A 72,089-nucleotide genomic window follows, 5' to 3' on the forward strand; every position below is an offset into this window, starting at 1 on the left:
CTGGGATTACAGGCGTGTGCCAACACTCTTCGATCTACTCTTACTATATTTATTTCGGCTATAGCATGTCTTAAGTAACATAGTATACAATAATATATGTGAAAGCTGCATACAGGTAGGCTCCGATCAGTTAGTTTAAAATTTTGTTTCTGCACTGGGGATGTATCTCAGTGGTAGCGGTGCTTGCCTACGTGCACAAAGCCCTGGGTTTAACCCCCAGCTCTTCAAAAAACCAAACCAAACCAAACCCACCTGTGTTTCTATACTAAAAGGCCAGCCTCAGCAAAAGCAAGGCACTAAGCAATTCAATAAGACCCTGTCTCTAAATAAAATACAAAATAGGGCTGGGGATGTGGCTCAGTGGTCGAGTGCCCCTTAGTTCAATACACACACACACACACACACACACACACACATATATATGGTAAGAGAGGGGTAGTGTTATTTTCAGCAACACTACCTGAGAACTTCAGACATGGTGGTTGAATGATTGCAGTTGAATTTTAAAAATGTGACAAAGATTTGAAATAGGCTGTTCATAAACTAGAGACTGCCTACATTCTAGAGTTAATCACACAATTTTATCCAAGAATTAAATAACAAGCAAGACTAGAACACAGTATCTCCTGCATATAATTACCCAGGGAAGAAAAATGACCCCTTTTGTTTATCTTTGACACATTTCATATTAAGAATATTCCCCAAAGTGGGTCAATAGCTGGTTTAAAACAATGCGCGAACTGACCTTCTATACAACATACTCTTGTTGCGGAAGGTAGACAGTTTTTCATCATTCTTTCTGTCTAGATAACATCCAACAACAAATCCCATAGGGACGAGTACATGAACCCAGTGGTCCCGCACAATCTGAAGTAAGTTCACCATGACTGCTAAAAAGAAAAATATATTAATAGAGGCATAAAATTGCCTTTGAAATGTCTTTTAAATTGCATATGAAAGAGGAAGATAGCTGTGGATGTTAAGAGATAGGTATTGAAAGTATAACAGGTATGAAAATGTAAAAAATAGTTTTAAATAATAGTTTTAAAACTATTTTTAATTTAAAAGCCTTTGTATATTTACTTGTCATCAGAATATAGTAATTAAAATCAACTTGATGAAGATTGGAAAAAATGATCAGTATAAAAATTACACTACACTGAAGTCTATTTATTAAATTTTATTTCTCTCTTCATCAGTGAATTGTTATAACAAATGGAGAGAAAAAATTCTACCCATAGAAGCTGATTATTTGCATCGTCCTAATATTAATTCAGAAGTTTTTTTATATTTATTTTTTGTAGTTGGACACAATATCTTTATTTTATTTATTTTTATGTGGTGCTGATGATAGAACCCAGGGCCTAGCACATGCTAGGCAAGTGCTCTACTGCTGAGCCACAACTCCAGGCCCTAATTCAGAAGTTTTATACATGTAAAATTGCTTTAGAATTTCTTATAATGCAAACACAATTTTAATAATGCTATCTTGCCAGAAGTGGAATAGTTTATATTGTTATAATTACTGAAAATTAATCCTATGAGAAATTTTTAAAACAATTACAATGTCACAAATTTGAAAGCTCAATTAAAAGACTACAAAATGTAAAAGGAGGGCCTGGGGTTGTGGCTCAGCAGTAGAGCACTTGCCTGGCATTTGTGAGGCACGGGGTTCGATTCTCAGCACCATAAATAAATAAATAAGATCTATCAACTATTAAAAAGAATGTAAAAGGAGACAGGAACACACATTTATGGGATGACTACTAGGTAGTAGAGCTACTATTTATTTTCTATCTTTAAGGTGAAATAACTATTATTTTTCTCATTTTACAGATAAGAAAACAGCTCAAATAAAATAACTATTAAGCCCAGGGCTGGAATTCAAATTCAGGTTTATTCCAAAGCTCTGCCTCCTCTAACATCCCCTCCCTGAATTAATTAATTTATTTATTTTGGTACCAGGGATTGAGCGCAGGTGTGCTTCACCACCGAGCCACATCCCCAGCCCGTTTTTTATATTTTATTAGAGACAGGGTCTCTCAGGAGCTGCTTAAGGTCTCCATAAATTGCTGGGGTGGCTTTGAACTCCGGATCCTCCTGCCTCAGCCTCTTGAACGGTAGGGATTACAGGCAGGCACCACCATGCCTGGCACCCTGAACTGGTATTTATGATACTTAAGAGCTCTTAAGATCTAAGTGCTTTTGAAAGAGGAGGAGGAATAGAACCATAGTCACCAGGTGAAAAAATAACACATGCATTAATGAAAACATAACTGAATTGCCAATTTTCTTTAAAAATTTGTGCAAACAGATGAAATAAAAGTACATCCACATGCACATGAATAAATCACACAATAGCAAAGACGTGACAACACCCTAGCAGAGAGGGCAGTACATTACTGTAAATAATAGTAATTAGTTCAATATGTGCTAGGCTTAATGCAGACTCAATTCCTACCTCTCCTTCTGACATTGATCTGCATATTTACATACTTCTATCTCTTTATTTCTCACACTTTACTTTTTTTCTTTTTTGGTGGTACTGGGGGTTGAACCCAGAGCCTTAGTGCAAACAGGCCCTCTACCAACTGAGCTATATCCCCAACCCTATTTCTCACGTTTTAAACACCCATTATCCAAAGTCACTGGATGTGGTCATGGCAATGAAGTTTAAAATCTGCACAGTTACTATATATACTGTACTTCATAAGTAACAAGTAATGCTACCCACAGCAGGTTCCAGTCTAAAGACTACTGAGGTAGAAAATTTTGATGGAGGGCTGAAGTTGTAGCTCAGTGGTAGAGCACTTGCCTAGTACCTGAGGCACTGGGTTCAACCCTCAGCACCACATAAAAATCAAATAAAGGTATTATGTTCATCTAGAACTAAAAAACATTATTAAAAAAAGAAAACGATGCAAGTACACAATGAGATATTTACATTCATGATTACAATTCAGTTATCAATTAAGGTTTAGTCTACTGTCTACAGCTGGAGTTCTCAACCTTGAGTGCACATCAGAATCATCTGGGGAGCCATTTTCAGAACAGGGACTCCCTGGCTTCACCTCCAGGGCAAGGCTGGAGAGATAAGTAGTTGAAAGAAGTCCTTAGTTGATTTTGATGCAAATAACTTCTTGGAGGAAGGTAGGGGCAAGCAATTTTATTTATTTCTTAGCACCATGTTTTTATTAAATAACATTTCTTACATTTAGATCTTAAAGTACTTTTTGTGATACCAATCAAGCGCCAAGTTAACTGTTTACTTGCTTTATAAACTTGAGCCAGTAAAGTATGGAAATAATAATGAGGACCTTAAATAAGATAATTTTTTTTTTCTCCTTTTTTGGTACCGGGGATTGAACTCAGAGGCAGTCAGTTGACCACTGAGCCATATCCCCAGCCCTTTTCTGTATTCTATTTAGAGCCAGGGTCTGAGTTGCTTAGTGCCTCGCTTTTCTTGAGGCTGGCTTTGAACTTGTGATCCTCTTGTCTCAGTCTCCTGAGGCACTGGGATTACAGGCATGTGCCATGCCCAGTTGTAACTTTATTTTAAAAAATTTTGTTTTAGTTGTAGATGAACATAATACCTTTATTTTTATGTGGTGCTAAGGATTGAACCCAGTGCGTCACACACGCTAGTCTAGTGCTCTACCACTGAGCTACAACCCCAGCCCTATCTGTAACTTTAAAAGTACTAAACTGCAAAACACTAGACAATTTGTCTCTGTGTTCATGCATGTTCAGCAAATTCAGTGGTCACCTATTCTTCTACCCGTCCTTATTAGACTCCTTAAATTTTCTTAAAGAGGTGTCAAATCTACCCTATCACAGCTATTAATTATCATTTTGTATTTAACCAACAAGTACTTACTGATTTTTAGCTCCAGTCATATAAGCTCACGGCCACCTGCAGGGTATAAGCATTACTGCTAGCATTCTCTTAACAAGGGCCAGAAGCTAAGGTTTGGTTTGGTCTGCCTCTACCCTAAGCATGAGATGAGACAGGTCTCTGTGGCTCTTAGCTGGATACAGCTCTCCAGACTCCAGAACCAAGACAGTGGGATTGATGGATTTCCAGAGTTGAATTCAACAACCACAAAGGAACATCCTTAATAGGTAAATGACAAATCTTTAGTGCTAAGGCACTTCATGTTACAATTGTACAACCTATATTCAATGGACATTGGGAGTAGTTCACTGTACATCATTTGTCCTGTATGTTTTCCAGCAAATGGATGACTAGGAAGGATAAAGATTTATGGATACAAGAAGGGAGCTAAAGGATTGGGGAAGTAGTTCGGTGGTGGAGCACTTGCCTAACATACAAGAGGCCCTAGGTTACGTCCTCAGCACAAGAAAAAAAGTAAGCTAGAATGATTTCCCCTGAGATGGGTAGGAGGGAGAGAGGAGATGGGTAACTGGGTTCTTTGAGAGCTTTATTTGACAGGCAAAGTGCAGTAAGGACTAGGACATGATTCACTGAGACAAGCCTAGGTTTTTCAGGAAGAAAATGGACCAACTGCTTTAGGGACACATCCCCGTGGTGCCCATAGGAGTACTATATGTATTACCAGTGTCTCTTTTTTTGTGTAATGCTGGGGATTGAACCAAGGGCCTTGTGCATATAAGGCAAGCACTCTACCAACTGAGCTATATCCCCCAGCCCACCAGTGTCCTCTTATATGAGGACCCATAAAAAAGTTTTGCTTTTACTTCAAAACCAAGAGTAGCTATGGTATTCTTGAAAAATGAATTGAGTTTTACCTTGTGGATTTAAATACTCATGTATCTTTTTCTTTCTTTATTGGGAGAGGTTGAGGGATTCCTAGGGAATGAACCAGACCTTGTGTAAGCATGGGCTCTACCTCTGGGCTAGGCTTCCAGCCCCTGTCATGTATCTTTGCCCAAGAAGATGATCCAAATTTTTTGGACCACCCTAGCAAGAGCTGAATCTTAGAGCACTGACAGGTATAACTTTTACTCCTTTTTGTAACCACCAAACTCACATAATCTTCACAATAGTACTGCACAGGTATTCAATAATATAACGTTTCCAATGTAGTTGGCACATATTTTTCAGATAAGGAAATCTAGGGCCAATCTTGGTGAAGCAACTTGCCTAAGGTCATATGTGCAAATAGGGGTAGAGGTGGGATTAGTACAGAACCCAGGCAATCTGAGAGGTAAACATATGTTAACCTCAATTTATCTTTCCTAATATTAATTTTTCTTCAACCCAGTTTTCTCCCCAACTTCTAAAAAGAAAACTGGTGTGTATCTTTTTTAGAGTCGTTCCAAATTCACGTTGGAAACGTGGGTAATTAGACACTTAAAAGATTAGCATTCTATTATTTTATTGGTTCCCACAGCACTTTATACAAGTATTGATTAACCTATGCAAAACGGAGTAGATGCAAGGAGTTACAGAACTCCTGGAGGTCGACCATTTGTGTATGATATACATACCCGGGAAACCAAGCACAATTCATCACGCATTTAAAAAGTGCAAATTTTGTGGAATGGTCAGCTCAAGAAGGTTTGATGTTTAGAAGGGAATGAGATTAGGGAGGAAGTGGATCGCTGCGACTTGGACAAACGTGAGGTGCTCCAGGACCAGCAACCCTTCCTTGCTTCTGGCTGGGCATGGGATCCAGGCTGGTCTCCTCTGCAGTCCAGCCTGGGGGCGGCCATCGGTCATCTCTAAAGACGTTTCCCAGCTATGACAGCCTCAAGAAAAAACTGGCTGGTGGGAAACGTGAACCCAGTCGTCCACCCAAAGACAGCCCTATTTGTTCCCCTTTCCTCTCCCTCTCCTTGGCTCGGCAGCCCGGAGGCCCTGGCCACCCCTCCACATGCACACAGCGGCGAGGGCTTTTCCAGAACCCGCCCAGCCTGCACAACCCGACCCGCGGCGCCGCGGCCGCCCGGGGTCCCCAGACCCACCTGCGGCCCTGGAGCCAATAAACGACACCAAAGATCAAGGACAGAAGCAGCGAGCACCGCCACCGGCGCGGACGGAAGCGGCGACCTCGGGACCTGCCACTTGCCGTGCCCGCACGGAGGAGAGGGGGTGGCGGCGGCAAAGCCTGCCTTTTCTTTCTGCTAATGTTTCACTTTTCCCCTCCTTTAAGCTTTTAAACATTACCAATACTTTCTTAATCAAAGTTCTGCCCAAGGCGAGGAGACGCGTGGGCATTGTCGCCGTCGCCGTCCCACGCCTTGGTCCCCCCACCCCCACCCCGCAGATGGTATCGTCCCGACTCTTCCCCGCCAGGGCCCCTAGCCGCGGGGCCAAGATGGCGGCCGCCACGGAGGGTCTCCTGCCGGCGGGTCGTCACGGCTACTGCTGACCCAGCCTCAGCTTTCCTCCTTCCAGAACCTGGCTTCGAGCAGGGGTTGGGAAGGGCAGTGGACGGCGTTGGGGGAGGCCCGCGAGGCAAGTGGGAGCGGGAGGACGGAGTGAGCCATTGCATGGGGGGAGGGGGCGTCCTCGGCCTTAGGCAGAGCCCGGCTCCGACTCCCACCCGGTCTCTCCCGAGGACGTGCTCCGCGGTGCCGGCTGCCACTGCCCTGGTGGCCCCCAGCAGAAGTGGAGGGACAGACAAGTGACTTTTCCGTGGGTCGAAGACTCCGCGGTAGTTTGCGGCCGTGCGTGCGGTTCACTCCCTCTTTTCCGCGGTCCCCGCTGCGCGCTCGGTCTCCTGGCGCTGGACGAGTTAATCCCACGCCGGCTTTGGCTCCTTCTCCTCGTGGCCGCCGCGCCCTCGGCCTCCCCACCCGGGGTCTTGCCGTCTTCTCGGGCTCAGAGACCTCGAGGCTACTAAGACCTTTCCAAAGACCTTTCAGATGTTTGTACCGTGATTAATTAGAATTGTCTCGGCCCTCTGCAGCCTCCCACCATGGTCCTCGAGCGCTTCCACTACCTGCACTTTGCCAAGACCTCATTCTTTCTTACCTTTGTACTCTTTAACGTGCTGTTCAGAAAACAGTTCAGGCTAGCTTAGTCCCTGGCAAATCTGGCCTCCTGTGATCAGGCGGACCTGAGCCATCATTTATTGCGCATCCCCGAATTTTTTATTTTACAACCAACTCCCTTGACCCTGTCATGAAGGGCTGCTTTCCTTGAATGACTAGGAAGAGATGCCACCCCAGCCTCACGCAGTGAGTTCCGAGGCTAACCCAGACCCCTTCCTTTTTCCTTGGATTTTGCCTACTTCTCGGTTGTCATCAATTTGCATGATCATTATGGAGAGAGGGAGTAACTGATATATATATATATATATATATATATATATNTACAAAAATATATATATATATATATATATATATTTGAGTTGAGGTAGTGTTGGTCAAAATCAGTGCCCTGGAGGAATTTACGATAAGGTAATGATTCACTCCGGTCAGCGGACTGTGCTGTGAGCACACTGTGCTTGGTAGTGGAGATAAAAAGATACCACTTTACCCTTCTTCTGTACATTTGACAGCTAACAAATATTCTTCGTGCCTTCTTTCTGCTTAGTAAAAAATAACCAACTTTATCTGGGGACCATGAAGAAGGTTTATAAAAGTAAATGTTTGAGCTGGGCCATGAAGAATCAAAAGGAATTTGCTAAACTCGGGAGGACACAATCACTCCTGAATCTAAAACAGAACTGAAAACTTAAGTCTGGGCATAGTTAGGGAGAGTGGGAAAATAAATGGTGCTTGAGCAGGCAGTGCAGGGTGGGGTTGATGAAGCAAGACGTAGGTTGAAAGCAGCTTGTGAATGATCCTGATTTCTAGCCAAGGGGTTCAGGTTTTATCCAGTAGTTAGCAGGAAGCCAGTAGATCCTTAGAGCAAGAGGTGGGCAGGGGGATATTTGTTTCTTAAAATGGGCTCATTGAAAACTGTGTGGAAGATCCACTTGGAACAGGAAAACTAGATGAGAGGAAATTTCAGTCATTCAGATAAGACACTGAGTGTCTCTACTGAGTCAGGACAGTAAAGGATGTCAGACTAAGTAAATGCCAATTAGGATTTAACTCCTGGCCACTAATTAGCTGATAAGACCCTAGTTTTCAGTCTGGGAGACTATATGGTCAGCAGTAATATTAAAGTCCAGTGTGAGACATGTACATAAAAACAGGGTGGTGTCAGCCTGGTCTGCAGGAGTGGCAAAACACAGTGCTCCACAGTTGAAGGTGTTGATTTTAGAGTCTAGACCTGCACTTTTACAGTAGCAACCGGTCACTTGAGGTATTGAGCACTGGCCAGTGGTTAGTTTGAATTAAGGTGTGCTGAAAATAAAAAGTACGCCTGGGTTTTGAAGACTTAGTACAAAAAAGCAATGTAAAGAATCTTAATTTTTAAAAAATGATTACATATTGAAATGATAGTATTTTGGACTTACTGGGTTAAATAAAATATTTTACCTGTTTATACTTTTTAGTGTGACTGAAAAAAATTAAAGGGACATCTGTGGCATGTGTTATATTTCTGTTGACAACTAGTCTGGTCTAAATTTATGAGGGGGCAATTGATCAGAAGGTGGCATTTGAGCTGGACCTTGAGAGATGTGGTGAGCGGTGATGTCCAGGCAGCTTCCTAGGACCCTACATTGCCAGTTAAAGCATTCAGGTTATTTTGCTTTTTTTCCTCAGACAGTAAGAAACCAACAAACATTTCTGAGCAAGGGGTAATGTGTATAGGGATGTTTTTGAGGCTAATCTGGCAGCATTGTTTAAATTGAGAGGAAGGAAAGAAAAGCTGGAGGCAGAGAAATGGAGAAACTCATATAAGGTAATAAGGCTCACATTTAAGTACTGGCAGTAGGAACAGAAAGGGAATGATATGTGTGCAAGGCATTCTGGGGGAGAAGTAATTTGGAATTGGTAGCAGTCCAAGGGAAAGTAAAAGGAAGAACCATTTTCAAACCTTGGTTACCTAGTATTAATATTTCAATTACAAAATTTATTTGGGGCTGAAGAAATTTAGTCCCAAAACAGAACCAGCAGAGAGGAGGAAGTAGTCTGCTAAATTCTCTCTCTTCATCTCCCTGCTGTTATCTGTTCAATCATACCTACCAACTAATTTTCCTAAACTACAGAATTAACATTTTTCAACTTGTTAATGAATCTTAAAATGTTTCTCTTTTTCCTGAGAACTAGCTCCAGGGTTTCCAGGGCCCTTCATTATCTGGCTTCTCTCTGTTTATTAGAACTTATTTTTTTCCTTTTATTTTTTGATTATATGAAAGTATGCCAGGTTAGGTTTTTCACTGATATTGTTTTTGTTTTGAACCTTTGCTCATTATCCCTGTTTTGAATACCTTCTTTCTACCTCGTTTCCACAGCTCCTTAATGAATAATCATAGATCCCACCTCTTCTGTGACTCAATTATAGAAGCTATTTAGAAATTTTAAAATTTTATTTCTTAAGCTTTATACTTAAGCCCCTGATTATTACCAACATGTCTCATTATTACTTATTTTTATTGCTTTATTATCCCTATTCATTTATGTATAAGTTTAGAAATTTATACAAATTCCTAAGATTATGTTTCTTTTTAAAAAATGAAACATATATATTAAATAACTTGCCTCTGCTTATGTATATTAGGGGAAGATATACAAGTTAAAGTGCTATAATTATAAACATAAGTAAATCATACCACATTTATGAGATTCTTTATTTATTTTGTAGATTTATAAGGAACTCTTCCTCTGAATTCATGGTGTTTCATCATATATACAACTGAAAAATCAGTAAGTACTTTATGTCTGATAAAGATACAGCTTAATATCCAGGTGTGCTGGTATGTACCTGTAATCCTAGCCATTCAGGAGGCTGAGGCAAGAGAAAGGCAAGTTCAGTGCCAGCATGGGCAATTCAGTTAGACCATGTCTCAAATAAAAAAGGCCTGGGAATATAGCTCAGTAGTAGAGTACTTACCTAGCGCGCATGAGGCCCTGGGTTCAATCCTTAGCACCACACACACTAAAGGATATACTTTATTATGAGTATTTATAACAAAAGTCTTTTCATCTGTTGAAATCAGGATCTCTGCAAAATTTTAGCAAGAACTCATTAATTTGTATCTGCGAGATAACTTTGTATTTTGACTTCATAATCTAAATGAAAGTGGGAGTGAAGGTAGATTTGAGAAGAAAGTTTCTCTTAGACCATTAATATTATTGTGGTATAAGAAACTTTTTGCCAGGGAGAATTTTCTAAGTCCTTTCCAAAATTATAAAACATTTTTCACCAAATAGAGAATTGATGTCTTTATACTTCTCATGTCTTAACTACTTTTTCCTACACTAGGTCAATTTATTTCAAATTTTATCAATAATTTATTAAACAACTACTATGTGCAGGGCATGTGCTAATGTACTGAATAGATCAAGTATAGTCCTACACTCAGCTCTCTCAAGTAAGGATAAACATGTAAATAGGTAACTCTTAATGGTGTGGTAAGAGCACTAAGCTCATTTAATCTTAGCCATGCCCATTCATTCATATAAGAAACATTGACCACCACTAAATATGACATGGAGACACTGGAATATTGATTAATAAGTTCTGTAACCTCAAGGAGTTCACATTCTAGTATTGGGATCGGGGGAGAGAAAAGGACAGACAAAAAGCAAGTAAATAAAGAGCAATTATAGACAGCACTAAGTAATTTGAGAGAGAATGATGTTGTAGAATGTAACAGGAGTAGAGAAGGACCTCAAGGTGTTCAAAGAATGTTGCAGGATAAATTGGGGGCAAGGAAAATGTACAGTCTATTTAGAAATCTTGGTCACAATGGGTAAAAGGAAATTTGAGAAATGTAGTGGTTAGTACCAAACTGTATCAGAGGATGAAGGCCATCCATAAACCTCCACACAACCTGAGCTGGTGCATAAACCTCTGGCTTCTCAGATTTGGTAGTGTGAATAGGAGGTGAAGTGGAGACATGTTTGTATATGAATATTCTGAGAAATTTTGCTCTGAAAAATGAGATGCTGTAGTAGTAGTAGGGTTAAGAGGAGTCTTATAAATTGGGAAATTCTAGGGTGTCTTCGTATGCTCATGGGAATAGCACGTCAGTGATACATGTAGGGAAAGAGGAAATGACTAAAAAAAGCAGGAGTTAGAAGGCCAATGAGGATGAGATCAGGTACAAGAGGGATGGCCTTGGATGGAGACAGGGCAATTTGTTTTGTATAGCAGGAGACCACAGTGTGTGTGCAGACAGATTGATAGATGTAGATTCGAGAAAGTGAGATTATCACCTGAGAGTAGGGAGGAATAGAACAGGTTTGTGGTTGAGCAGAAAGAGGAATGAAATAATCTGAGATGGAAAGTCAACCTATGAAGAAGAGTAGGAATGACAGGAGTACTTAAATCTGTTTGAGATCTTTGGCTGTGAATTTAAAAAGCAAATAGCACATTTGTGTGATCCTCCCCCCAAAATTCAGCTGCTGGAGTAGACAAAGTGAATGTAGGAGTTAATCAAGGTTGGGGATGAGTACAAAGAAGAACACTAGAAGAGCAAGATATTGGAGAACATTTGCAAAGTAATCACAATGGGTCATGAACCGAAGGTGAGGACCTGGGTTGAGATACAAGGGCATTGTGGATCATGAAGAATGATCAGTGAATTAGAGTGGAGCTCAAAGGATTTTTTTGCAGCGGTAGTGAGATGCTTGAAGGCAAAAGTGGTGTAGGCACAGGTGGTAATAAGGTCAAGGGTGGGTGGCTGAAGTGAAATGGAGGTTATGGGGATCAAGAAAGTCAAGGAACTGAGAGGTCAGTGTTGAAGTTACTGGGAGAAAGACTGAGCCAGGAGCTAAAGTCCTCAGTGAATCAGGTCGGGTTAGTAGATACCGATGCTGAGGAGGAGCTATGGAGGCTAATAGTGAACTAGCTGCTGGTGTGAGCTTCTTCAGGACTGGAGTATTTGAAAGGGGAAGGAGAAGACATAATTTGGAAGTTGCATTGAGGAGCAGGGAACACACTTCTTGCTTTTGAGATGGAGTATGGAGAGATCTAAAAATAAAGCCCTTGAGAAGGTTATGGAAGAAACTGCATCATTAGGGAATAGCCAGGTTTCTGTGAAGATAATCAAAAAGGAGGTTGAAGTTACAGGTGGGTGTAAGTATAGTTTCAGAGAGTATACCAAAAGGACTTGAGAGGAAGTAGGGGATTGGGTCCAACTAGGAGATAAAAGCATCAGTGATAATGGACAACCTAGGGGTCATTGAGTTTTTGCTGTAACTCAGGTAAACAAGAATAGCAGATGTGGTGGGATTAATTTCCAGTGAGCTGGTTGTGGAAGGTAGACCATCAATTAACCTTAGTTTGCTGATGACCTTGGGTAGGTGGTGAGAGATCATAAGTAATTCAGTGATCTCTTACTTGCCTAGTTAGCCAGGAAAGGCTGATTTTATCTTAAGGAGCTAAATTCTGAAATATTGCTCTGGAGTTGAACTTTGTTAATAAATACTTTTGTGACATTTGTTCACTAATACACAGTTCTAGGTCCTAAATCCCCATAGATGTGTCCCTGATATATCTTTTAGAAATGCATGTAATAGGCATCTCAACATGCATTCCAACAGGAATGTGTGTCAGGTTTTGTTTTAGGAATTGCAAATATAAGATACAACCTCTGTTTTTTAGTTACTATGTGCCTGAGCAAGGGTTGTGAACATTTAACTCTGTAAAGTATGTGAATTTCTATATGTATATGTATTTTGGGGGTTTCTTAGTGTTTTGAGGATTGTGGAGGGAAAAGGCGGGTACATAGCTTTTTATCAGATTCTTGAAGGGGTCTATTTATTTAAGGACCTCTGGGCTAATAGGAGAGAAAGACATGTTAACCAGTCACTGTGGTGCAATGTAATCAATGTCATCATAGAGCAAGGTAAAGGGGGAACAGATTGACCTTGAGGAATGAGTTCATTATTTCAGTAAATGGTTTCATTTAGAAGGAATTTAGATGTGGTAGTCTCTGTTCTAGGTAATTTACTTATTATTTGAAATCTCCAATATCCTTTTTACATAAATATTATATAATTAATGTATAATTGAGGAAAGGTTAATTAACTTGCTCCAAATCACATAGGAGTACCTTCAAATCTGGATCTGTCTGATTCCAAAATCTCCTTTTCATTTCATCATGTTGGGGAAACACTGAAAGACTGTAAACAAGAGTGTAGGATTATGCTTGCATTGTTAAGCTTGATAATAACAGAAGTGGGTCTTAAAAAATATTTGCTTTCCATCTTTATGGAATTTCTGTGCACTTACAAATTTGAAATAATTTGTCTATTATATGTTAGAATGTGCTTTTGTTTAATTATATTTTTCTTTTGAAGGGACCTTTTTAGGTTACTGTTACTCAAACAAAAAGATGACATCTATTATCAAATTAACTACCCTCTCTGGGGTCCAAGAGGAGTCTGCTCTTTGCTATCTTCTCCAGGTTGATGAGTTTAGATTTCTATTGGACTGTGGCTGGGATGAGCACTTTTCTATGGATATTATAGATTCCCTGAGGAAGTAAGTTACATTTCATATTTCAAGACTTTTATTAAATAAACTTTAAAAAATCAGCTTCTTATTTCTATGCTTTTATAATACCATTTTAATGTTATAGAGGGTTGCTGTCTTTTCACTAGTTTAGTTCAGAGTAAAAGAATTTTATTTAAGCCAAAAAAGCTAAATAGTGACCATTTGGAAATCTTTTTTTTAGTTGTAGATGGACACAATACCTTTATTTTTATGTGATGCTGAGGATCGAACCCAGTGCCTCACTCATGCCAGAGAAGTGTGCTACCGCTGAGCCACAGCCCTGGCCCTAAATAGTTACTGTTTTAACTTCAATTGACTTATAAGCTTTGTTTATTAAAATTCAGCAAAATTTTAAGTTAGTTGTTACTTGGCTAGTAGATTGCAGTAGAAATTTTGTTCCTTAATTTCTGGAAAAAGGAAGAGTTTGTTAAAAATTTTGACTATTCTACCTTCCACGTGGAAGTCCTGAAGTTGCATTGCAGTTGCATTGCGATAGCTCACTTCCTGCATCTCGTGATGCCTAACATTGTGCCTTAGTTCTCAGAATAATAGCTGCGAGTTACAAAAGGATCCTAATCTACCAAAAATAAACAAACAAATAAAATAAGTTCGGCTACTTTTGCAGAATTGTGCTAATTGTTGAAAGAAAGGAGACTTAAACATTTTTAAAAACTTAAAGTGAAGGGAAAAAAACCCCAAATCACTTGTTAATTTCCTTTGTCAGTGAGAATGTATGCTTCATTGATTAATTGGTATTTACTCTAATGAATGTGCTGTTGGTCACCATCCTACAAAGCTGAGACAAAATCCGTAAATCTGCGACTATTTAAATATCCTCTCCTTACCAATTTTTGAAATTCCAAGCTGAGTTATTGCATTTAAAATGGTAACATAGAAGATAGCCCTTTAAGATCACCTTATTTGTGGTGTCTCCTTTTTTTCTTTTGTAAATGTGTTTAGACATCATGTTTAGATGCAGCTTATGACATGATTTTGTTATCTGTGTAGAGCGTGGTTAGTTACGATTGAAACTCACAGGTGTCGTAATTGTAGCTCTTCATTTTGCTCTTTGTTCCCCAGTATTGTCTTCAGTCCAGAATGGGTGAATAGTTTTGACTATTCTACCTTTGCCTTTAAATACAAGAATAAAAAAGTGATCACTCTTGGTTGTGTTCTCCCAGGCATGTTCACCAGATCGATGCAGTGCTGCTATCTCACCCGGATCCTCTCCATCTGGGTGCCCTCCCGTATGCTGTGGGAAAGTTGGGGCTCAATTGTGCCATTTATGCAACCATTCCTGTTTATAAAATGGGACAGATGTTCATGTATGATCTTTACCAGGTAATTTGAACAATTAAGAAAAAAATTTTATATTCTCATCAGTGATCATTTTTAACCTTTTGTTTGTGTTATTCTTTTAGTCTCGACACAATACAGAAGATTTCACACTCTTTACGTTAGATGATGTGGATGCGGCCTTTGATAAAATACAGCAGCTGAAATTCTCTCAGATTGTAAATTTGAAAGGTAAAAAATATTATCTGTAGTAAATAGTTGTACTAATAGAGGTTTTGTTTTGTTTTGGATTTTGTCTTTTGGTGCTGGGGATCAAACCCAGGGCCTTACGTGCGTTAGGCAAGTGCTCTCCCATTGAGCTATATCCTCAGCCCATACTCATGCAGTTTAATCCTCTGAAAAATACTGAGAATTCATAATAAAATTTATGAGTAGGTGCTGGGGTTGTGGCTCAGTGGTGAAATGCTCGCCTAGCATGCATGAGGCACTGGGTTCGATCCTCAGCACCACATAAATGTAAAAAATAAAGATATTGTGTCCATCTAAAACTAAAAAAAATTAACATTAAAAAAAAATTTATGGGTGCTGTGGTCTGAAGACAAATCATTAGCATTTTCTGCCTTGACATGGATCTCTGAACTTCCTGATTTTAAAAGTATGCCAAACTAAAAACTAACAATTTTAATAGCTCAGACCTTTTTATATTTAGCTTGGGAAAGGCTTATTTTGGTGTTGACAGTGTAAAATGAACAAAAGTAATGTGTCCAGATCCTCCTCCTTGGGGCTTATGGTTTGATTGAGTAGCTCAGATGTGCAAATGTAGAAATTAAAGGAAATGACTGAATTCTAGAATTGGGATATAAAAAGCTAATTTTTTAATTAGGTCAGGATGTCATATTAAGTCTATATTGATGATATAAACAGATATTTTAGAGATTTTCTTTGAAATGAACTCCAGAGATCATGCCAGCGTTGGAAAAAATGGTATACTAATGAACTGTTGGGATTTAACAAGAAACTAAGAATAGTATTAATAGTTTTGCTTGTATTTAGTTTTTCCATAGGATAAATTCTTTTCCCTAATGAGATTTATATTTTTATTTTCTGTTTGAAGGTTAGCAAAAATGGAAATGCTTGATAATTGTTTGTACGATATAAATATTAAAATTTACGACTATGAATGTTCTGTAGTGGTTAAGCACTTGCCTAGTATGTGTAAGAGCCTGAGTTCAGTCCTCAGCACCACAAAAAATAAATTAATTAATTGAATCTTATCTGTTCCTATTAAATAGTTTAATAGTGCGCTGACTTTAAAGTATAATCTCTAACCTTCAGTTTATCAGTACAAATATCTCCACAAAAATACATAATAAGGGGCTGTGGCTCAGTGGTAGAGCGCTTGCCTAGCACGTGCAAGGAGCTGGGTTCAGTCCTCCGCACCACATAAAATAAAGGTATTGTGTCCAACTACAAAAAATACATCATAAAGTGACAAGTGTTTGTCTTCATTAAGGAAATGGGGATAGGAGAGTCAGATTTACTTTTTTTTGTTTTTAAGTTGTTGATGGACCTTTATTTTATTTATTTATATGTGGTGCTGAAAATTGAACCCAGTGCCTCACACATACTAGGCAAGTGCTTTACCACTGGGCTACAATCCCAGCCCACCAGACTTATTTTTCACTATTTGCATTTTTATTTCTAAAATACAACCTTTCTTTAGGGTTGTGAAACCAATCTGAATGTTGTCATTATCTTGTTGACATAGGTAAAGGACATGGCTTGTCTATCACACCTTTGCCAGCTGGTCACATGATAGGTGGAACAATATGGAAAATAGTCAAAGATGGAGAAGAAGAAATTGTTTATGCAGTTGACTTCAACCACAAGAGGGAGATGTAGGTATATCAAGACAAAAGATAAAGAAATTGCAATTGGTATTATTTTATTTGAAGGGAAAATTAGAAGCAATGTTTTAGTTTTTTTTCTTTTCTCCAACCAGAAATACAGAGTAACTTAAAAGCACCAAATAGTGAATGTTTTTGTTATTACCTGCTTTGTAAGGGGAAAGTTTGGTACAGGACATAAAAGTGATTTTATTTGTGTATGCACTCTATGAAATAGGTGTCTCCCTGCATGTGTTGCAGAGGAAGTGAATTTTTGTACATTAAATTAGATTTTATGTTCTTGGTTTACTATTTAACAGTCTTTGTGGGAGGGTTGTTAAGTCAGTAATTACATATAACTATTTTTTATTATAATTATTAGCACATATACAGATTTATGGTTTTCACTCTGACATTTCCATATACGCAAATATTGTGTTGTGTGGGGGGCGGGTTACTGGGCATTGAACTCAGGGGTGCTTTACCACTGAGCTACATTCCCAGACCTTTTTTAGAAAATTTTTATTTTGAGATGGGTCTTGTTGAGTTATCCAGGGTGGCCTCAAACTTGCAGTGCTCCTGCTTCAGCCTTCCCAATTGCTTGGACTACAGGAGAGTGCCGCTGCACCCAGCCATATATGTGCCTTTTTTTTTTTTTTTTTTTTTTTTTTTTTGTAGTGCTGGGGCTTGAATCTGGGGCCTTGTGCATGCCTGGTCTACCATTGAACCATATCCCCAGCCCTCAATGTAGTTTTGATTTGCATTTCCCTGATGGCTAAAGATATTTTTCCCCCATATCTTTATTGGCCATTCATATACTACTTTTTTTTTTCCTTGTACTAGGGTTTGAACCCAGGGTTGCTTTACCACTTAGCTATATCCGCAGTCCTTTTTATTGTTTATTTTAAGACGGGGTCTCACTAAGGTGCTAAGGCTGGCCTAGAATTTGTGATCCACTTGCCTCAACCTTTCAAGTCACTGAGATTACAGGTGAGCACTACCAGGCGTGGCTCATACTTCTTTTGAGAAGTGTCTAATCAGGTTGTTTGCCCATTTTTTAATTGGATTACTTGTTCTTTCATTGTTAATTTTTTTTTATTCTGGATATTAATCCTGCATCAGATAAATAGCTGGCCAATATTTTCTCCTATTCTGAAGGCCATTTCTTCACTGTTAATTGGTTCCTTTGCTGTGCAGAAGCTTTTTAAATTTGAATAATCCTGTTTGTTCTTGCTTTTGTTTCCTGAGCTATTGGAATCCTGTTCAGAAAATTGTTGTCTATGCCAAGTCTTGAAGTATTTCTCCCATGTTTTCTTCTAGAAGTTTTAGGTCTTACATTATGGTCTTTGATCCATTTTTTAGTTGATTTTTGTACAGGGTGAGAGATGGGAAGCATGGTTCAGTCTTCTACCTATGGTTGTCTGAGTTTTATTAGCAGCATTTGTTGAAGAGGCTGTCTTTTTCCAACATATGTTTTTAGCACCTTTGTTGAGAATCAATTACCTGTAGATGAGTGCCTTTATTTCTGGGTCCTCTAGTTTATTCTTTTGACCAACATGTCTGTTTTGGTGCAAATACCATACTATTTGTTTATTTGTTTTTTTCCACATTTTTCCATGCTGTTTGTTACTATGGTTCAATAGTATGTTTTGAAATCAGGTATTACGATGCCTCCAGCATTGCTCTTTTTGCTCAGGATTGCTTTGGCTCTTAAGGTTCTTTTGTAGTTCCATATGAATTTTAGAGTTTTTTTTCTAGTTCTATGAACAATGTCTTTGATATTTTGATAGGGATTACCTTGAATCTATAGATTACTTTCAATAGTATGGCCATTTTAACAGTATTAATCCTTCCACTCCATGAGCATGGGAGGTCTATTCTTTATCTAATGTCTTCAATTTCTTTCTTAGTGTTTTATACTTTTCATTGTATATAGGTCTTTTATCTGCTTGGTTATTTTTATTCTTGGGTGTTTTTTTTTTTAATTAAATTACTGTGAATGGAATTGTTTTTCTGCTTTGTTTCTCAGTGTTCATTATATTGGTGTATAGAAAAAGTGTTCATTTTTGTATGTTCATTTTGTTTCTTGCTATTTTGCTGAATTTATCAGCTCTAATAATGTCAGATTCCCTTTAAAGGAGGACACAATAATTATATTTTTACATATTTCATTTGGTACAGCATTATTTTTTAACATTTTTCATGTTTGGTTTCATACAGGTTTCTTTTGCCATATCTACACATTGTTCATCGCTATTTTATATTACAAGTAGCCTCAAGGTCTTTATATTAAGAAATATTTAAAACTAATAGATTGAGTTTAGACTCTTGTAATCATAGATTAATGAAGACAGTGTGGGTGTTTGAGTAAATGGTAAACGAACTTAACAATATTGGAAAAGAATTAATTTGTGTCTTTTATCATATGACAAAATAAATTTCAAATGCCTTAGAATTAAATAGAAAAGGAAGTAATATTGGTGAGTTCATGAGTTAGTCAGTCTTTCTGGTAAACCTTCTGGAAAAGGGAGTTTTCTGGAATACTTGTATATTCTAGTAAATGTAGTTGTGTGTGTGTGTGTGTGTGTGTGTGGTGGTGTGCACACATACATATATTTATATATAAATATATAATTACATTACATAATATATATGAAGACACATGGTATGACTCTACTTTGTGTACAACTAGAGAAATGAAAAATTGTGCTCCATGTGTACTGTGAATCAAAATGCATTCTGCTGTATGTATAACAAATTAGAACAAATAACTTAAAAAGATAAATATTATATATTTTATATATGATATATATATATAATATAATATTTTTATATATATATAGTATTCTAGTATTTAGTAATACTTGTATATTCTAATAAATACATTTCTGGGAATGTGTCCTTAAAAAACAATCAAAATGCAACTGAAGCTTTTTGTAAAGATGTTCTTTGAAAGATATAATGGCAAAAAGAGACCTAAATATCAATAAAAGGAAATGATCAAATAAACATAGTATAGACTTGATAGAAAGTTTTCACAATTGTTAAAAATTAGGTTTAGGAAAAAATTTTAATGGGGAATAAAAGGATATAGAACTGAATGTAGAAGCATACATGGATAGCCACTTTTTAAAATGTACACATAAGCTGGGCATGGTGGGGTTGTTCCTGTAATCCTAGCAACTTGGGAGACTGAAACAGGAGGATCACAAATTTGAGGACAGCTTGGGCAACTTAATGAGACCCTGTCTCAGAATAAAAAATTTAAAAAAATGCATATGTATATGCATAGAAAAATTTATATGCTTAGAAGGATGAACCTAATAGTATATCAGTAATCTTGAATGATGGTACTCTGGAAATTTTTTTTTTCTTTATACATTTTGAATTTATCAGATTTCAAAAAATTAACAAGCAAATATATTAACCAGGGAAATAAAAAATGCTTTTAAAAGCAACTGCTTGTTTTTTTAAGAGAAGCTATTATTGTTTATTTGAAATGATATAAAATATTCTTTTTAAACTTTGTTATAGCCACTTAAATGGATGTTCCCTGGAAATGCTAAGCAGACCCTCTCTACTTATCACAGATTCATTTAATGCTACATATGTGCAGCCTAGAAGAAAACAGAGAGATGAACAACTTCTGAGTATGTATTATCCACTGTCCCCTTTAAAGAGCTGTGTGAGTGCATGGTAGCATGAATCACAGTGAATTGTGTTTAACTTAGTCAAAAGAGATTGGCTAACTACTACTTTTTTGAAGAAATATATGGCCACCTCAGTATTTTGTATAAGAAAATGCTTTTGTGGAATGGATGTGAATTGTCTTCTCCCTGCCATTCAACACATGGCTAGTTAGCTCTCCTGGGCGCTACTGGTATATAAAGACCTCATACATATTTAATAGAAAAACACACTCTAAAAGAAAACTAGAAGATATGAGGGTACAAATAGTCCTCTGGTTTGGTGTTGGGTGTTTTAATTATAATTAGTCATCTTGGTCTTCAAGAGCCTCTGAGCCATTATGGTTCACTTCTGCTTTGGTTTGAGCTGCTTCACTTCATTTTTTTTTTTTTTTATAAGTTGTATGAGATTTCAATGGGAAAATTAGATTTCACTATGTTAATACAATATTTACATATATATTAAATACGTATGTTAATAACTACTGCCTTAATTTAGGGCTGGGGCTGTAGCTCAGTGGTAGAGCAATTGCCTAGCATGTGTTAGGCATTGGGTTTGATCCTCAGCACCACATAAAAATAAACAAATAAAGGCATTCTGTCCATCTATAATTATAAAAAAAAATTTCTTTTAAGTATAAATAGTATATTGCATTTCTCTAATTCACTGATTTTAGAAAGCTCTTGCTTTTGTTTGTTTGTTTATTTGCTGGAGTTTGCTTTTACCAAGTATTTCTAAGACTTTTACCAGAGCAAAGAAATCTATTTATAAAAATGCTTTTGTTGGAAGAGAATATGAGAATATGATCTATATTTTATTCTACATGTATACAAAATATATATTTTATATGTATACATATATATACACACACACATATATACACACAGATGTATAAAATTATGTGCATGTGTTTGAATGTACATATAAATTTGGTAATTAATCTTAACAAACTTCATTGGGCTAGACAGGTGGTAAGTCCAGGATGACCTGGAAGCCCCAAGCTGGTTGCATTTGACCTAGTCATTGAATTTTCCCAGTGTTACAAGTACCATTTTCTATGTGGGCTTGACATGAAAATGTTAGGAACTACTGATTTATAATTTTTCAGTGACTTAAAAAAAGTTAATGGTATTGTTTTTTACTCTTATGAAGATATATTTAACAGAATCAAAAGTGGATGTGCTGGGGTTGAGGCTATAGCTCAATAGCAGAGTGCTTGCCTAGCATGTGTGGGGCACTAGATTTGATCCTTAGCACTGCATAAAAATAAACAAGTAAAATAAAGGCAAGCTGTCCAGATACAACTGCAAAAAAAAAAAAAAAAAAAAATGGTTATGCTGACTTAAACAAAATTCTTTCACTTTGTACCTGACCTAGTAATTGCTTATGTATAAATTATAGTATTTGTCATAAAAAAAGGGAGACAGAGTTGTCTTTAATTTTATAGCAAAGTATTAATTTTGAACTACAAAGATTTTACATTCCTGTTTTCTAGCAAATGTCCTGGAAACACTTCGAGGTGATGGAAATGTATTAATAGCAGTGGACACTGCAGGCAGAGTTTTGGAACTTGCTCAACTTCTTGATCAGATCTGGAGAACTAAAGATGCAGGATTGGGTGTTTACTCCTTGGCACTCCTAAATAATGTCAGTTATAATGTGGTGGAGTTTTCTAAGTCCCAGGTTTGTTATTGTCCATAATAAAGAACTTTGCTACAGTGATTGGGCTTATGGACTTTAGTGTCTTAATTGCCTTTTGTATTTCATTTTTCTGAAGGGGTGGTTAATAATAATAGCTCAGCATTAACTGTTTATTGGCTATGGGTGCTTTATATGTATGTGTTATTTAATCTACATGCACCCTATGAAGTAGTGTTTGCCTCCATTTTACAGATTAAGCAGGTTGCGTCTCTTCTAACTCTTGTTCTACCAGTCTGTATAAAATGGGGATAAATATATATCCTACTTCATAGGATATAAATATTAGAATTCATTGTTCTTTCTTTTGAATAAGGTGTTTCTCTTTAAATAGCAGTCTGTAGGGTAAGTTATTTATTTAGAACATATACACTGCCTTCTCTAAAAGATTTAGATCACTTATAATGAAACAGTACAGAATTTGATTTTTAAGGATGAAATTTTTAGGGGCGCGAGGATCTAATGGGGAACCCAATTTGCTTATCAAATGGTATAGACTTAAGCTACTGTGGGTAAAAAGACTTGAAACAAGATAGAACTTGAATTCCTTGACTGTTTTAGAATACATTGAAGTTACAGTATTTTCTAATAATTGTCATCTTTTTTTCCTATATTAGGTAGAATGGATGAGTGATAAATTGATGAGATGTTTTGAAGACAAAAGAAATAATCCATTTCAGTTTCGCCATCTCTCTTTATGCCACGGTCTTTCTGACTTGGCTCGTGTGCCTAGCCCCAAAGTTGTACTTGCCAGCCAACCTGACCTGGAATGTGGATTTTCAAGGGATCTCTTTATTCAGTGGTGTCAGGACCCTAAAAACTCAATCATTCTGACTTATAGAACTACTCCTGGGACTTTAGCACGTTTCCTAATTGATAATCCTTCTGAAAAAATTACAGAAATAGAGGTGAGCAAACACTGTATCTTATAACTGTTGGGGGTATTTTATGCATAATGTATAAAAATCAGGGACCAAAAGCAAAACTTGAAATTGTTTTGGAATTTTTTTAAGAATAGCAGTAGAGAAGAAAAAAAAGAATAACAGTAGAGAGCCTTTTTTAATTATACATGACAGTAGAATGTACTTTGTTACATCATCATACATAGATGGAGGATAATTTCTCATTCTTCTGGTTATACATGATGTAGAATCCCACTGGTCATAACTCTATTCTTCCCTAGCCCCCCTTTCCTTATTGTGAATTAGCATATCAGAGAAAACATTTGGCCTTTGGTTTTTTGGGATGGGCTTATTTCACTTAGCATAATATCCTCCAGCTCCATCCATTTACTGGCAAATGCCATAATTTCATTCTTTTTTAAGGCTGAGTTAGAGAGCCTTTTACAGCACAAACTTACAAGCCCCTTCTCAATCTTAAACTCCTGCAGGGTACCTTCTAGAATCATACTGGGAGGGAATACATATACACAGTATCTTCTTTTTCTGAAAAGTTCCTTGTCTTTGCTTTCCCTAATTGAAATCTGGCTGCTTCGCATAGTGTTCTTTTCTGTAGGCCTCTTAAATAGATAGGCTTTTCCTTTTCTCATTTCTTCTGTGCTGGGTAAGTCTCCTCCTTGTTCTGTGCTACAGTTTTTAAGCCATTTTTCTTTGCAGCTTATGCCATCAGACCTGATGATATATATACGAATCCCTCTTTGTTTCTGACATTTCTTAATCTTGTGGTTGTTCTCTGTCACTCATCAGTGATTTTAGACCCTAGTTCATGGCCTGCTTGCCCACTTGTATTCAGGACTCCTTTCTTGTTGTCTTGAGCATCCACATGGCTACTCTGTCCAGTTCTTTAGTCCTCTCAGTTCCTTATGCCTTTCTTCTCAGTGAGCTTTCCTCCACTCTGCCCTGGCTGTCCATTCTCCTCTCCTGCTCTCTACCTCAACTCCCCTACTCTGATCTTACGGCTGACTTTCCCTTCTACTCCCATGCCAAGAGCTCTTTAGTTCCACTGAGACTTTCAGTTCGTGAATCTCACTGTCCAGCATTCTTATTTAGAGTCATTGATCCATGATTAATCATTTAGTAAACACCTTTAAATCTCTTACCATTCTTCTGTTTATTTTACTCACCTGGCAAAGCCTTGGCACTAAACTATTTGCTTAGTCTGTACCTGCGTTCAAGCAGCTTTTTCACTGGAGTTAAATGTGACCGTGTGGACAGGTTTCTCTATATTTTCATGACTTCACATCTCAAAAGGGCACCTAGTACTAGCACTCTACATTCTATAGGATATTCGTTTTCTCTCTGTCTAGTAAGGACATTTTTATGCCTCTAATTCCTTAAATAACCTATAATACACTCTTATTCATAGCACATGATCTTGTCTGAAAAGTAGCAGAGAAGTAGAAGTAGTCAGACAGGAATTCCTGTATCTCATTGTCACTAAATATACTAACCTGTTCCTGCATCCAGACCTGCTGCCTTAGCAGACAATTAGCAGAATGACCAAGATGCTAAAAGATGATTTGGCTTGATAACAAATCCATCAGATCTGTCATTTTCCCAAAACTAGTATCATTGACTCTACTGTTTATAGTCATCGATATTGGATGGTTTGGTTAATAAGTGCCAGGGTTGTATAAAGTTTTAGATGATTACTTTTCATTTTGTCTTCATAGCAACCATTTAAAAGATCATTTGGTTTTTAAAAGCTAAGTTGTATCTTTGTCTTATATAACCTATTTATAAGAAAACTGTAATATTAGTAAATAATATCTGATATGTATTGACTGTAAATACAGAATTGTTGAGCAAAGGATTCAGAGAAAGTATATCAAAGTAAAATACTGTCTTAGGTTACTTAATAGCTTAGAAATACAAAATTAAAAACTCAGAAGTACTTAAAGCAGTTTAATGAGATATAAAATACCTAATTTAAAAATTTTAATTACTAGAAATTTAATTAGGCCTGATATGCCATTTGAGGAATTAATAAAAGAATATTAAAACTTTGAAGAAAATGACATTCCAATGTGTCCTCATGAAATCCGAAGCAGCTGAAAATAGGATATGACAAATTTTTTAGTATTTAAAAAGTAATACTTGTGTTGAGGATTCTTTCCCTGCTCACCTTCTTAGGGATATGTCTTCTGCAGTTATCTCTTATCTCTCCATCATTCATCTTTTTTCCCCTCTACTTGATCACATCCCAAACAATTTTTACACTTACCTTTCCCCCCCTCCTCCTGACCTGCTCTTCTCTGTCTTCCTCATGGGAAAGCTTCCCCTTATACTCGAGCCAAAAATCTAGAAAATTAAAAATGCTCACTGAAGTATAATATATACTGAAACGTGCATATCATAAGTATAGTGTGTGATATTTTTCACATACTGAACACACTTGTCTAGCCTGCACCTAGTTCAAGAAATAGAATCAGCCCCACATACGCCTACTTCCTGACTCTGTCTCTCCCTATCCCTGGGGGTAACCAGTGTCCTGTACAGGTTATTAATGCACGGATCATTCAACTTATTTTTTTTGTTACTTTTCTCTCAGCATCCACACCTAGTTCAGCAAGTTACATTGACCTGACCGCCTGACATATCCTGTATTATCTACTTTTCTCTTTCTCTTCTGCTGTCATCCTAGCCCAATGCTAAGTGTCTTGCCTAGACTCTGCAGTAGTTTCTGAACTGGTTTTTCTATTTTTATTTTTTCATTCCCTTAATAATAAATAAAATAATAATAAAAATAAAAGGTGACCAAAGCCATCTTTTATGTGGTGGTGGTAAAAAATGCATATAATTTGCTATCTTAACCATGTTTAAGTGTACATTACAGTAGTGTTAGTTTTTTTAAGATTTTTTTAAAATAATTTTTTAATTGTAAATGGACACAATACCTTATTTTATTAGTTTTATTTTTATGTGGTGCTGGGGATAGAACCCAGTGCCTCACTGCTAGGCAAGTGCTCTACCACTGAGCCACAATCCCTGCCCCAGTAGTGTTAGTTTTTAATGGTGCTGGTGATTGAACCCAAGGCTTTGTGCATGCTGAGCAAGTGCTCTACCTTTGAGCTACATCCCTAACCCCATTTTCTATGAACCCCAAGGATTCAGAGAAAGTATATCATTCCTTTTTTTTTTCTTTTTAGTTGTAGATGGACACAAAACTTTATTTAATTTGTTTATTTTTATGTGGTGCTCAGGATTGAAACCCAGCCCCCCCACATGCATTTTTTAAAAAATTTTTATAAATGGCAGATGGAGACCAAAGTTTATGATAGCAGTGGCATAATAAATCATGAAGGTAAAGGTTTTATTAAAATTTATTTATGGGGGTTAGGGATATAGCTCAGTTGGTAGAGTGCTTGCCTTGCATGCACAAGGCCTTGGGTTCAATCCCTAGCACCACAAAAACAAAATAAATTTATTTATGAATAAAGTATCTATGTGAGTTACTAACTGTAATGAAAAAAAGACACTGTAATGAAACTTGTTTTCAGATAAATTACTAGACAGATGTGGGATACCTATGTAAACATGTAATTCACTTATATTAGAAGTGCCTGAATTTGGTTTAACTTTTTTTTCCTTTGTATTTTGAACTAATTTCAAACTTAACAGGAAAGTCACAAAAATAGTATGCCCAGATTCCTCAGTTTTCAATGTTTTTACTGGATTTGCTTTATATATATTTGTCCTTTATGATGTGTTACCTTTTTCTTTTTTTAATATATTTGCTTGTCGATGAACATTTATTTATATGTGGTGCTGAGAATTGAACCCAGTGCCTCACACATGCCAGGCAAGCACTCTACCACTGAGCCACCACCCAGCCCCCTTTTTCTTGATTTGAAAGAGCTCTTAGGAAAAAGTAGCTTCTGATATGCCACTGTTTTTTCTGTTTCTTTTAATTTGGTGAGACTTAAAGGTTTTTTTTTGTTGTTGTTGGTGGTGTATTTTTAATTTTTTGGTACCAGGAATTGAGCCCAGGGATACTTAACCACTGATTGACATCCCCAGCCTTTTTTTATTTTTTATTTTGAGATGCAGTCTTGCTAAGTTACTTAAGGCTTTGCTAAGTTGTTGAGGCTGGCTTTGAACTCACAATCCTGTCTTAGCCTCCTGAGCAGATGGCATAACAGGTGTGCACCACCACGCCCAGTTCTGTCTTTTGAGCTTTATGTCATATAAGGGTTTTATTTGCCTCATCTACTCCAAATCATAAAAATACTTAACCTGCATTTTCTTTTTCAGATTGCCCGCTGCTTTTTAACTGGTTTCAATTAAACCCACCTTAGATGTAAAACAACTCAATTTTGGTACTAATCTAAATAGGATTTATAATTACATTAATGGAAATTTGTTTAATTTCAGAGAAAAGTTTAAAGATGATGAATCAGTTTAGAACTATGATGTATCTCACACCCCACTGCCTTAACCCCCAATACTGATATTTTGTCTGTTGTTTTTCATTAGTTGAGGAAACGTGTGAAGCTTGAAGGGAAAGAACTTGAAGAATACTTGGAAAAAGAGAAGCTAAAGAAGGAAGCTGCTAAAAAACTTGAACAATCAAAGGAGTGAGTTATTTTCATAAATAGTACAATTTTATGTATGTAATTTGAAATGTATTTCTAAGACTTAAACATTCAGTTGAAAATATTTCAACTTTCTTAGGACTTCATTACTTTTGTTACATCTTTCATGGCTAAAGTAACAAATCCTTTTGGTGTTAATATTAAACATATTTATGAACTGGCAGTTAATGTTTTACAAAATATTGATCCAATCGTATTAAGTATTTTTATGATATCACTCAAATTAATATTGAATTAATAATATGGAATGTTAATTCAGTGACTATTTTATAAATATTAATTCAAAATCTGTTTGGATGTTTGTGACCTTGATCTATTCCAAATTCCTCCTAGGGCAGATATTGATTCCAGCGATGAGAGTGATGTGGAAGAAGATATTGACCAGCCGTCAGCTCATAAGACAAAGCACGACCTGATGATGAAAGGTGAAGGTAGTAGAAAAGGAAGCTTCTTCAAACAGGCAAAGAAATCTTATCCCATGTTTCCTGCCCCAGAAGAAAGGATTAAATGGGACGAGTATGGAGAGATCATCAAGTACGTGAGCACAACAAAACCTTATTTATTTAAGGATCCAGTGTTTAATTAAACACAGTGATTTAGTCTTTTTGGTCACCATGTACTTTAAGTTCTGAGCATCTTGGCTTAAAGGATGTAGATTTATAGTTTGAAACATAGAAATGTTGAGGAACATTGGAGAATTAATATTAAGGGAGAAGTGATAGTTTTATTACTTAGTTGTAGGGAAAGTTTAAAAAGATGACCTAAACTTTCCCCCTCTTAAGAAGAGAAGTAATGGCCATGCTTGGGTGAAGGACATAGGATAAAAAGAACTTGCAGTGGTAATTGTAGTTTAGGAAATGGATTTAGTTACAAGAGGAATATGAGATGAACCATGGGAAATCTACACCCACTACTAGAAAAACTATTGAAATTATGTTCTGTTTGCAGATTTGAATACACCACTAACCTGTGTAGAAATCCTCAGGGTGCAGTTTCTGTTGTTTCCCTGGTTGATGTCAGGTGCCTCAGCATAATTACAGTGTCTTTCACAATCCAGTTTTTTCCTACTTTTCTATTCATTCATTCATTCTCTCTCTCTCTCTCTCTCTCTCTCTTTCTCTCTCTCCCCCTCTCTCTCGTACCAGAGATTGAACCCTGAGGTGCTCTACCACAGATCCACATCCCCTGCCCTTTTTTTTTTAATATTTAAAAATTTTTTTTTAGTTTTCGGTGGACACAACATCTTTATTTTATTTTTATGTGGTGCTGAGGATTGAACCCAGCTCCTCATGCATGCCAGGTGAGCGCACTACCACTTGAGCCACATCCCCAGCCCCATCCCTGCCCTTTTCATTTTGTATTTTGAGACAGGATCTCACCAAATTGCTTAGGGCCCCCCCAACCCTCCCTGATTTTTGAGACCAGGTTTCCCTCTGTTGCCCTCGCTTGTGTCAAAATATTGGGCTCAAGCAGTCCTCCTGCCTCAGCCTCTCCAGTAGCTGGAACCACAGGCATACACCTCCACCTGGCTTTGTTTCTCTGTATTTCTTGTTCTTTCTTTCTTTCTTCCATAATGCTGTCTTCTGCATGTAGAATGACTTAGGTCATTCTTGGGTATAATTAGGAAAATACCATTTCTACTTGGCTGTCTAAAATAATGAGGAAACATAACTTCACTCTAGCGAGTTTGCTTATTATTCCACTTGATGAGTGGCCTGTGTGTTTAACATATGGACTGTGCTCTTCAGCTTCAACATCCTTATCTGAAAAATGATGATAGGAATTAAACGAGGTTGCTTTTTGTTGGTGGAGGTTTTATTTTGGATGCTAAGGATTAGACTCAGGCTATACTCCCCAGCATAAGGTTGTGTTTCTCAGGCACTTAGTATAGAATCTAGCTCATAATAAATGTGCTTTAAGTGGTTGCTACTGCTGTTGTTACTCTTTAGATTGTTGTTGGAGATACGGACTACCTGGGTTTTGCGAGGAGATCTGGATTCTCAGAGAGGAGTGGGAATGGATTTGGGAGTAAAGCATAGACAGTTATAGGAGGTTAGAGAGAATGTTAAAAGATGATTTTAGTTTTACTTTTGGTTAGGATTCTGATATTGGAAGTAAAAATGGAAAGAGCAATGTGTTAATAATACATTGAAATTACGATGAAGATTATGAGGGAGCTAACAATTTTGTATGCCAACCTTTTCAGTGTTGTGCAAATAGTCTTCTGCTTTCTTTGGGCAGAAAGGAAGTAACTGGGGGTCTTAAGTACGTTAGAGGAGTTCTGAGATTTATAGGTATTGGGATTTGATGAAGGAAACCACAAACATTGGCCAAAAGTAATGATTGATAAGAATGCATGAGGGCTGGGTTGTGGCTTTGAGGTAAAACGCTTGCCTACCATGTGCGAGGCACTGGGTTCGATCCCTAGCACCACATGAAAATAAAATAAAGGTATTGTGTCCACCCACAACTAAAAAATAAAGTGTTTTTTTTTTTTTTTTTAAATGCAGGACCAGCTTATGACAGCACTTGTTATAGCCACTGAGGTCTTCTAATGACCTGTCAGAGGCCTTTCACTAGTCCATGTGATGTGCTTAAAGAGCATTTTTTAGTGTTAGGAGAAACATAACATATATAGTCATCTGATAATTGATATTATGAAATTGTCCTGGCTTTGGATCAAATGCATATTTAAGTCTTAAAATAATGTGAGGAGTCTAAAAATTATGCCACCTACTAGTTAGTTATATGTATTATATAATATTAGCTTGCTTTTTACTACTTCTAATTAGAGACTTATTATTTAGACCAGAGGATTTCTTAGTGCCAGAACTTCAAGCTACTGAAGAAGAAAAAAGCAAATTAGAATCTGGCTTGACAAATGGAGATGAACCCATGGATCAAGATTTATCTGATGTTCCTACTAAGTGTATTTCTACAACAGAGTCTATTGAAATAAAGTAAGTCCTTTTACCTTGTTTCAAAAATGAAATTTCCAAATGTCCTCTGGTAAGTTTATGCTTTTAAATTTTAATATCAGTGGTAGAGCACTGACTTGCATGCACAATGCCCAGTGCCAGAAAAATGGTAATAATAATTTATTTTTCAATGAAAAGACTTGTGAAGAATGGTGGTATTTTCTCTTCATTAACAATATTTGAATACCAAAATAATTGATTTAGTGGTTGGAGGGGGATGAGTTGAACAGGAAATTTTACATTTACTTGGAGAAACACTTTTTCTAGCCTTTTAGTAAGTGCAAAAACAGGTGGAAGAAAGTAATACAGCTCAAAAATTTAATTTTTCTTAGTAACTGCTCATTTCACAAAATGTATTCCTTGACTCAAACATCTCCAATGTGCTAATGTCTAGAAAATTTAATATGATCTGAAGTAGGTAAGCCTTTTTTCCCTTTTATTTAGTATATGTTAATAATAGCAATAAGTGATTATTTTGGAAATTTTTTTTTTTGAGTCTTCAGTGAGCAAATTGGTTTATTTGTTGCAGGGATATCTTTTGTATATACTTTGGTATAGCCAAGATGTAACTAATGCTATTAATAATATAACATGTATTTCTCAAATCATCATTTTATATATTGTATGTTTCTTTACTGATGATAAAATTCATTTTTAGAAAGCCTAGTTTTTATCAGAAAAGCAAGCTTGAATAATCATGTTTAATTACAGAGCCAGGGTTACTTATATAGACTATGAAGGACGCTCTGATGGGGATTCCATTAAGAAAATCATTAATCAGATGAAACCACGACAGTTGATCATTGTCCATGGCCCACCAGAGGCCAGTCAAGATCTGGCAGAGTGCTGCCGCGCGTTTGGTGGGAAGGATATTAAAGTGTACATGCCAAAGCTACACGAAACAGTCGATGCCACCAGTGAAACACACATCTACCAGGTAAATATGCTGACAGTTGAGCCTCTTAGAAATAAGTACTTTTGTTGCATATTAGGACAGATACATTTGGAGTACTGGGGGAGGGGGCTGAGGCCTATGTGGCTCCTGCCTTAGCAGATCCGATAGTCTGTGGGTTTACAAGTCAGTAGTGTTTTACACACACTTAGATCTCCACTAGCGGAAGTGCAGAATGCCATGAGAATGGAAAGAGGAGGACCCCACCATATTTGGAGGTGTAGGAAAGGTTTCCTGGAAAATAACTAATCTGAACATCTGCTAGGATGCAGCTGGGTTGTCGGGACAGATGGAGTAGGAAAGAGGAGCAAAGAGTGTTCTAGGCAGAGGGAACAGTATTTATAAAAGTATAGAAATAAAGAGAATGATGAGTATTCAAGAATGAAAAGTAAAAAAAACAAAACAAACCCCACAGATATCAGGGTTCTTCTAATTGAAACAAATGGAGAAATGGAGTCAGGCATAGAAAACAGGATTAGTATAAAGGAGAGATGAACTTTAATCTGGTTGTGGGACAAAGTGACAGTTTAAAGTAGGGGTGAGGTCTGTATCAGGGGGAGGAAAATAAGGGTTAGAACATCCCAGGCAGAAAAGTTATTCTGAGCAGAGCAAGAGGAAGCAGCATTCCAAGAACATGGAGGTGTGAAACTGCATGGTATGTTCAGGAAAGCACAAACAGCTCATAACTAAAGTACACCAAGCACCAGACGGGAGACCGCTCAGTGGTTCTCAGCCTTGGATACACATGAGACCCATCTGAGTGCTCTGGTCTCAATCTCACTAGTTATATTAGTACCACTGGAGGTGAGGCCCTGGTGTTAATATTGAAAACAAACAAACAAACAAACAGATTGCCATGTAATTCTGATGTGTAGTCAGGGTTAAGAAAACCTGCACTTTGGAAGGTAGATAAGAACCCTGATGATCTTCCAAAAAATTAGGTCTTTACAGGTCATTGATTGTGAGGATCAGATGAATGAAAGATTTTCAGATTTTAAGTATATGTTAGAAAATGACACTAAGCAGTTATATTTTATTTGTTAATTTATACTCTGGGTGTTATTTCCCCCCCTCCCACTTGCATATTCAGGTGAGATTAAAAGATTCACTTGTCAGCTCCCTTCAGTTTTGTAAGGCAAAAGATGCTGAATTAGCATGGATAGATGGTGTCTTAGACATGAGAGTTTCCAAAGTAGACACAGGAGTTATTTTAGAAGAAGGAGAACTAAAGGATGATGGTGAAGACTCAGAGATGCAGGTGGATGCTCCTTCCGATGCCAGCGTCATAGCTCAGCAAAAGGCCATGAAAAGTCTGTTTGGAGATGATGAGAAAGAAACGGGTGAAGAAAGTGAGATCATCCCCACCTTGGAGCCTTTGCCACCGCATGAGGTAAGAGCCCATGCCTTTTCTGTTGCTTCCTTAATTTCCTTCTCCTAGTTTTCCTTGTATGTTTTTAACTATTTAAAGTATATTTTATATAGGCTAATTTTGGAGTTCTTAAAAAAGATGAATCAAGGCGTGTTTCTGTATGTGTGTCAGCTCTCTATGGCTAGTAACAATTTAAAGGAAACCGTTAGCGAATCTTCTGTTTCATGATGTGGTTTTTTTTTTTTTTTTTTTCTGTGATGCTGGGGATTGAACCCAGGGCCTTGTGCAAGCGAGGCAAACACTCTACCATCTGCGCTATATCCCCAGCCTTCAGTGTGGATTTTTAAATATCAAGTTTGATTGTGGGGATCACCTGAGAATGTCATTCTCTTGCATTCCATTTTTGTGCATTTTCAGTTCATTTTAATTCACTTTTGGTTTTGGTACAGTTAGAAATCTTTTATTAGGTTTGATTATAATTCTAGGCTAGTATTTACATGTTCTCAAGAGGTATCTAGTTCATTAGCAAAGATTTTAGGTAATGAAACTTAGAGCAGTATTAAAAACTGTAAGAGTCCCACATGGCTTGTCAGGTGAAGTCTGCAGCCCTGCTATAGGGCTGAGACCAGAGAAATAGCCTGTCATTGGAGTCCCTTCTAGTACTACTCTTGAAATTAGGAGGAGAAATTAAGAGAATCTTTTTTTCTCTCTGTGCTAAAGCTAGTGTTTTTCAGAACAATTTCAAGGAATTGAAGCATTAGGCAAGATCCACTTGACATTCTGATTCTGAACCCGTAGCATCCATTGCATTCACTCTGAGGGAGGAGGGAAAGTGGAAATGGGATTTAGGAAGAATTATCTTCCACACTAAAAATAAAGGAAACTAAGATGTGAAAAAGGAATTTTTGGTTCATTACTGCTTCTTGGCCTCTAGTTGACCCTCTCTGGGCAAGTGTGTGAGTGAAGAGTATAACATCACACTTCTCCTTTATTAGGAGGCATGACTAATAAAATTGTGAAACATCAGAAGATGTGAAGGGCTTTGTAATGTTAAATAATGAAGCAAGATTCAGAATAACAAATTTGGAATGTGATTTACAGTCTTGAAACAATCTGTTGAAGGACTTCAGGGAATAATGGAAAATATTTTAGAGATCATGTAGAGTTTTTTATACAGTACAACCTTGTGTTTGGTATTTTACTTGAAGTTATTCTTTTCCCTTTCACCTCATCCAAGGTTCCTGGACATCAGTCAGTTTTTATGAATGAACCAAGACTATCAGACTTCAAGCAAGTTCTTTTACGGGAGGGGATTCAAGCTGAATTTGTAGGAGGTGTACTTGTTTGCAACAATCAAGTAGCAGTTCGTAGAGTAAGTATGCTTTTAATAAGGACCGAATCAAACAAGATGCTTCTGATGTTTTTGTCACTTTGAATTATGAAATTCTTTATTAGTAATTTCATAAAATGAAAGATCAGTAATTTATTTTATAATGATGAGCTTGAGGCTTATAAAAATGATAATTTTATGGTAAATTTATATTATTTGAATCCTCTGACATTTTTGTGTCTTAAATTCACTACTTGAATATTATATCCATATTCTGTGATTAACAGCAACCCATTTCCAGACCAATCATAAAGTAATCTATTTAATATAGTTTGGTTATTATGTCTGCATATTAATGATCAGAAAATGTACTAAAGAGCTTTTTTTTTGATTTCTAGACGGAAACTGGACGCATCGGATTAGAAGGCTGCCTTTGTCAAGATTTTTATAGGATAAGAGACCTTTTATATGAACAGTATGCTATTGTGTAAAAGACAGGATGTCAAGAAGTATCTGCTTGACCTTTCTAAGAAAAAGGATTCTTATCTTATTTTAAGCTTTTGCTGTTTTGTTTTGTAACATATGAAAGAAATCTGCCAGAAAAACTGAACATGTATTACATTTTTAAAATGTGTAAATAGTGGGCTAAGAGTGTAGCTCAATGGTAGAGCGTTTACCTAGCATGCTTAAGACTCTGGGTTCAATCCCCAGTGCTACAAAAAAAAAAAAAGGAGATAGAGACCATTTTGCTAATGCCCAAATGAGCTCCCTACCTTTGGCTTTTCACTGTGTTAGAGGTCCTAACAAGTGTACAGGCCTGAGAATTGAAGGTAATTGGTTTCTTTTACAGACCCCTTATTTTAGAAGGACTTTTTACTTGAATACAATACAACTTAGCAAACCAGTTCATGGCCTTAGAGAAACATGGTTTGCAGGCAGTCTTGCAAACTGTTTCTTATATTTTCTGGAATGAAAAGTGAGAGTTATTTAAAAAAGATGTGTTACAAAAGAGAAGCAAAATTGATAAAACAGTTTTTTGAGCTTAGGGATTTAAAAAACAAAAACAGCATGTGTGCTATGACTCTTGAATTCTAATATGCAATCTGTTTTTGCATGGAGCATATCTGCTTCATGCCTATATTGCCCAGTGACTCACTTTCGTGTGATATAGTACACATTTTGTTCAGAAATCATTTTTTCATTTCTCCCATTTCTTGTTTTATCAAGATTCTGTTGTTCAGTTTGAATTATGATAGCATCATTTAAATATATGTCATTTAAAGGAACTCCTGGATGTGTTATCGTCTTAAGAGTTCTGCATACAGGTTAGACACATCTTAGCTATCACCTAGGTTACTGCTGTATTTGAAACTGGTTAGTGCTCTATTTTTAAGAAAACAAAGTTAAACCTCACATTTTTATAAGATAATAGTACAATTTAATTAAAAGATGTAAATGTTTTAATCTCTTAGGATTGCTCTCTCCTAAGGTTACCTAAATTGTGGTTGGATTTTATACACATTACTGCAAAAGTACTAAAATTGGATAAGAGATTCTTTGCTGTCCCGATGTAGTGTAAACCACATGTGTTTGAGAGTAAAAGTTGAATATATGCAATTTTCACTGAACTTAAGCAGTGAAAACCATGTTGCCCTCCTGTAATCCGTTGATGATTTTTTAGAAAGTAGCTTAATCATGGCAGACCTTGACACTTATTTCTTAAGTACCTAAACCCTCTTCTTTACACTTAGCATTTTTAGGAGCATCAGTTTCATTTAACTTATCTGAAACTATGTATAATTCAACCCAGTGATATCAGAATTGATATTTGTTTCAAATGCTTCCAAAACTTTACTGTGGATTATCATGCTAATGGCACTCACCTGTGATCCCAGCTGTCTGGAAGTCTGAGGCAGAAGGATCACAAGTTTGAGGCCAGCCTGGACAACTTAGTGCACCCTGTCTCAAAATAAAAATTTTTATAAAGACATGAGGATGTAGCTCAGTGGTAGATGCTTGCCGCATGACTCAGACCCTGAGTTCAATCCCCAGTACCTCAAAAAAAAAAAAGACAGGTTTAGAGCCTTCTGATACTGAAGAGCAGATGTACAAACCAATGTGTCAGATGGTGATAAAGAGTATATTTTCTTTTTAGCACTTCAAAAAAAAATGTCTTTTAAACATTTTTTTTTGTCTCTTACCATATAAAGTCTATAATTTTATTTATATTCCATGGGAAAGAAAGTCTGCAGTTGTTTCATGGTTTAAAGCATCTGGTTATGCATATTACATCATAATACTAATATTGAAAAGATTATTTCTTGCCCAGCCCTTCTATGGTTTTATGAACAGGAATTAAATTTTACAGTAGTGCTTTAAGGTGGCTGTACTAATAGTGTCATTGGAAGAGTAATACTTCTGCCCATTTCTGGATGACAGTATTACTAAAATGAAGACTTTTAGTCTCAGTTACTTAGGAAAAATAGAAGTTTAGAAACAACGATGATATAAATCATGAACTCAGAGAAACTCAGATTTTATTGTTGAGAATAAAAAAATAACATGTGGACTATCAGATATCTACACATATTTTTGTTAAGAAATTTTCTTGTATTGCAGTGGGATTGTACATGTCAGGTATCATTCCAATTATTTCTGTTTTCATGAACCAGTAAGAGACCTGAAACAGAAGGGAGGGAATCAATTATGTAAGGAGGGCTTATTACCTTTTTTTTAAAAATTGAGGTACAATTTACATACTATAAAATACTCATTCTTTTAAAGTGTATATTTCATTTGTTTTTGGTGTATTTAGAGTTGTGCAACCACTACTACTATGTAATTCCAGAATATTTCATCATTCCAAAAAGAAACCCCTTATCCATTAGCAGTTATGCCCATTTTCCCTTCTCCCTAACACATTGTTAATCAGTAACAATTCTATCTCTGTGGATTTACCTCTTCTGGACATTTCATAAAAATGGAATCATGTGACACGTGGCCTTTTGTGTCTGACTTCTTTCACTTAGCATGATGTTTTCAGGTTTCATCAATGCAGCATGTGTCAGTATCCTTTTTAGGGCTGAATTATATTCTATCGTATACTGTACACATTGTTTATTACCAGTTGCTGAACATTTTGAGTTGTTCCCAGTTTGGGCTGTTATGAGGAATGCTCTTTTGAACACCCATGTATGTTTTTTTGTATGAGCATAGATTTTCAGTAATTTTGAGTTATGTACTTAAGAATAGAATGGCCGGATCATATGACAACTCTAACCATTTGAGAAACTGCCAGAGTACTCTCCAAAGTGACCACACTGTTTCATGTCCCACCTACATGTGCTTGAGGATGGCGTTTTCTCTGCATCCCTGCCAATCTTTATTATTCCCCATCTTTTTATTTTAGCCAGCCTAGTTTTTGAGGTTTTGATTTGCATTTCCCTAAGGAATAATGGTGTTGAGCATCTCTGTGCTTATTGGCTACTTGTATGTCATCTTTGCAATAATGACTGTTCAAATTCTTTGTCCATTTTTAAATTGGTTTATCTTTTTGTTGAGTTATGATAAGTTTTGTAATTACTTTATTTCATTCTTTGGCTTTTCTTCACTTGGTAGATACTTTGAAGCACACACAGTTTATAATTTGGGTGCAGTCCAATTTTTTCCCTTTGGTTCCTTGTACGATATTTGGTTCCTGTGCTCTGCGTGTCATTTCTTAGAAACCATTGCCTCATCCAAAGATAGAGACCTATTTTTTCTGAGAGTTTTGGTTTTTGAATTTAGTTCTTTCACCCATTTTGAATTGATTTTTGTTTAATGTGTGAGGTGGGGGATCTAATATCATTTTTTAAATCAAAATTTATGATTTCATATTACATTAAAAAATCTGACCCAAAGAACTGGTGGTTACAGACTCGCAAAGGGAAGCAGTGAACAGTAGAGAGCTGCCCCGTGGGCTGCACTTGAAGGGGAGCCCTGGATGGCTGCAAGGCTGTCTCCAGGAAGACTGAGCGGCCAGAGCTGAGCAGAGTGCAGTGGGTGCGGGGAGAGGACCGCCCTGCCCTTCCTCCACCCTGCTCTGGCCCTGGCGGTGCTCTCTGGCTGCCTGTTTCCGGAGCCCAGCAGCCCATCATGCAGTCCCCGGCAGTGCTCAGTCCCCAGCAGTGCACCTGTTACCCAGCTGCTGTGCAGTGTGTGTAACCACCTACCCTGTGGGGACACCTGTACCCTGAAGAGCTGCATGGCTAGGGGCAGGACCAGCAGCAGACAGCTGAAGGTCACCGCCTTCTGCCAGGGCCCTAATTTTATTTTTTTGCATGTAGAGATCCAGTTGGCCTGGCATCTTTTGTTGAAAAACTTTGCCCATTGAAGTGTTTTGCCATCCTTTTTTGAAAATTAATTGCCCATAAATGTTAATAGACTCCCAATTCTGTGTCAGTATTCTATGTATCTACCTGTATGCCAATACCACACTGTTTTGAATTCAGGAAGTGTGAATTCTCCACCTTGTTCTTTTTCAAGATTGTTTTGTCTGTGCTGGGTTCCTTGTATTTCCATGAGAGTATTAGCTTAATCAATTTCTGCCCAAAAAGCCCACTCATTTTTAATAGGGAAAAACAGCAATTGAAGTTTACAATTTAAAACCTTGAATGCAATGGCTAAAAGGGACTGCAGAACACATCTAGTTCAACCCACTTATTTTAGTGTTGAATGAATGAGCCTGTGAAGCGAAAAGAATTTGAGATCCACATAGCTAGTTAAAGAGAGCTGGGACCGGGACCCAGCCTTACAGAATTCAGTCACTTCTATGCTGCCGAGTTGCTTGTTCAGTCCACTAGTGTATATTCACTTTTCTTAGGAGCGACATGTTCAGTTCATGTGCTCTAAGAATGGCAACTGTTATTTAGGACACTAGCATGCTGAGGAGGAGATTGATTTCCATTCTGTATCATGGCCAGTAACAGCCAGAAAGAGTAAATGTCACATTCTGCACTTCTCTTTGGTTGTAAGCTTCTACAGTTTTATCACAAGTTATTGTCCTTTACAAAAATATCAATGAACTGATGATTACTTAAGTCAAAGGATGTAAATAGTGGTTCATAGGCAGTGATTGTCACAGACTGTTTTAGTGGTAACTATAAAATGAACATGTGAAGACGCACCGGGATCTAGAGGAGGAACATTCAGATCTGCCCACTTGGGCAGGTTCCAAGATAAGATTTGCCCTCCTTTTTCACTTTTTTTCTTACTTTAACCATTTCAGTTGTGTTTGTGGGAAGATGCCCAAAACTACCAAGATTAATTTAAAAACCAGAAGATTGCTGGAACAAGGGGCATCTCATTTTTCTTGCTTCTGATCTTCCCCACACATGTGCACACATGGCTTCGCCTTTTGGTGGAGCTTTTCAAAATTCATTACTTGGTCCCTTTCATTTTTATTCTAGAAGTCCAAATATGATTCTAAAGGAGCTAATAGGAGTTTAACCCAGGGCTACACACATTCTTTGGCAAGTGCTGTACCATTGAGCCACATCCCAGCCCCCTACTCAATTTTTTTTAATATATTTATTAGTTGTAGGTGGACACAATATTTTACTTTATGTGGTGCTGAGGATCGAACCCAGAGCTTCATGCATGCTAGCCATAGGCTCAGCCCCTACTCAAATTTTTAATGCTGAGTGATTGTATAAATACTTTCAGTATAAGAGAAACAACTTCTCAATTGTGGAGAATTCAACTTCTCAAGGTTTTTAATATCTTTTGTCTGTGTTCCCCCCCCCACCACCTTTGGAGAATGAATGTTTAATGAAGATTTAGAACATTGCATTGTTGACTATTAAGCAGAATTTTATAACTACATAAGTATAGAATATGCAGAAGATTTACAGGGACTTAATCACTTTCTGAGGCTAAGTTTGTGTCAGTGTTTAATATCCAATTTGTCAGGTATTTTTTCTTGACAATTATGTTTTTTAAAAAAGGAACTACTAAGTGGACATTCAAAACTAATGAAGTCCTTCAGATAAATCATTATGGGAATCTGTTCCAAGGGTGCTGCCACCACCCTTGTTTTTAATGTTTTTGAAATTGTTGCTTTACTTCCAGTTTATTTCCCAGGCTTATTAGAAATGTTGTAAATTGTTTTAGAAATACACTGTGGTCTTGGCCCAATTGAGCATTACCACTTGATTCTAAAAGATGGGGGGAAAAAATTGAAAACCCTTCCTCTAAGGGTATACTCCCTCTAAGGGTATACTTTTTTTTTTTTTTTTGCAGGGGAGATGGTATTGGGGATTGAACCCAGAGCCTCTCACATACTAGGTGAATGAAACAGGGGTTTTCTATGTTGCTTAGGGTGGCCTTGATCATTCCATTCTCCTGCCTCAGCCTTCAGAGTAGCTAGGATTAACAGGCATATGCTAACACACCTGGCTCAGGCAGTTTTTTATATTAAAAATTAATACCAAATTCACTAAACATAGTGGAATATATACCAAAAGTTATAAAGGTATTTTCCAACTTTACTCATAGGCTATGATATAGGTGAATTTTTATATTAATATCAAAAGAACACAAAGACCTGAGATTGTATAAATACCTTGAGTATAAGAGAAATAACTTCTCAACGTGTAGAATGCAACTTCTCAAGGTTTTTAAATATTTCTTTTCTTTTTTTAAAAATTCATTTTTTTTTAGTTTTCGGCAGACATAACATCTTTGTTTGTATGTGGTGCTGAGGATCGAACCCGGGCCGCACGCATGCCAGGCAAGTGCACTACCACTTGAGCCACATCCCCAGCCCCTTTGAATATTTCTCTTCTGTGATTTCTCTTTTCCTTTGGAGAAAGAATGTTTAATGAAGATTTAGAATATTGCATTTTTAACTCTTAAGCAGAATTTTATAACTACATTATTACTCCTTAAGGAAAGCTTCTTTCACATTTATTTTAACTATTCTTTTGAATACTTTAAGATAATGAAACCATTAAGTAGTGATTTTTCTATTAGTATAAAAGCTGATGTAATAAATTCCTAGTAGCTGAAGGACCACATATACTGATTTTTAAAAAACTTTTTATTTTGAAATAGCTTTAAACTTACAGCAGAGTTACAAGAATAATATCCTTCCCTAGGTCTTCTGTTACTATTTTGCCATTTTACTTTTACTATTCTATTACATATCATTTCTTGAATAATTGGATACTATGTTACAGTTATCACATAAGTCCTCAATACTTAGCCTTTTTAAAAAATAAGGACATTGTCCTGCATAACCACAGTACGTTCATCAAAACCAGGAAACTAACATAGATGAAATTCTACTGTTTAACCCATAAACCCAATTCATTTGTTACTAATTTATCAAAAAAAAGTCACAACTCCTCTTTGACCTGGATACAATCCAGGATGAAGTGTGCATTTAGTTATGTTTTCTCTCTAGTCCTCTGTAATCTGGAGTGGTTTCTCTGCTTGTACTTTTATATGACCTAGATGTTTTTCCTTGTTTTGGGGGAGAGAACCCAGAAGGCATTTTACCACTAAGCTGAATCCCTGTTCTTTTTATTTTAAGACAAGTTCTTGCCAAGTTGTCCACATCGGCCTTGAATTTCAGGATCCCCCTGTCTCAGCCTCTGGAGACACTGGAATTACATGCATGTACCACTTTGCCCAGCATGAGATAGGCATTTTTGAAGAGTGCAGACCAGTTAGTCCATAGATGTTCTTCCTTTTGGATTTGTATGGTGCTTTCTAATGTTTCAATTCAGTTTTTGAATTTTGGTTAGGAATATCAGAGAAGTGATGCTGTGTTCTTCTCTGCATTATATCAGGAGGCACATAATCAATTTTTTGGTGAATTTATGTATGTGGGTATGTGTGTGTACGCTGGGGATTAAAGCCAGGACCTCATGCATACTAGGCAAGTGCTCTACCACTGAGTCACATTTCCACCCCCTGGTTTAATTTTTTTTTTTTTTTTTTATACTGGCAATTGAACTCAGGGGGCACTCAACCACTGAGCCACACATCCCCAGCCCTATTTCTTATTTTATATTTAGAAACAGGGTCTCGCTGAGTTGCTTAGTGCCTTGCTAAGTTGCTGAGGCTGACTTTAAACTCGCGATCCTCCTGTCTCAGCCTCCTAAGCTGCTGGGATTATAGGCATGCACCATCGTGCCTGGCCCTGGTTTAATTTTTGATACAGGGTTATGATGTCTTCAAGGTTTGGTTTCTCCATTATGAAGTTAATAAGTATTTTCCCCATTTTTTTCTTCTTCCTTTTTTGTGCGGGGTATTAAGTTGAAATGTAAACATGATTTTGATATACACATTCACAGTGAAATGCTTACTGCAGTACTTACTAATTAATGAGGACTAGGTATTTGTGAGGAGCTACTCTGAGACTGTGGCAATATTCTGTTCTTTCTCAAAATTCAATCTAGTTTTATGTTTTAATTAGCTTTTCATTGCTGTGACCAAAATATCTTACAAGAGGGGCTGGGGTTGTAGCTCAGTGGTAGAGTGCTTGCCTAGCATGTGTGAGGTACTGGTTTCGATCCTCAGCATCACATAAAAAATAAATAAATAAAATTATGGCATCCATTTACAATATTAAAAAATTAAAATATCTGCTAAGAACAATTCAGAGGAGGAAAAGTTTATTTTGGCTCTACATTTCAGAAGTTCAGTCTCTGGTTGGTTGACTCCATAGGGCATGGCAGAAGATGTGGTATAAGAAAGCAGCTCAGGGCATAGTGACATGAGAGCAGAGAGCTCTGCTCACCAGGGACAAAGTATAAACCCCAAAGTCACACCTCCAATGACTTACTTCCTCCAGCCATACCCTACCTACCTTAGTTACCACCTTGTTAATCCACTCATTTGGATACAGTTCCTAATCTAATCATTTCACCTCCGAACATCCTTGCGTTGTCCCACACATGAGTTTTGGGGGACACCTCATATCCAAACCATAGCATTTAACATCATTGCTGATTTTTATCTGAATCACTTATTGCACAATGGTGATTTTCCCAGTTCTACCATTCCTTCGACATGTGACATTCTACTGTAAGATAGAACTTCATTTTCTTCCCCATTTATTTATTCTACATCAGTATGGAATGTGGACTCCTGTTTTGTTTTTGTGTGTTATGATCTATTTTGATGCTCCAGTTACCCTGGCTTTGACTGGCAGAGCACTTTCAAGCTGGTTCTGCCGTCCTTTGGACATGTCCTCATGGTTCTTTGAGCACTTCCTTATGTTTCTGGCACCACAAGATGTCCCTGGCTCATTTGCATTTTCCTACCCAGTGCTGGGATCAGCTGTTTCACCAAGGAGTCCTGGTTCATTTGAGTGGAGAATGGCATTTAGAATCAAGGTCTGGGTGCCAGGCCTTGTTCTTTGTCACTGTGCTATTACTTCTACTAGGTGCTCTTAGTGGACAAACTGGGAAATACATGCATGTATACTTGTTTCCTCATCCATCCATCTGCACATATTACAAACCACCAGTTCCCTCGATCTCCAGTTCCACTCTTACTTCCCAGGTTTTAGTCTAGTTTCCCCCCTTTCCACATTTGTAACTCCTTTACCCTGTGTTTAAAAACCGGACTCTCAGAGTTCGTAATGTATTGGCTTATTTTTTCACTCGGGGATTAACCAATCTCCTGACCATGGGCTGGCTCCTTTGCTCCCAACTGCTTCAGGAATTACTTCCTCCCTTTCCCCGATCCATGGCAACACCTGCCAATTGAAGGCCATCGAGGGTATTTTAAAGCTGGCACCTTTGGCTCAGCTGGGGCCAAAACAGGCATTCCATCTTACCTGGCACTCTAGCAATGATCAGCTATGTGCAGGTTCTGAAGGTTTCCACTTTGGGACTGTGCAGTCTTCGAGTCTTGTTTTGGTCATTTTGTTAAAATGTTTTCCTCCTTTCTACTCTGTAATTAAGTCTTGCACATAATGTTCAAGCAAGCAGCAGACAGAATAATGACTGCTGTGGATGGGGTTACTGGAGGAAGTATGAAAATGAAGGCGATACAGCCGTGATCTCAACCCAAAATGCTCTCCCAGCGAGAACACGGAGCAGTTAAAGATCTTAAATCATGTGTTCACATGATTTTATAACTGTCCTTGCAAGAGAGCTGCTGTCAGTTCATCATTCGGATCATCCACCCCCTTAACTCTTAAGTTTTAGGAGTGTCAGGACCAAGTTCACTGTATTGAGTGGTGAGGTTCTTTTATTAAACAGTCAGTTATTCTTCAGTCTTAACCATTTGGAGTGGGAGGAATAATATCCTGCCCCTGGACAAATGATTCCTCAGGAAGCTCAGGATGGAGTCCAATTATGTAACCAGTGTGGGCAACCTGGATAGCAATTATTAGAGCTTATTTCTACCTGTGGAAAATGGATTCTATGGCCATAATTATTTCCAGTTTGGAGATTTAGTTCACCTCATGGGAATAAATGCTCAGGTGCCCTTTTCCTCAAAAATAAAATAAAAATAGCCAAGCTCCTAAGCAATGGTGGCTCTCACTGAGCAGTTCCTGTGTACCAAGTGCTGAACTAAGGACTTCACAAGCACTGTGTCAACCATCACGACTGTGGCAGTACGGGCACTTGTCCTCCCACTCAGAGATGAGGAAGCTGTGCTTCTAGTCTGCCTGGTCCTGCCGTGGTCACACACAATGGGCGTTACCATGTATAGTGGCTTCCATGTATTAAGGGCTCTTCAGTTCCAAGCAAAAGAAGCTGTTCCCTGGCCACTGGGGGAAAATGGCTGCTTGATGAGACAATATCCCCAGGTGTCGCCAGGGACCCAGACAGCAGACCCCACAGTCCCTCTACTGAGAGTGAACCAGCTACCATTTGGGTCCCTCAACAAACAGTGTCCTGAGGAAAATCTAGCATCACCTGGGGTTTCACTCGGTGCCGTCTCAATGGCTAGTGACAGGGGTGCATTAGTCACCAGCCTCGGCACAACTGGACACAGATAGGGAGAGCTCTCCAGAAGACATGATGGGCTGTTACCCAAATGAAGAAGAATGGAAGCAGGGAGGTGAAACTACAGATATCCACTCGAGATGCTGTAGTTAAGCGTGAAGGCTCTGGGGCGAGGGGCTTCAGACGCCAAGGCAATCATCACATGCTTGGGCCACTTTATATGGTAGCACGTCGAACATATGGGGGCAGCAGTTGCGCCATTGGCAGGGTCAGTGACTGGCGTGGGGACCACCCACAGCTCTAGCGTGCATGCTGCATGGTCAGCATCTCAACACAGGGTCACGATTCAATGCCACACTCCGTACACTGCCTCACTATATGACCTGATGATCCTGGCGGCTAGGTTGTCACCTCCATTTGTACAATTAAAGACACTTGCTCTGAGAGGCCTAGGTGGCTTTTTCAAAGTCACGCAGCTGATTGCTGGTGAATTGGTGCTTTTCCCATGCCATTCCATCTACAGAAAAGCACTCTGATATTTATCCTTTTAGCTTCCAGAAGAGATTACAGTTACTGCCTCTGCATCACCATCTCCTGAAATAACAGTGGAATTTACGCCACGCTACCTAACGCAGGTCTGAGACATTCTCTGACAACTTAAACGCAGCAACCTTACTGGTTTAGTCAATGTGATGATGCAGTTTATCTTAAGATACTGAATCTTTTCTCATATTTCCTGCTGGTTCTATGCTATTCTCCATAGAATAACAAACAGGCACCTCTTGGTCAAAAATAAGAAAATCCAGACTGCTTGAGGACCTTGAAACATTCAAACATCCAGAATTGCTTATATGTGGGTTCTAAAAAACAGTCTAACAGTTTCTCAACATCTTTATGGACAAGAAGGACAGGTGGGGGTTGGGCTAGGATTCGACTAGCTGAGTTCCCACCCTTTCAAAACCATTTTAAATGCTGCTCATTGGCAGATATATACTATTCTGAACTTGCGGGTTCTGTATTCATCTTTCTTTACTTGACATTTTATTTATTTGTTATTTTTTGTACTGGGGATTAAACCCAGGGGCACTTAACTACTGAGCCACATCTGTAGCCCTTTTTATCTTTTTAAATTTTGTGGCAGGGTCTTGCTAAGTTGCTTAGGGCCTCACTTAGTTGCTGAGACAGGCCTTGAACTTGCAATCCTCCTGCTTCAGCCTCCTGGGCCGCTGCGATTACAGGTGTGGAGCACCACACCTGGCTATCTTGCTTTACTTGATATTTTTATGTTTCCTGGCTGAGGATATTATGTGTCAGTTTAAGAAATTTGGCAAATGACCTGCCACCGGAAGAAGTAGCTCTTGTACAACTTTGGACGGTGCGATAAATCTAAGAATGTGAAATGCCACCTGTCTTTCTGAATTAATGGCACAAATCTATAATGGAGAGATGAAAGTTAGAATTTTAGGTTTTAAAAAGAAGCATTTTACTGAACTAAAGTTGAAATGGCTACCAAAAATGGTGATAAACATAGGGCCCCATTATTAATGCACTAGTAGTGCCCTGCAATTACTAATAGACCTTAAAATAAGGATGGTGGTGGTCTTGCTTTATTTTTGGTAAGACTCCACTTAGAGCCTACTCAGAAGACATTCTCTCCCCTTTTTTCCTTCCCCCTCCCAATAAATAATAAATTCACATTATAGAAAATTTACAAGGCATAGGAAAACACAAACAGAAAAAAAAAAAACCCTATCCTAATTATCATTTTGGCCTTCATCCAACTTTTTTAAAAAAAAAATCTTTTTGGTTGTGGATGGACCTTTATTTTATTTTATTTATATACAGTGCTGAGAATTGAATCCGGTGGCTCACACATACTAGGCAAGTGCTCTGCCACTGAGCCACAACCCCAACCTGGCATCCATCTCTTTTTAATGAAATGTTATCCTTGATGTGGATACAATTTGTATTTGTCCTTAGAGAAAAACTTCACTTGTTTATAAACATCTTTTAATGCTTACAAATACGTCCAAACATCATTATTCAGCTCTTTGCAGTTGTTGCACGGTTTCCTTTTTTTTTTTCTCTGTCATCTGAAATGCTAACATTCGTAATGTCAGGTCTCATGGTGATTTTAATACTAGCAAAAAATTGCAAGCAGCCTCAGCCTCTGTATCACTTTTTTAAGAATACTAATAACTAACTTAGAGCCAGAAGAGAGAAAGAAGCTTCTTCAAGGTCCTGGAAGCCATAGCAAATGGGAACTAAGGATATTTAGGTTTGCACTGGGGTAGCTCTTAATTTTTAAAAATTTGTTTTGGAAAGAGAGGACCTTCCAAAGAAGTGAGCTAAGGATCATGAAAAGCCTCCAAGAAGCTGGTCATCATATAAGGTGCAGAGTTCCTTCCTTCCTAATAGTGGCCTGACTGTGCTCAGAGTGTAGTGACCTCTCTGTTTGGGGAGGAAGAGGTAAGACTTCAACATTTCACAACTAAATGGCGCTGGAGCTCAGGGCTGGAACACCTGCCTAGCATGCAGGAGGCCCTGGGGTCCGTCCCCAGCACCACACTAAAAAAAAAGGAAAAAAAAAAAACAAACAAGTAAATGAGACCATTGGTAATCTTGGCACCACCTTCTCTCGAGACATCACTGTTCCCAGAATTGACTTCCAGTGCCAGCATTTTATGTGTGAATTACCTACAGTTGCTTTTTCTTCTCTGGCTGCTATAAAAAGAAATTTTTTAAAAGGTTTCTCAAAACTTGGGAGCCCATATTTGACCCCGACCCTCCTGGAAGAGCCAGAACAAATTTTTTAGAAAAATTGCTCCAACTGTCCCTCTCCTCATTTCCCTTTTTCCTAGTAATCATTAAAGGCCTTTCACAGTGGGGAAAAGCAGGACAACTGGGGAAAGTCCAGAGCCACCCATGGGCCTCAAGCAGCCATCCCAGGAAGCACCAGTGCTTCTGGCTCCGACAGGATGAACTCCTTTTGGCAATTCTTTGTACATCGACCAAGGGCAAGAAGCACATTTGTAAGCCATCGTGATAGGGCGCATTGTCCACCAGTCAATATGTGAGGCCCAGGGTTTCCATTTAGTTGCTGGCCTAGAATGAAGAGGGCTATGGGTGAACACTAGCATATTTCACTCCCTTCTCATATGTGACTTTGACTTGATGCTCCCAGCAGCTCATGCCAGATCAGGCTTTCTCTGGGCGATTATCATTACTAATTAAGAACCACAGCCAGGACACAAATCCAGATTTCTAAATATCCCCAAGTGCACACTTGATTAGAATAGATTCAAAGGAGTGACTGCGAGACTGTGAACCTGTCCCAAAGGGACAGCAGCAGGTGACTCAGGAAAAGGAAGATGACTGTGGTGTGGATGAGAGGCAGGGTGTGAGGATGTTCTTAAAAGAAGACAAGCGTGTTCCCTGCCCTGTAGAAAAGGAAACCCTCGTGTCTCTCTGCCCATGGATTGAAACTCTGGGATCTCTTTATTTACTGGGCTTTGCTTTCCTTGCCACCACTTCAAAATCAAACAATGGTCATCTTAGTTAAAGCTGGGGTTTAATCCCGAGCCACATGATATCTCCTCTGTTCCAAATGCTTTCACAGCATGACACCGCTCACCTGTCCCACTTTTGGGGCCTTTTTTCCCCCCTGTGGCTGGTAGAGCTGCTTTAGACAGATTTAACGTTTTGGAATCTTTACCTTGGAAATAAAGGAGAGGAAGAACTAGTGTCAAATGCAAATTCAGAAATCAAGAACTCAGGAAGGAGAGATGCACAAAATGATTAACATGAGGTCTTTGGAGTTGTTAACCTGGACTTCATTCTCTGTCTGACTGTGAAGCTAAGGGAAATAGGGAACCTGACATTTGGACTCGCTTCCTGGCAGACATGGGGTGAGGCCTGTTGTTACTACAATAGCAAACCTGATTACCTCTGGCCACCCACGAACAGGGCAGAGGTTGCATTGAATACAGTAGATTCACACTGCAGAATATTTAACCCTTATTTAAAAAAAATAATTGAGATGGATGGGTTGATAGTGCATAGTGATCTGGAAACATGTTTATGTTATATTAAAATGACAGTAAGCGGCAGAGTAGTATTTAAGGCCATTTTAAAAACTGGACATGCAAACCGCTGAGGAAGATTCTAACCTGGAACTGAGTTGAATATGAACTTTTTCAAGAGTTCAGTTTGTGGTTTTCATAATTCTTTTCTTTTGCCTCCGTGAAGACTTAATCCGAGAGGAAACCTTTCTGATTAATCTGATAGGGATGAAAATGAAAATCTTGAAATCATGAAAATCTTACCTGCCGGTGTGCAGTGGAGTTGGAGAGATACAGTCGAGGAAGTGATGGGGAGAGGGAGGGGTGGGGGGAGAGCAGGCGGCAGAGGGGGCTGCAGGGAGGCACTGCCCTGCCAAGGGTCACTGCCCTGAGCACCCATTGGTCTCCGCTGCTTACCCTGTCAATGAGTGGACCCCTTTCTTTGAGGACATCTAATCCATGCACATCTCATTTCTAATATGTAATTTCTTCTCCTTTTAAAAGTCAGGACGAGTTCTGATATTAAGTATGCTTTCAGGTGAGATGCTTGAAGAACATAGATGCTTGGTTTGGCAGCAGTATTTGGGGCCTTGTCCTGTGTGGCCACCCAAACAGATGACAAGCCTGATGAGGGAGAACAGACAGGTACATGCAGAAAGAACACTGGAGATTTGGAAGCTTTGATGCTACACTTTCTATGGGATCTTGGCTAAGTCCATCAGCTCTGAGCCTCAGTTTATTCATCTGTAAAGTGGACCTGGAATGGAGGTTAGGCTAGAGAATTCACAAGGTCCTTCTCTACATTATGATTCCGTTGTCCAAGACAACCATGTGCTGCTGAAGGGTATGCCATTCTATTTTTTAGATCCAAGACACCGTGGGGAATAGATAATAAATGTAAGACCTGGCTATGAATCCTCACAGGGTCCAATAGCGGTCATCCTGTCATCCACTGAGCCCTGCCTCCCTCAGCACCGTCACCACTCAGTGGGTAGAAAACAAACACGACATTCATTGAGCTCACTGCTATCAGCGTAGGGAAAGAGGCACACATTATTTTAGCATGACATTCCTTTGTTTGATAGATTTATTCTAGGCCACCTCAAATCTGAACTGAAATTTTTCTTGAACAAATGACTGTCCCAAGGAGGTGTTTTCATACTGAAACCACATTTGGGTCATAATAAATTGGTTTTATTAGTAGTTTTCAATGGTGGTAAATCTAAAGACTTCAACCAACATCTAATCTTAAAAAGGGAAATTAGTTGGAGTTATTAAAAATGTGACACCCTACAGTTTTTTGTTTTTTTTTTTTAAGTCATGCAGGGCTTCAGAAAACATTAATTCCCCTTTAAACTCTTTGTTTCGCAAAATAACCCAAGCAAATGAGACATTCCCTAGAAATAAGAGAAATTCTACAAAGAGTGGTAGAGGTGATAAATCTTTAATGCTCTGGATAATCTAACTCCCTATTCTCAGCCTGAAGAAGCGGGTAGAATCCAAAGAAGACACATAAAAATTTGAGGGAAACAAAATACATTAATTCATTTTAGCTATCTATCTTCAGAAAGAATGTGGGAACGCAAAAGAAGAACTCTTTTGTAATGAGGAACTAAGAAAGGACACCATTTGAGGAAATTATTTTTAAAAGCATATACCACAAAGCAACCAAGTGATGCTTTGATTAACAAAATAACCCTAAGACAGATTCATATACTATGTAATAATGCTTATGGAATTGTTCCCATCCACCCCGAACAATCTGTAGCTTCTGGAACAATCTGTGATCAGAAAGTTTAGAAACAGAAATGAGTAATACCTTTCATCCATCGTGCCTGCTCTGACAGAAAGTTAACCCTCAAGCAACCAGTCAGAAACACTTCTTGAAAACTGTGTGCAGCAAGCTAGGCTGGTCACTCCGGGGGAGGAAAAAGAAACAAGACCCAGTCATGGCACTGACTAGTTATATGCTTAAAAGCATGGACACAGCAGTCAGGTAGGTGGATGCCCAAGAGCAGGGTGTTGGAGAGAAAGAGGGAAACAGGGAGGACCAGTGAGCGCCTCCTACTGGAGGGGTAGCTGGACTACAACAGGGGTAACCTAGGAGAGAGATGGAGGCTGGGCCCTAATGGTTCTCTCATTGCCTCTCAGCAAATCTAAAGAAGAAAGTAAGGTGAGGAGGAGGCTGGACCATTGGTTTACCTTGTACCTGGGAACATATTCTTTCTAAATGAAAGGTGTTCTTGACAGGGGAGGTGGTGGGAGGTTAGCTAGGAATGGGAGATAAGCTGGGATTTTGGACAACGGACGTGAGTTTAAAGCTGGAGAGCAGACGGACCCTGGATTCACCTTAGGGCGTGTCCGTGAGTTTCTGTCCATCCCTGTGGAAGTGACGGAATCAGATCTGGAATCAGCTCCCTTGTGGGACCCAGGACGGGGCCTCTCTGCTTCGCCCGACTCTGGCGAATGGTGAATGTGAATGAACTTGGCAGCCTTTGCCTACCCAGCATCATCCCCTCTTCTGCTGAAAATAACACCTGGTTTCCTCTGGAAGAACTATCCCTTCCCAGCTCAGAAGGGGCAGGGTGACTTCCTCAGCTCCAGGGCTGCGTGTGTGACACAAGGAAGAGCCACAGTGATTGGTTCAGGGTTGAGAACCTGACTCAGGCCAAGCCACAGAGTCCTCATCCTAGACCAGACTCTCTCCCCGCCACTCCCTCCCCGTACTGGGGACTGAACCCAGGCCCTCATCATGCTAGGCAGCTGCTCCACCACTGAGCTACCCCAGCCCCAGCTCAGACTCTCTTTAGTGCAATGGTGGAAAAGCACCCTGCTTCCACTGGACCTAACCCTGGGAATGGTGATCATCTTGGCCTCTTTGCCACTTCTCAGGGGACAGCCTGCTCGAGGGTGAAGCCAACATTGAAGAAAGCTAAAGAGGGAGTTGGAGAGGGAGAGGGGCAGCCTGAGTGACTGAGCACAAAGCCGGCAAGCTGAGGTCCCCTCAGTCCACTCCCAGCATGCGACATGCTTGAGAACTGGGCGGGCCTGGCAGGTAATTTGGCCCAACGCTCTCATTTTCCACATGAGGAAAGAGAGGCCTAGAAAGGGCTCGGGTCCCAGAAGAGCATCAGTGAAGGGACCCACGTAGGTCTCCTTCCCAGGGACAATAGCCTGTCACCTGCAGAACTAGTACACACTGGTTATCACCACACTGGTGAGAGGTCCTAGGAAGGGAGGGAGAGGCAAAGTGAGTGAGTACCTGGGCTCAGCAGTTTACGGGAAGCAGCAGGCGCTCCTTCCGGGCTAAAGGTGGCACCCATTCTTTGCAGATGGTAGCTGCCGAGCCTCGGGCTGGAAGGTTGCCCTAATCCTGCTCTCCCCTGTGCTAATTCCCTGCAAATAATCTCCCAGGCCGGCCTTAGCCTATTTCCCAGAGGCTGGAAGGCACAGGAGGTAAGCCACTTGGCTTAACGACAACGGGACAAGGCTGGGACCCATGGCATGTCACTAGCTCAAACTGCCTGGAGGGTGGGAGCTAGCCCCTTCGCTTCTCAGGCCAGGAACTGAGACTCAGTGAGGCTGAGTCACTGTCCCAGGCCACACAGTATGGGATTTGAATTCACGCACTGCACTGTGAAGCTCCACTGTAGGAAAGATTCTGCGGCTGTGAGGTGTTAATTATTAATGAGGCCTGCGCCTGCTCTGCTCAGGGCCTTCCTGTGCCTTCCTGGGGATGCGATAACAACAGAGTGGCCTTGCCGCAGCCCCTGAGGGGAATATCTGCTCATTCCTGAAATGACAGGCAGCACAGGCCTGCTCATCACCACCACTGCCAAAGGGCTACTTGGGAACAAGCACCGTGGGGCCCACTCCTGCTTGGCTCCGTGCATGCTCACCCCTCAGGCCAGCATGTGCATGGGTGGCAGCTTCAGGTTTCATGTGGTGCCTGGACTTCCTCTAGGTGAGAAAGAGCTGTCTCTATCTGAGGCTTGAGGGTGATCTTTTACTCCTCAAAGCCAGTCCAGCATGTCCGGTGTGCCAGGTGCTGTTGTGAGAGGCTCACCAAGGTTAGTTCTCATAACTAAGCTAAGGGGCTTTAGCTTTTAGCCCCAGTTATTCAGTTTATAGTTGGGGAAACTGAGGCACAGAGCAAACAAGTTACTTTCTAAGATCACAGAGGTAGCAGGCTGGCAGAGCCAGGATTTGAACCCATCCCATCTGGCTCCAAGGAGCTGGTGTTCTTAACCACCATGCTATACTGTCATGGTTGAGTGTCTGCTCCCCAAGCAGCCCTTGGAGATGGAGATAGAAATGGCCTGTGCCCATTGGCAGGTAAATGGGTGGAGCTGGAGAATATCATGCTAAGTGAAAAGTCAAACCCCCCAAACCAAAGGAAAAAATGTTTTCTCTGATAAGTGGATGCTGATGCATAATTGGCAGGGGGAGTCGTAGGGAAGAATTAGATTGAGAAAAGTTGAAGGAACATAGGGGAGAGAAGGGGCTGTGGGAGTGGGAAGGATGGTGGAGTGAGATGGACATCATTACCCCACATACATGTATGATCACACCACTGGTGTGCCTCTGCACCATGTTCATCCAGAGGAATGAGAAGTTGTGCGTCATTTATGTACCATGTGTCAAAATGCATTCTAGTGTCCTGTATAACTAATTAGAACAATTAAAAAAAAAGCAGTAAAACTAAAAAAAAAAAAAAAAAAAAAAAAAAAAAAAAAAAAAGAAAAGCAAAAAAAAAAAAAGAAATGGCCTGTCCCCCAAAAGTTACCAAGTGGAATATCGATATCTGAAGTGAAAGGCAGAAAGTCAGTGGAGCCCAAAGCCAGTACAGATAAAGCTCTGGGGTCTTGAGAGAAAGGAGCCTAGCAATTAATGTAAGTAATCAATATTAATGGTATATAATTTGTTTTGCTTTATTTGCTCACTTGCCAACTGTCTGTCTCCACATGCTAAATTGAAATCTCTTTGAGAGTAGGAACTTTGTCTTGTTTCCAGCACTTTACAATAGCACCTGGTATGCAGTGGGTACTCAATGCATATTTATTGTTTGAGCAAAGCAGTACATTGAAAGCATTTACAGTTAGGCAAATACAAATCTAAACTATAATTTGGCCAGGTATAGTGGTGCATATCTGTAGTCCTGGCACTTGGGAGGCTGAGGCAGCAGACTGCATGAGCCCTGGAATTTGAAACCAGCCTGGATAACAGAGCAAGACCTTATCTATCTCAAAAACAAACAAACAAACAAAAATAAAGCAAAAAATCCACGACAAGAAACCCTATTCCTATTAACCCTATTGCTATCAAACTGTTAAAACCTGATGACATCAAATACTGGTGAGGATGCAAAATTTAAAAATGATATGGCCACTTTGGAGAATAGAATGGCAATTTCTTACATATATATATGTGTGTGTATATATATATATATATATATATATATATATATATATATATACACACACACACACACACACACATAGATGTATAATATGTGTATGGTATATGTATGCATGTGTGTGTATGTATATATACATATATTTATGTGCAAAACAACAAAAAATATTTCATATGACTCAGTAATTCAACTCCTTGGTATATAGTCAAATGAAATGAAGACATGTGTCCACACAAAAACTTCCATGTGAGCTTAGCATGACTTTATTCATAACCACCACAAGTGGGAAATAACCTCCATGTCCATCAACTGGTGAATATTTGCACACATTCTTGCACATTCATAAAATGAAATACTATTCAGTAGTGCAAATGAACAAACTTAATACATGTAACAACTTGAAACCTCTTGAAAGCATTAAGTAAAAGAAGCCAGATTCAAAAGGCAGCAGACTGTTTGATTCTATCTCTAGGACATTTTGGAAAAGACCAAAGTACAGGAAAGAGATCAGGTGAGTCATTGCCAGGGTCTAGAGTTGGGGTGAAAGAGTGACTACAGAAATTTTTTGGAGTGAAGGAAATATTCTCTATCTCAACTGTAGGAATGGCTGTGCTACTTGCATAATTGACAAAATGCATAGATATGTACACTTTAAAATCACAAACACCATTGATTGTGTTAAATTTTTCACAAATCAGGGAAAAAAAAATAAGGTCACTAGGAAGACCAGAGAACCCTATTGGGGACCACCTGGCCATGAACAATGCCTGAGGTCAACTGGACAGTGGAGCCAGCCAGCAGCAGTGAGTGTCCAACCAGAAAAACAAAAAGCACCAGGTGTTCAAGCCGAGGGAGTAACAATGGCCAAATGTGTGGAACACCAGGGGTCTGGGTCCAGGCCCTGTGCCCAGCAGCAAGGGAAGGGTCTGGCATTTCCAGCTTCTCTCCTGGGCGCCAGGCTCCACCTTTTCAGGTGGGAGGTTGGCTGGGAAGGAAAGGGGTTTGGAAGCTAGAGGTCAACAGGGATAGCAGATGTCCTCTAGGGTCCTAGGTGGGGAACTCTGGTTTCAATCCTTATCTTTCCAAGCAAGGCCAAGTGCTTAATTACCTGTCAGCAGGTGTCCGGGTAGTGCCTAAGGGCTGCTCCCAGGATCCAGAACCAACTGTGGACCCACCACTCACTGTACCCCCCTCTCTCCTCCATGACAGGGAGAGCGCTGGGCTTCCAGGGCTCCAGCTGGTCCTCTTGGCCCTGCCCACATGCAGAGCCCAGCTGGGCCCCGGGCACCATGTGTGTCCTCAGTCAGAAATGTCCTTTTTTGGCTTAGGAGCAGACAGGTTCCCAAGAGAACAGGAGGAGCAGCAGGAGGGGTTCTTCTTCCCGGTCCCAGGACCACAGACTCAAGATCCGAGTAGCACCCATCTCCAGAAGGAACCGGAAGGAGGAGGCGGAGGGCAGGTGGGTGTGAAGAGGAAGAGAGGCCAAACTGAGGTCTGGGAACAGAAGCCTTCTGCCCTCTCCCTGTTCCCAGAGCAGCTCAGGCTTCTCCTCCTCCCTTCCTCTGGTCTCAGCCTTGTCTCCATGCCCACTCCAGGGAGATTGGGATCTCGCTCTCCTTCTTACTAAACCTGGGCACAACCCCGAAACACGCCAAGGATCCTGGCCCCCGCCTCCACACGCCCACACACTAACCACAGGACACCTGCAGCTGCTTTTTCCAAAAGGGGAATAGCGCAGCTGCAAGGGGGTGGGGGGGCTCCCCTGCTCTAAGCCAGCAAAGCTTGGGAGGGTGCCCTGAAAGGAGGCTGGGCAGCCAGAGGGAAGAGAAGGAGGCAGGGAACCCGGAGATACAGGATCACTGATAAAGATCCTGAGAGGTCCTAGATTTAATTACAAAGGCCAGAGGGTGGAGGGAGAGGAGATAAGGGAGATTAATCAATCAATAGCTGTTGCAAACCAACAAAAGACTGTGTTGAAACCTTGACTTAAACCCCACCACCGCAGACCACAAGGGACTCCCTGTTTGGGGATGGGACTGGTTTGGTTTTTTAGGTGCTGGGGATGGAACCCAGGGGCTCTACCTCTGAGCCCTATCTAGGTGCTTTTTATATTTTATTTTGAGTTTGGAGTCTTGCTAAATTGCTGAGGCTGGCCTTGAACTTTCAATCCTCTTGCCCCAGCCTCCTGAGTAGCTGGGATTACAGGGTGCACCCCAGGGCCTGGCCCTGGAACTGTGCATTCCAACTAGTCCAGGCGCAGTAAGGACTTTCCTTGTAGGGTAACCTCTCAGCCCCTCTTACCTGCAGCTAACACAGGTTACAGCGCTTTCCTTCTCCAAAATTTATAAATAGTACTCTTAGCTCTGGTACAGAGGAGGATCCCAGCTGCTCTCCAGCCCTGCTGCTGGTAGTTGCAGGAAATCTCCAGGACCTGGTTCTTTCTCACCTGTAACAACTCAACAGATCTTTTTATTTGAGAGACTCCTCTGTCTCTTGAGTTTGAGGTCAACACCCATGGATCCTCCACCTTCTTGCTCTCCTCTCACACATAGGTTGAAATGGCCAGCACTTGCCTCCCCACCCTCCTTTGCACAAAAGTTGGGGCCGATGCTGTCATCATGGTCAAGGGGATGAGAGAGGGAGCATGTTGGTGTGCTCTGGGAAAGGGTTCTCCCCTGAACACCAGGCGATGCACAAGTGGAAATGCTCTTCCCCAGCCAGATGTTGTCATGGCTACATGTGATGTTGGAACTCTGGCAGCCTTCTTGTGACCACAGGGACCAGCCTAGGACCAGATTATTGCTGAAAAAGACTGAACAAGAGGATGAGAAAGAGAATGAGTCCCTGAAAGGACATCGCTGAGAACCAACCCTGGAATTTCCTTATGTAGGTTTTCTAATTATGTGACATGCACAAAGCCCTGATGTTTTTGATCCCCTAGGAATCGACATTTTTTGCTCCGTACAGCTGAAAATTTTCTATGGACATAGAAGGAAACCAGCATATGCCGATTTTTTCCCAGTGTGTAAGAGTGTGTGAGGAGCTTTACATAAGGTGATTGTTGCATTTTCTCCATTTTTATACTAGAGGAAATGCAATCAGAGAGATTAAATAGCCCGTACAAGGTCACGTCGCAGCTGTGAGAGGCAGGGCTCTGACATACTGTGACTTAAAACTCAAAACAAAATTAATTGTCCATTGATAGGTGGGTGGATAATACAAAATGTGGTATTGCCTATAATGGAGTATTATACAGCCACAAAAGAAGGAAGCTCTGGCACATGCTATAATACGGACGAAGCTTAGAAACATCACGCTAAGTGAAATAAGCCAGACATAGAGGGACACAAACCACCTGCTGCCTCTCATGAGGATCCTACGCTAGTTGAATCCATAGACAGAAAGTGCATCATGGTTACAAGTGGGAGGGGAGGGGAGGGGTGGGGGCTGGTGTTTAATAGGTACAGAGGTTCAGTTTGGGAAGATAAGAAAGTGTGGAGATGGACGGCGGTGACGGGCGCACAGCAAGGTAAGTACACTTAGTGCCACTGAGCCATACATGAAAAAAAGTTAAAATGGTAAATTTTATGTATTTTTCACTATAGATTTTTAAAAAATATATAATGAAACTTCTGCTCTTAAAGCAACGACTCACGGATGGGTTCTGAGCACTTCCTGTGCATCAGGCTCCCTCCAGGTGCACGTTTGGGCTTTCGTGGTGCGTCCACTCCTGCAGGGGAGGCTGGGACCTGGATGGGATCTGCTCACGCCCTCCAGGCCACCCCAGCCCTGGGCCTCCACCTGCTCTCCTGGGCCACACCAACAGTCCCCTAGCCTGGCTGCCCCCACTGCTACTCCTCACAGTCCAGTTTCTACAAACAAGTCAGCAACTAAGCAAGAAAAGTGCAGATTAATGACGTTGCTATAAAGGAAATGGACGGGGTGATGTGCTGGGAAATAATTGGGGTTTGCGGTATTTGTGTGCATAGGAAAGGGGACATTTAGAGGGGGTAATCAGGGAAGGCTTCATGGTGGAGGAGTCACACTTGAACTGAGAGGTGACACCTGAGGAATGTCCTTGTCTTGTGAAGACCCAGGGAAGGGCTTCAGGGCAGAGGCAGTCATGAGTACCAAGTCCAGGGGAGGAAAGAGCTGGGGCTTAAGGGAGGCCATTGTGACTGAGCACAGCCAAGGGAAGAAGGGAGGAGACTCAGGAAGGAGAGGCCAGATCCTGTAGGGCCATGTAGGCCATAGTGGAGGGTCTGCGTGTTGTTCTCAGATGAGAAGTTGTTGTTGGAAGAGTTTTTTTGTTTTGTTTTGTTTTGTTTTTTCTGATACCAGGGATCGAACCCAGGGATGCTTATCCACGGAGCCACATCCCCAGCCCTTTTTGTATTTTATTAGAGACAGGGTTTCCTAAGTTGCTGAGGCAGGCTTTGAAGTTGGGATCCTCCTGCCTCAGCCTCCTGAGCCAATGGGATTACAGTCATGCTCCACAGTGCCTGGCTGTTGGAAGGTTTTTGGCAAGGGGGTGACATAATCCAGTGTACATTTTTGGGGTGCTGGGGATGGAACCCTGGGCCTCATGCATGCCAAGTGTTCACTGCACCTCTGAGCTACCACCCGTCCCCTACTTTACATTTTCCATAGCTCTCTCTGGATGCTGTGTGAACATTGGTCAGCAAGGAGTAGGAGTGGAGGCAGCCAGACCAAGGGGAGGCCACTAGTGTGGCCCCCGAGAGAGCGGGTGGGGGCTTAGAATAGGGGTGGTCTGCAGAGGGGTGGACGAGCTCCACCAGGTTCCCTCAGCACAAAACTTCAGGGCCTGCAGATGGGTTGCACGTGCAGGATGCAGAAAGAGGGGGCAAATGCGCGGACGGTGAGGGGAAAGGTGTGGGCAGAATCGAGGTTCTGTTCTGGAACCAAAGCCAGTGTCCTCATTTCACCCTATTATCCCGCAGCGTGAAGTTAGTAAATAAGAGCCTCAAACCCGGAGTTACTACTGTCCTGCTGGCAAACGCAGGGGGTCGTTCAAGGCTCCCCAGGGACTGCACAAGCTCTAAGAGGACACTTTCTTACCTCAGAGGTGCTTACAGCCTGCAAGTTCCGCCATTCAATCCTGAAGTGAGCGCGTGTCTTAGAAGATCAGATCCCGAGACAAGGATGTGCTAGGAGGAGTTTGATGGGGAGGTGACCTTGGGGAGCCTGGCGGGCGCATGGGCATGTGAGAAGGGAGGACCTGTGCGGATGGGCAGGTTACATGGGGCGTCAAACTGCTGGGGACCTCTGGGACAAAGTGTAGAACAGGCATCAGAAGTGTGTCACCCCCTGGTGATAAGCTGGGCTCCTTATCCTCCAAGCCCGGTTTATCACCATTTGAGGGGGCTCCCAGGGGTCGCCCCTCTGCTGTCCCCTCACTCTGGACCCCAGGGAAAGCCTCAGTGGAACACAGCAGGGCTTCCAGGAGAAAATCATCAGCCTGAGGGAGAACAAGAGTGTCCAGGGACCAGAGAGGGGCAGCTACAGTGTCTACTGTCTCAGCACCAGCAAAATATCTTTGCTTCCACTCACCCTTGAAGGTAAGTCAGAAAGCTTCTGGACTGGACTGTTCCGAGTGTAGTCAAGGACTCAGTGTCACAAACGGTTTGCTGTGGTTCCTAATGAAGGATTTGTAAATTAACCCCCAGCTTCCCTCATTGAGAAAGTCTTGCTCTAAAAATGTCAGCTGACCTAGATGCCGTGCCCATGAGGAAATTGTATTCCCATCCTGGAAAAGGCACCTTACCTTATTGCAGACTGTGACTAATATTCACGGACTAGCTCTCTCTGAAGCACTGTCCCCAAGGACAGATGTTGTGACATATCCGTCTCTGCACCCCCGAGGCCTGGCACAGTGTGGAGGAGACCCTTGGGGGGTCTGTGTTGCCCCATTTTACAAATGAAGAAGTAGGGACACAGAAAGGTAGCCCCTCCACTCTGCTGCTAGAGCCTCTAACTTCACTCTGCCTGCTGGCCTGATAGGTCTGTTAGGATTAACTCTCTAGAGGAAGGACTTCTTCAACTGGAATCGAGCGCAGTGTCATAACCCCTCTTAAGGATTGTGTATTGGGTAGCATCAATACCTAGGGACCAGTCACACAGTTGAAGCTCTTTCCCATGCCTGCCTCTGCCGGGACCAGGCTGCTCTCTGTTCCAGGTGGCCAACATTGAAAGACGATTCTAGGATTCCCTAGCGAAATGGGAACACTCGGGAATTGGGGTTGGCTGTTGGTGATTCTTCTTTGTTTTTTTACTTTATTTTTTTTAGTTGTAGATGGACACAACACCTTTATTTATTTGTTTATTTTTATGGGTGCTGGGGATCGAACCCAGTGCCTCACACGTGCTAGGCAAGTGCTCCACCACTGAGCCACTACCCCAGCCTCTGATTATTCTTTTTACGCACATGCAACATTCTTGTTGAAGGAAAACTTTTTGGCCATTGTCATAGTGACAAGAGACAGGGAGAAAAACTGTCACAGAGTTGGTGGGAAGCAAAAAGAGGAAATAAGAGGTGGGAGGAAGAGGCAGGGAAAGACAGAAGCACTATTTGTTTGTAAGCTGTCTCTGTTGAGACCCTTGTGGTACTCAATTTCAGGGACTTTATTTTCTCAAAGCTGGAACAGCTGGCTGAGATTCCATCTTTTCAGTTTCTAGCCAAAGGCAATAATCCAGCCCTACCGTGAGCCAAATTCCATCACTACAATCTTGTTTGGTTAGCAAGTTGTTTTAAAAATATTTGAATTTCAAATGGCTAGGCTAGGCTAAGTTAGATTAAGCTGCCATAACAAGTAACCCCCAAATCTAAGTGGTTCAGCCCAACTGGAGTTCATTTATTATTTATGCTACAGATACAAGGATGTGTCAGCAGGGGATTCTGCTCACGGCACCCACGCAGGGACTCAGGCTGGTGGCAGCTTCTTCTTGACGTGCACTTGCATAACTGCTGCCACAATGAAGGAAGGAAGCAGAGTAAACAGCTCACTGGTTCTTAAAGCTTCCTCCTGAAAGAATACAGGGCTCTTCTGCCCAGATCTCACTGGCCAGAGAAAGTCATGTGACCTTTGGGGTGTTAGCTCTTTCTTGCAGCTGGAATCTCCACGAACATCATGTTAAACCCCTTCTGCTCTTTTTACCTAAACCATTATCTGTTGTAGTCAGGTAGTACCAGCTTCAGGTAGCATGGTCTCGGCTGAATGCATGGGGCTTTTTCCTGGCACCTGCTTCTGTTTCCTTCCCCTGGCCTGTCCCCAGTTTCTCACTTCCCACCATGGGCAGGTCTAGAACCAGCACCTAATCTCACAGTCCATCCATACAATTGAACTGCACATAAACGCCTTTCCCAGGGTGTTTCTATTCCAGATTATGTTAAACCCACATCCAGATACACAGTATACCTCCCATTTTCCCCACACCCTTAAACCCCCAGGAAATACTCCCCAGATTTATGTAAAACCCGCCTTAGTTCCACACCTCCTGCCCAGGATTCTAAGTTTAGGAATGTTGCCTGCTCCTACTATGGTTTCCTTGGCCACGGCATGACCCACAACAGATGAAGGGTGGAACGAGGGACATTTCCAGAATAAGAGGGTGTCAGCACCAGGTTGAGCTGAGAGGAGCATTTGCTAAAGATAGCACGCCCAGGGTGGGCGTGTGTGGGATGCGCCAGCAAATTGTCAAGGGGAAGCCAAGGTCAAGTCCAGAAAGACAGTGTCAAGTAAGAGGCAAGTAGAGGATGAGGACCCATGAGGGCTTGGGCAGGAGACTCAAAAGTGAGGCAAGACCCTGCGGAGATTCAGACCAAGGCTACAAAGAGCTTAACACTCTGGGACGCCTCCCTCTCTGCACCCCCACAGCTTGCAGGCACTTGTAGCCCACTGTTGAGAAACACTGGCTTAGACACAGAGACAAGGCTGACAATCTGTGTGCCTGAGGCTGTGGTTCAGCTCTGCTGAGTGCCATGAGCCAGTGGGCAGAACTAAGAAGGACTATTACGAGGTTTGGGGGCTGGAGGAGAAGAGTTTTGCCTGGCTCCAGAGAGAACACCCTGGAGACCCTCTCAGGTCCCCCTTGGCCTGGCACTGTGTGGCTGAGAGCTGGGGATGCTTGGGCAGACCAGGAGATGCTCTCTGGGGACACAGGGGCACCAGCAGGGCTAGACTGATGTCCAATGGATGACGAGAAGAATCATTCTGCTTGCTGCTGGCGGATCCCAGAAGGCTGCAGGCTCTCTGCTCCCCGGGATGGCACTGGGGTGCACCATGGGGCAGCTACCCTGGAACACTCTTCCTCACCCTCCCTGAAGCTGCCAGCCAGAATGGCTGCAGGCAGCAAGTCTCAGAGGGGTTGGGGTGGAAGAACCCCGGGGACTGCCCCTGAGGGGAAGGAGCTGTCTTTGAGGCTCCCCAGGCTGCTGGGTAGCATTCAGGGGTGGTGGTATAAAGCAGGAGTGGGAGGGGAAGCCCCTCACTTTGGGGCTGTGGTCCCAGTGGCTGGGGAAGTCTCAGGTGATGTGAGCGCCTTACCTGGAATCTGTAACTTCCCTAAGGAAACGAACACCTGTCACAGGCAAGTCCCTGCCTCTCAAGGGTCCTTCTGTATCACCTGTGGTCTCCAGGGTTGGAGGACATTGGATGAGACTTCCGTCTAAAGGCAGAAATGAGCATACTGCACCTGACATTGGGGGGCTGCCCTCCCGGGGATTTGGCATATCAGGAATTCCTCTGATGCGATCTCGCCAAGGTCTTCACGGGGTGCCTTCTGCACTCAGGGTGCCTCATGCTCTCTGCACCCCGAGGGCACAGGCAGCGCACCACTCATGCCTGATTTTAGAGGAGGAATGGGTGAGGGGTGCCGCAGTTCTACCCACATGCGGAACCACTTTTTCTTCTCTCAGTTCCCTCCATCCACATTTCCCCCTTTATCTCCCTGTGATGATACAAGAGAGCGCAAAAACTCCACGTGCTGTTTGTATGAAGCAATGAATGTTAGCAGGAAACCCAGTGAAACCCTCAGAATACTCCACATTCTCCTTCTTCCCCTGTTGCTGGGAGTCAGAGAAGGTTGGAGCAGTCCTGAGTCCTGTGCCCAGGAGGGCACCAGCAACAGCCCGCAGCATGTGACACCTCGTGCTGTGCTGACGCACTGAGTTTGCAAACTCTTCAGGGAAGCTGGAGACAAGTCCCAGAATATCATACGCAGTCTCCTCAGGGGTGGCCTTGCCTTTAGGGCCTCAAGCTCCAAGAGCACCATCAGTTTGACAAAGAGGAAGTGAGACCCACCTGCCTGCACCAGGTAATGCTGCCTGCATGGAGTTTCCTATTTCTTTTTGGCTCACATCGGGCTAATGTTCCAGAACCTCGAAGAAAAGTCTCAAGAGGCGGGTCAACTCCATCATCATTGTGCCTGAGACATGCTATAGAGAAACCCCCTCACGCTGACACGGACATGGTCTTGTCACCTTTGGACTGCACGAGTTTTGAAGGTGGGGTTGAAGATAGGTTGATTCAGAGCTGGAAGGAAGCCGGCCAGGTTGCCAAGCAGGTGGAAGTGCTGAATGTGTCGACCTGTCATTGCTTAACGAGGGGCAAACCCAGCGAGTCTGGCTTCAAAGAGCTCAGCTGCGAAGGGCTGCAGGGAGTAGTCAGGAGAGGCTGGTCCCTGCTCACGCCACACAGAAGTTCACGCTCGGTCCCTGTCACTCCAGCCACAGAAAACAGCAGATTCCAGGCAGGGCATACAGAGGCCAGGGGGTATGGGCAGTGTAAGGCAGAGGTCAGGCAAGGCAGGTGTAATGGTGTGGATGTGAGGTTTCCCCGAAAAGCTGATGTGTGAGGGGAAATAATTGGGTTACAAGAGTCAATCAGTGAATCAGTCGCCTGATGGGATTAACTGAGTGGTGACTGGAGGCAGGTGGGTGTGGCTGGAGGAGGTGGGCATTGGGGGCGTGGCTTTGGGGCATATATTTTGTAGCTGGCCAGCGGAGTCTCTCTCTGCTTCCTGATAGTCATGTGAGCCTCTTCCCTCTACCACTGTCTTCCACCATGATGTCTAGCCTCACCCCAAGCCGAGGAATGGAGCCGGCTGTCTCTGGACTAAGACCTCTCAAACTGTGAGCCCCCAAATAAGCTTTTCCTCCTAAAATTGTTCTGCTCAGATCTTTTAGTCGCAGCAGCGAAAACACTGACTGAAGCAGGAGGGAAACCTGAGGTTCAGGAGTGAGAACGGAAGCTGCGTGCCTAGACGGTGCCTAATGCTGCAGACGTGCGGTAAATACGTGCGGTGTGAGTGCGTGACTGCGTGAACGCGTGCCAGATTCATCCAGGGCTCTAGGTCCTGGGATATGGGTGAACATGCGCAACATGCGGAACAGCCGTGCCCTTGGAGCTCCCTCCCATTCTCGGGGCGGGGAAGGAGACAGCGGGCATGATGCACACATGTTATATGGTTTCCCAGGAGGAGATGAGTGAAGGCAAGAGGGCTTGGAAGAGCAGGGGCCAGTGGGCATGGCCGTTCCAAGTAGGGTGGCCAGGGCAGGCCTCACTTAGCATGCCAGAGTGAGCCAGGACTTGAAAAGGCACAGGAGCTGGGCACATGGACACCCGGGGAGGAGGACTGCAGGGAGGGAAAAGAGGCTGAGAGTACCACTGTCCCTGGGGAAGCTGAGGCTCAGTGAGGTGGCCCCTGTGGCCCATGTGGAAAGAGTGAGGAGGGAGTAGCAGACGATGAGGTCAGAGAGCAGAGAAGGGGAGAGTCGGTCCAGGAGCTGGCGAGCAGCATAGGTTAGCTCCCACGGGGTGGCTGGAGGGGAGTTACCTAGACGGCAATCTGCAGAGAGTAGGCAGGACTAGGGACACCTCAGGGGATCACTCAGGATCCTCTGACACCATTACTGCTCCCAGAACTGGAGGGGCAGGAAGGGAGAAATTAGTGGCACTGGGGAGAGAGGAGGCTGCTTGCTGGCGGGGTGACAGGCAGCCCATGGACACAGAGAGGAAGCTGGGGGAATAAGCACCCCACCCTGCCCCCCTCTCCTCCCAGGCTCCTTTGTTGTTCTAGTCCAGCCGGAAGCCAGAGAGCTTCGAGCAGGTCAGTTGCTCAGGAGGACACGGAAGGGTGGGGAGTGGACATGGAGAGGTTGACCAGAGCTGCTGGACAGGACAGAATCCACAGGGGTCGGGGGGCCAATGGAGGACTGTAGTTTCTACTGCACAAGGCAGGAGTTATGGGGTCCTGGACAGAGGAGTAACTAAATGATGTGGCCTCCATCATGAATGAATGAAGAGGATCATACACAGGCACTGGCTGCTGTTAGCATTGATATTGGTGGCCAGGAGCTGAAGGAGGTGGGACAGGGAGGGGCAGGAAGCCAGCAACGGATGGCCAGGGAGGTCAGGGAGGGAGGGGAGGACGCATGGCACCCTGTGCCTCTGGCCTGTGGCAGCTTGGGCTCCTCCCAACCCCCTGAGAAGTGCTCCATTTCAGTGGCTCCTCTAAAATGCCACTTGGTCTGGTGAGATGGGCTGGGCCTCCCAAGGGACCTCCACAGAGTCATCAGGTGGGTCCATGTGGCCAGAAGCCATCCCAAGGGAACTTATCAAGCCCCCTGTGACTTCCAAATTTGTCTGTATGCTGTCTTTTGCTTGCTGCTGAGGGTGGGATGATGTCCAAAACATATCAAGGTCCTAACCCCCAGTCCCTCAGGAGGCAACCATGTTTAGGATGTAACTAAGTTCAGACGAGGCCACACTGGAGCAGACTGGCCCCCGAGGTGACTCCACTGGTATCCTTATAAGGACAGGGAAGATGATGTGGAGGCAGACACACAAGGAGAAGGTCATGAGTCCATGGACACAGAGATGGGAGGGATGCAGATGTAAACCAAGGCGGCCACCACCAGAGATGAGAAAGAGGTGACCAAGGATGCCACCTGGAGTTTCAGAGGGAGCTCAGCCTGCTGGCAGCTTGGTTTTGGATGTCTGGCCTCCAGAACTGTGAGAGAATAAGCTGTTGTTGGTGGTACTTTGCGGTCACACCCCAGGACACTAGTGTGTTTGCTTCCTGTGTTTCCGTGCCTGCTTGGGCACACTGAGGCTGCCTGGCTGAGCCCTGCTACATGGTGCTGGTGTCCCGCTCGGTGCCTCCTGGGTGCCCATGATAATTCACAGCCAGACTGATCAAGGAAAAGTGACCACTTGCTTGCAGGCCCTGGCTCTCCCTGTTGGACAGAGCCTTGGTTGCTGGGGATGAGAACTGCAGGTAGCTGCTCGTGGAATGAAGGAGGAGGCATTCCCTGAGTGTCACTAGGCCTCATCTGGGGGCCTTGCAAAGGAGAGATGACCCCGCAATGAGCCAGGCAGGCGGCTGCCTTCAATAACACTTTACCAATGAACTTTTGGGGACTTTTAAATTAGTTGGTGCAGTGAGTTGAACGATAGCTTTCAAAAAGATATGTGCACGTTAAAGTCCCGGGAACCTGTGATTGTGAATTTATTTGAAAAAGGGTCCTTACAGATGTAACTAGGTTAAGGATCTTGAGATGAGATCATCCGGGTTAGCTGATGGGCCCTAAATACAACAAGTGTCCTTAGAAGACATAAGTGAGGGGAAGACCTGGACATAGAGGAGGTGCCCATGTGAAGAAGGAGGCAGAGATGGGAGTATTATGGGCACCAGCCAAGGAACGCGTGGAGCCACCAGAAGACGCCAGGGAGGATATTCTGCAAGACCCTTCAGAGGGAGGACAGCCTGGCTGATGCCTTGAGTTCAGACTCCCAGCTTCCAGAACTCTGGGAGAATCCGTTTCCCCCAGGGTGTGGTAATTTGTCATGGCTGTCTCAGGACAGTAATTGAGTTGGTGACCTTAACTAAAGGAAAAACCAACTTTGATGGTGACAGAGAAGCCTCTTGAGACTTAAGAAAGCACCTGGGTGACACTGAGCTGCTGGCTGTGTTCTGGAGGGCGAGTCATAGTGTAACCTGGTGAAAGAACCCAGGTGAGAGCAAACTCTTCGACAGGTATAGGGCGTTTGCCTTCCTTTGCCCTGATCCTAGTTAGTTCCCAGTTAAAACAGGAGTGAGGGAAAGGACCGATCATGGATCCGTCTCAGGGACGTTCTCTTTCCAAAGGCAGCTCTTTTGCCTTCCAGGGGTCCCCTTGGCAGAGTGCAGCTGCCCCCCCGCCTCCAGGAGGACTGTTTGCTCCGGTGTCCCTCAGTCAGCCGGCTTCTCGGGGTGACCTCAGCAGGTTCCTCACCTGTCTGCTGAGGAGCTCTTCTTGGAAACAGCAGGCTGCAAAGCCATTTGTAACCCACCAGGCCTTCTGCCCCATGGTTCCCTCCAGCCGGCCTTCCAGCTGGACGTGCAGACTCCACGCCCGAGTCCCCACCTCCGCCTTCCTGGCTCAGGATTCTTCTGACTAAATGAAAATACAAGCACCGCATGAAGAAGAGGTGAAGGAACTGAGGATGTCGATTTAGTCTAGAAAGAAGACAGGGGCCCAGAAGGCAGGGTCTGATATGGGACAGGCACCATTTTTTTTTTTCCACCATGGAGATGGACTGTTGGTTCTGGAAGTTTCCTGACCCAGACAGTGACAGTTTAGCTTCAAAAACAAACACAGATATGCCTACCCATCAAAGTGTGGTGGTTGAGTGCGTGTGTGTTGGGGGGGCTTCCTTACCCCAGCCCAAGTCCTGAGCAGGGCATGGTGCTCCCCCACACCCTGACCACCTGCTGTGGAGGAACCAGGGCCACCACCTCACCAAGGACAGCTGTGCCTGGCTGGCAGCGACCCTTCAGGTGTCCTTGCTTGAGAATGTGAAGTAAGAGACATACTGCCTTCACCTCCACACACCCAGGGCAGCTTTGTGGCGCACCTGTCTGCTCTCTACCTGAGGACTTCTGTGCAGTATCAGGAGGGTGCTTCACCCTCCCCCAGGTGAATCAGGGTGTTCATGAGTCCAGAAGTGCCCTGACACGGTGAGGGGAGCCAGCAGATCAATACCCAGCTTCCTCGACCCTCAGGGAAATAACTGTTTTCCAGAGTTTCCCATGAGGAATGAGTTCCAGGTGCCCGTGTGGTCATTTATCTGGTAATGCTGCCTTTGCTGACCTCCTTCTCCTCATTCACCTGAAGTCGTTTCCGGGCTACCTCCTGAATACGCAACTCACCTGAAATCCTTGTTCTCTGGGGCTGGGGCTGGGCTCAGTGGCAGAGCACTTGCCTCTCACGTGTGAGGCCCTGGGTTTGATCCTCGGCACCACATAGAAATAAATAAATAAGATAAAGATGTTGTGTCCACCTACAACTAAGAAAAATATTAATAAATACATAAAATCCTTGTTCTCAAGATCTTCTCCTGGGACAACCCAAGTTAAGAGAGAGTGAATCTATCAGGTCGTGTGTGGTGGATGGGAGGCCAGAAGCCGTGTTGGGGCAGACATTGGTGAGGAAACAAGTCAAGAGAAAGTGAGGCGAGGGGATCCCACTGCGGCCGTCCACATGGGCTCTGGGGGGCAGGGAAGCGCAAGTCAGAAGGCAGCTGAGAAACAGAACAGCTCTGCCCCTCCATAGCCACAGCCCCCTTTCCTTCCGCTCCTTATAGTCCCAAAGTCTTAACACCCACCACCTCGGTTGACTCCGCGTAGGTAACTTATTAGGTGCTGGACACTCCTAACTGCCACCCCAGTAGGGCTGCCAGATCAGCAAACCAAAATCCAAGATGCCCTCTAGAATTTGGGACATACATATGCTAACAAATTGCTTGTTATTTGAAATTCAGATTTAATCTGGCAACTCTCTATGCTATAAGGCGATATCACGTTACAGATGAGGAAACAAAGCCATTGAGCAACTTGTCCAGGTTCACACGCTTGCCCCTTAGCTGCCTTGGTAGAGCCATCTCTTGTTTTAAGTTACACAACAGAGAGGCCGGCTGCCTCTCAAGGGAGTGAGTTCTCTGTCACTTATTATTGTGGTTAAACCATTGGGGAGCATTGTGGATTGGTGGAAAAATCTTCAAGGTGAGAGATGGGTTTGACAGCTGCCTTAATGGAGGAGCAAAGAGGATTTGCTACTATGTGGACACTAAAGCCTGACCTGGCAGAGGACATGGGTTTTCTGGTGGATCTTTCATGGGCCTTTGTAAGGGACTACCTGCCCTACTTTGCCTGGGGTTGGTTCCAGTTTAGCCTTTGAGTGTCTTCTGGTTTAGCATTTTATTTTAAAACAAGTTACATTATATTAACAGTTCCAATAAAACAGATTGGATGGGTTTGGGACAGCATTTGATGCTTCTGTCTTCCACCATGGTCTCATCTAGTTGTGTATAACATGATATGTCTTAGTTTACTTTCTGCTACTATGACAGAATACCTGAGACTGGGTAATTTATAAAGAATAGAAGTTTATTTGGAGGCTATAAAGTCCAAAAGCATGGTTCCAGCATCTGCTTGATATTTAGTGAGGGCTTTCTTGCTACATCATAACATGGTGGAAGGCATGTTCTACCCTTGGGTATGCTAACTCACCCCTTCCTATAGGGCTGCTCTCCTCCTCTTTCTATAAAGCCACTAGTGCCAGCATGGGGTCTCACCTTCATGTCCTCCTCCAAAAGCCCCCACCTTAAAATTCCAATACTCCAACATTTGAGGGGCACTTCTGAACCATAGCAACATATGAGCACTTTACTCTGGTACGGTCCAGTTGTTTCCTAGCAATCTCTCTTTCTCCCTGTTACGTAAGTTAACCAACACCTCTTTTTCAAGGACAGCATGCTGGGTGCTCACAAATAGAACGTACTATGACATGAGTAACTAGAGAAAGCTGACTACTGCCGATTTTGTCTGGTGGGAGGAGAAAGCATTTGATTCGATGCTGTGAAAGGCACTTGGTAGCCAGCCACTGGTGCCAATAGCCTGTAGCAGTAGCCTGTGCTGTGTCCTTCAAGGTTCTTTTTTTTTTTTCCTTGAAAGATGAAAATAATTTGGGGCTGGGGTCGTGGCTTAGCAGTACAACACTCGCCTAGCACATGTGAGGCCCTGGGTTTGATCCTCAGCACCACATAAAAAGAAATAAATAAAATAAAGGTATTGTGTCCAACTACAACTAAAAAAAATATTTTAAAAAAAGATGAAAATAATTTATATTTCTAGGATGCAGAAAATGTGATTTTGAAAAAAAAAAAGTTAAAAAAATAAGCTATATGGGAAAAAACTACTGAAAGAAATACATGGTTTTTTAAAGTTGACACTTAAAAACGTAAACATTGGACATAAAGAAAACCTAAATAAATAGAGAGCTATACCATGGTCATTAATAGAAAGTTTCAACATTTTAACATGTCAGTCCTCCTCAGATTAATGTATAAATTCAATCCAATTCCAAAAGAAGTCCCAAATAGTTTTCTATGAAAGTAAGCAAGCAGATTATAAAATGAATATGAATAAGAAAAGGGCCAAAATCAGAAGACATTTCTTAAAAAGAATCAGATGAAGGGACTTGTGTACTAAGACATTTTATAAAAGTATAAGATAAATTATTGGTAAAGAATAGGCAAAGAGACAACAGAATAGACAATTCAAAGAATCAACCCACCCTGTGCAAACTTGATTGATGATAGTGATGTCGTTTCAGAATAGTCAGAAAAAAGAACTTCCAATATACGCCCTGAAAGATTCTTGAAGCCACTGGGCCACCAGGGATGGTGTCAGCAGGAACTATGGGAAAATTGTAAATGAGGTTCATATAAAAATCTGTGTGGGACAGAGAGGTTGAGCATTGCTATCTGAGTACTCTTGCTACAGTGCTGCTATCATTTGTCACATGGTACAACTCTCTAAATTCTCTACTTATTCATTGTGTTTTTTGGCAATGCCTTTACATTTTTCAGTGAATCCGTCCAGCCATAATGAGCTAAAAAAAATCATGTGCATATTTAATGAAAACTTTAAGTACATTTCTATTTTTTAAGGAAACTGATGATGAACAGGGACCTGGCAAAAAATGTCGACATCTACCAACGCACTGTGGCCTGGAGTCCCTGACCTCATGAAAACAAGGAGACACAAATCTGTGCAAGGAGCATCAGCAGGTACTGAAGGAAGGTAGTGGTTGCTTCTAGGACATGATGCCCAACGAGGGTGGTTTAGCGCATGCAGCTACAGCAGAGCACACTTTGACACCACTCTGGGAACCAGTGCTCCCTGTTCATCTGAAATGATTATTCTTTAAAATGAATCTTGCTCATTTTGGGAGCAAAAGGGTTGCCATTTCACCAAAGAAGATACAGAAAGCTCCAATAAACACATGAAATTATTAGATAA

At 41.4% G+C, this 72,089-nt stretch overlaps 2 protein-coding genes across 5 annotated transcripts; one reads left to right on the forward strand and one right to left on the reverse strand.

The window, feature by feature from the left end:
• Positions 1-363: 363 nt before the first annotated feature.
• On the reverse strand, positions 364-6,107 carry Ndufb1 (NADH:ubiquinone oxidoreductase subunit B1). 4 transcript variants are annotated; one of them, XM_048799219.1, is made up of 3 exons: positions 5,950-6,045; positions 4,771-4,831; positions 364-887 (listed from the first exon to the last, which is right to left on the reverse strand). In XM_048799219.1, exon 3 carries the CDS (start codon positions 883-885, stop codon positions 724-726), a length of 162 nt encoding a protein of 53 aa, XP_048655176.1. In that variant the 5' UTR covers positions 886-887; positions 4,771-4,831; positions 5,950-6,045; the 3' UTR covers positions 364-723. The 4 variants fall into 4 exon arrangements, with proteins under 4 accessions (XP_048655176.1, XP_048655175.1, XP_048655174.1 ...); XM_048799218.1 differs by having other exon boundaries at positions 364-890; XM_048799217.1 differs by lacking the exon at positions 4,771-4,831 and having other exon boundaries at positions 702-887; positions 5,950-6,095.
• A 169-nt stretch (positions 6,108-6,276) lies between these two features.
• Cpsf2 (cleavage and polyadenylation specific factor 2) lies at positions 6,277-37,293 on the forward strand. Its single transcript, XM_015494879.2, has 16 exons — positions 6,277-6,442; positions 9,689-9,750; positions 13,354-13,537; positions 14,731-14,890; positions 14,971-15,076; positions 16,614-16,743; positions 20,266-20,381; positions 21,914-22,101; positions 22,734-23,024; positions 27,552-27,652; positions 28,004-28,204; positions 30,478-30,630; positions 31,360-31,585; positions 32,691-32,990; positions 34,207-34,341; positions 34,698-37,293. The coding sequence occupies exons 3-16, from the start codon at positions 13,389-13,391 to the stop codon at positions 34,788-34,790; spliced, it is 2,349 nt and encodes a 782-aa protein (XP_015350365.1). The 5' UTR covers positions 6,277-6,442; positions 9,689-9,750; positions 13,354-13,388; the 3' UTR covers positions 34,791-37,293.
• Positions 37,294-72,089: the final 34,796 nt, after the last annotated feature.

Source organism: Marmota marmota, unplaced genomic scaffold (assembly GCF_001458135.2).
Source record: "Marmota marmota marmota unplaced genomic scaffold, marMar, whole genome shotgun sequence".
NCBI lineage: Eukaryota > Metazoa > Chordata > Mammalia > Rodentia > Sciuridae > Marmota > Marmota marmota.

What these genes read in the sequence shown, in the direction of transcription:
- Ndufb1 (XM_048799219.1), bottom strand. Translation starts at nt 885, where the DNA reads ATGGTGAACTTACTTCAGATTGTGCGGGACCACTGGGTTCATGTACTC.
- Cpsf2 (XM_015494879.2), top strand. Translation starts at nt 13,389, where the DNA reads ATGACATCTATTATCAAATTAACTACCCTCTCTGGGGTCCAAGAGGAG. An exon ending in TCAGATTGTAAATTTGAAAG is followed by an intron (nt 15,077 to 16,613) that starts GTAAAAAATATT and finishes TTGTTGACATAG; the next exon opens with GTAAAGGACATGGCTTGTCT. An exon ending in ATCAAGTAGCAGTTCGTAGA is followed by an intron (nt 34,342 to 34,697) that starts GTAAGTATGCTT and finishes TTTGATTTCTAG; the next exon opens with ACGGAAACTGGACGCATCGG.